Source organism: Coturnix japonica, chromosome 28, assembly GCF_054131305.1.
Source record: "Coturnix japonica strain WE chromosome 28, WE-NBRP24, whole genome shotgun sequence".
In the NCBI taxonomy this organism is placed as follows: Eukaryota; Metazoa; Chordata; class Aves; order Galliformes; family Phasianidae; genus Coturnix; species Coturnix japonica.
This window is the reverse complement of record NC_140690.1, coordinates 5,241,624-5,312,840: the sequence shown is the minus strand read 5'-3', so window position 1 is coordinate 5,312,840 and position 71,217 is coordinate 5,241,624. Positions and strand designations below refer to the sequence as shown.

At 46.4% G+C, this 71,217-nt stretch overlaps 2 protein-coding genes and 3 long non-coding RNA genes across 10 annotated transcripts; 3 read left to right on the top strand and 2 right to left on the bottom strand.

Moving 5' to 3' along the window:
- The first annotated feature begins 18,123 nt into the window (after window positions 1-18,123).
- LOC146756158 (uncharacterized) lies at window positions 18,124-20,680 on the top strand. The gene is made up of 3 exons (XR_014937626.1): window positions 18,124-18,346; window positions 19,414-19,485; window positions 20,586-20,680. It is a non-coding gene; the product is annotated as an uncharacterized LOC146756158 (long non-coding RNA).
- Window positions 20,681-27,942: 7,262 nt separating this feature from the next.
- Window positions 27,943-32,618, top strand: LOC146756157 (uncharacterized). The gene is made up of 3 exons (XR_014937611.1): window positions 27,943-28,262; window positions 30,862-31,963; window positions 32,453-32,618. It is a non-coding gene; the product is annotated as an uncharacterized LOC146756157 (long non-coding RNA).
- Window positions 32,619-36,871: 4,253 nt separating this feature from the next.
- On the top strand, window positions 36,872-42,911 carry LOC146756156 (rho GTPase-activating protein 32-like). 2 transcript variants are annotated; one of them, XM_085524926.1, is made up of 6 exons: window positions 36,872-37,024; window positions 38,396-38,539; window positions 38,783-39,004; window positions 39,754-39,797; window positions 41,443-41,611; window positions 42,418-42,911. In XM_085524926.1, exons 4-6 carry the CDS (start codon window positions 39,792-39,794, stop codon window positions 42,831-42,833), a joined length of 591 nt encoding a protein of 196 aa, XP_085381052.1. In that variant the 5' UTR covers window positions 36,872-37,024; window positions 38,396-38,539; window positions 38,783-39,004; window positions 39,754-39,791; the 3' UTR covers window positions 42,834-42,911. The 2 variants fall into 2 exon arrangements, 1 of the variants encoding a protein (XP_085381052.1); XR_014937580.1 differs by lacking the exons at window positions 36,872-37,024; window positions 41,443-41,611 and having other exon boundaries at window positions 37,544-38,539.
- Window positions 42,912-51,316: 8,405 nt separating this feature from the next.
- LOC146756155 (rho GTPase-activating protein 32-like) lies at window positions 51,317-58,418 on the bottom strand. 5 transcript variants are annotated; one of them, XM_085524891.1, is made up of 6 exons: window positions 57,317-58,418; window positions 56,614-57,021; window positions 54,888-55,370; window positions 54,207-54,405; window positions 53,375-53,520; window positions 51,317-53,153 (listed from the first exon to the last, which is right to left on the bottom strand). In XM_085524891.1, exons 3-6 carry the CDS (start codon window positions 54,985-54,987, stop codon window positions 52,696-52,698), a joined length of 903 nt encoding a protein of 300 aa, XP_085381017.1. In that variant the 5' UTR covers window positions 54,988-55,370; window positions 56,614-57,021; window positions 57,317-58,418; the 3' UTR covers window positions 51,317-52,695. The 5 variants fall into 5 exon arrangements, with proteins under 5 accessions (XP_085381017.1, XP_085381018.1, XP_085381020.1 ...); XM_085524892.1 differs by having other exon boundaries at window positions 54,888-55,247; XM_085524894.1 differs by having other exon boundaries at window positions 54,888-55,177.
- Window positions 58,419-63,498: 5,080 nt separating this feature from the next.
- Window positions 63,499-63,968, bottom strand: LOC146756154 (uncharacterized). The gene is made up of 2 exons (XR_014937628.1): window positions 63,896-63,968; window positions 63,499-63,625 (listed from the first exon to the last, which is right to left on the bottom strand). It is a non-coding gene; the product is annotated as an uncharacterized LOC146756154 (long non-coding RNA).
- Between the last annotated feature and the right edge of the window lie 7,249 nt (window positions 63,969-71,217).

Below are 71,217 nucleotides of genomic sequence, written 5' to 3'. Positions count from 1 at the left end.
TCATGATTCAAATTACACAGAAATCCTAGCAGAAGTTCTCAGTGAGAACTGCACCTAACATTCCTCCTTCTACAAGCAACAGCCACAACAAGTGGTCATGAAAATGCTTTCATCAAAAAGAAGCAGAGACGGCACGGCAGGACAGATGTACTCTGTGTGCACGTCTGAAGCCTTTTGAGAACCTCGTCGTTCTTCCTGCAGGACCCCTGTCTTCTGTTAAAAGCTGAACGGTCCCCAGAGCACCTGTTTCCATCAGCTGCCACCATCCAAAGCAGCCAGCCTTCTTACAGTCACCTGGCCCAAACATCCCTTTTGCTCTACACTTGATTCACAGAATCACAGAATTGTAGGGCTTGGAAGTGATGGGAGCTCGGCATGCACACCATCCTTCCAACAGCACATCCCAGCAGCAAGGGATCACAGCGCTGGCACAGCTGAAACAAAAAGGGTGTGCGAGTTTCCTGTTAGCACTCAGTGTAAACAAATCTACCACTGAGCAACACCGTGAGCCCCCACTCACCTCAGCACAGGTCAACCTGTAACCCCAGCCTTCCCCTATCCATGTGCACATGCACACCCGTGTGCCACCCTGCCTGCTTTGCACACCTCCATGCACACACCGCATCGTGTGCCCTCCTTTGTATTCACAGACGTGTGCAAACCACCCCTGGGAACACGTACGTGCCTACACCTTCCACAAACACCCCTTTGTGTGCACCTGTGTGCAACCCAACTCCTCAGCACACGCACACGTTTGTGCCACCCTGTCCACACACTCACCACGTGCCCTCCAGCATCACTGCTGCCTCCTCTGGTACCGGACCCGCAGATGCTCCAGAGCTCATTAGCATGGACTTCCTTCCTCCCCTCAGCAGCTGCTCCTGCACTCACCTTCATTCCTACTCAGATACCGGCTGCTTCCAGCACCAGCTGACCTGCAAGACACAGAAAGGAAAGGTGGGAGTCATGCAAATCCCCAAGAAGCCCAAGGCTGCATCACCACCACGTATGGCAGCCTCAGGAAGTCAGCTGCAACTACAGACTTTGTCAGAATGGAAACAGGAATCGTCAGTTAATTGTGACCTCTGAACTCATTGCCACCATCAGAAACAGGCACTGAAATCGCTCAATTCACTGCAGCTGGTTACCTCCTGATTTTGGGAAAATGCAGACACGGAATTGAAGGACACCAGCAAAGTGACATCTACTTCATTGTAGGTGGTTAAGCTTGGAAGCAGGACTTGAGCAAGAAAAGCTTCTCAGCTCCTTGTAAGGCACTAAGTGATGGGATGATTTCCCATCCCTGCAGAAATCCTGACCTCTGCCACAGGTGGCTGAGTGACACAAAAGCTGTGTCCTTGGTTCCCAGCCTTACCTTCTCATGTCGTTCATCTTGCTCTGCAGCTCCTGCTCTGAATAGTCTTCTTATATTCCCACATGGTGTACCCTGAAATACATCATTTAGTGAGTCTGAACAAAACATAAGACATTAATTGGAACTATGAAGAAATGTCTTTTGCACTTTACTTGGAGAATGTTCCATCCTATAACTTCTGCTCTCAATTGTAACACATGATTTTTTATAAAAAGAAAGATAACAAGTCAGCTCTTCAGTGTGCACATTGATGAAACTTGGTGAAATACAACTTTAAGAAAAGGTAATTTGAAAACTTCAATATTCTTATCAGAATCTCTGCTATTAGTTACCGTTCCAATGTTCTGATCTGATGATGTGTCTCTCAGAGCTGTTTTGTCACTCCCCCCCTCAAATGCACTTCAAGTGCTTTAGGAGCATCACTGGAATTTTGAATAAACTCGATATATCTTAGCAAAGCTGCTACAGCTGCACAACTGAAGTACTTTGGAAAAAAAAAGAAATCTTTAATGAACGCTGAACAGTGTTATTTAATTATAATCCAGGTAATTAAATTAATTAAACCAAGGGAATCACCTCCCAGTCAGTCAGCTCCCACCAGGGAACTCGCTTCCCTGCCAAGCAGATGCAACCAACACAAGCTGCTACATCACTCTAGGGCCCCACTGAGTCTTCCCAAGGGGTCTCCAAAGGCTTCCCTGTTGACTTCTGGGAACCTGGGAACACTCACATGGAAGCCAGTGCCCCCTAATGTGCCCCAGACGTTTCTCAGGGCCCCACAATTAGCTCTACAGACATCCAGACATGCCCCAGAGCAAGTATGTGTGCTGTAGGGAGCCCAAGAGACATTCCAGAGCACCCTAGTACTCCTCAGTGCACTCATGGATGCTTCACCTGTCTCTAAATATGCCCTACTGGACTTTGTTTTCTCTTCTGGAGCTTTCCTTAGTTCTCAGCTTTGCTTTCTCATGCCATTTATCTCGCTCCACAGCTTTTGCTCGCAATATTCTCTCTTGCATTCCCACCTTCCAACAGAATCACAGAATTGTAGGGGTTGGAAGGGACCTCTAGTGATCATTGAGTCCAACCACCCTGCCATGGCAGGTTCCCTACACCACGTCGCACAGGTAGGTGTTCAGGCGGGTCTTGAATATCTCCAGAGAAGGAGACTCCACCACCTCCCTGGGCAGCCTGTTCCAGTGCTCCGTCAGCCTCACCGTAAAGAGGTTCTTGCACACATTTGTGCGGAACTTCCTATGCAGAAGTTTCAGCCCATTACCCCTAGTCCTGTCCCCACGCACTACTGAAAAGAGACCAGCCGTGCCACTATGGCCCTCACACCTCAGGTATTTATAAACCTGGATCAAATCCCCTCTCAGCACCGCCAACGACAACCCTCTGCACTCTGCCAGTCAGACAGTTCACGACCCACTTCACTGTCCACTCATCTATCCCATACTTCCTCAGCTTTGTTATAAGGATGTCGTGGGGGACAGTATCAAAAACCTTTCTGAAATCAAGGTAGACTACATCTACCACTCTAGCCCCGTCCACCCAGCTAGTGACATCTTCATAAAAGGCCACCAGGTTGGTCAAGCACGACCTCCCCTTGGTGAACCCATGCTGAGTACTCCTGATAACCTCCTTATCACCCAGTTCTCTGGAGATGGCATCCAGCACAAGCTGTTCCATCACCTTCCCTGGGACAGAGGTGAGGCTGACTGGCCTATAATTACCTGGCTCTTCCTTCTTGCCCTTTTTGAAGACTGCAGTGACATTGGTCATCCTCCAGTCTTCAGGCACCTCCCCAGTTCTCCAAGACCTCTGAAAGATTACAGAGAGCAGCTCAGCAATGACCTCCACCAGTTCTCTCAGCACCCGTGGATGCACCCCATGCACCCATCCCATGTATTTATGGACATTAATGTTTCCTAGGCAATCACAGACCACCTCTTCCCTGACTAAAGAGAAATCTCCTATTGTCCAGACTCTCTCATTAACCTCCAGGGTCTGGGATTTCTGAGGGAGAGCCTTTTCACTAAAGACAGAAGCAAAGAAGGCATTCAGTGTTTCTGCCTTCTCAGCATCCTCTGTTATCAGAACGCCTTCCTCCCCCCCTTGTTTTTTGTTTATTAGCAAACTATTAATATACTACAAAATAATAGCACTAATTACTAAGTAACATCACCATGCCAGCATCCCGACCACCTGCTTTAGAGATTTCTCCTTCATTTTGTGCAACACTTCAAAAACTGCAAAGGAAAAAAGCAAGTACAGAACCAGGACACCACTTCCCTCAGGATTTTACAGTCTCATTCATGTCTCACAGATGGAGGCCCTGACAACAAGAGCTGTGTCTGTCCATAACAAGGACTCACCTCTGCAGGTGCAGGGGCAGCTCTCAGAGAAGCCTTCTTCATTTCTGCTTTCTTCTCTTTTTGTCTTTTGACTGGGAGGTGGTGTTGATCTGCCTGAGGGAAGGGAGGCCCCTTCAGAGGGATCTAGATAAGCTGGATCAACCTCACTGGGCTGAGGTGAATGGGATGTGGTACACCCAGGCCAAGTGCCAGGTCCTGCACTTTGGCCACAATAACCCCATGCAGCGCTATAGGCTTGGGGCTGAGTGGCTGCAGGACTGTGCAGAGGAAATGGACCTGGGGCTGTTGGTCGATGCTCAGCTGAACATGAGCCAACAGTGTGCCCAGGTGGCCAAGAAGGCCAACGGCATCCTGGCCTGTCTAAGAAATAGTGTGGCCAGCAGGAGCAGAGAGGTAATCATCCCCTTGGACTCAACACTGGGGAGGCTGCGCCTCAAGTCTTATGTTCAGTTTGGGGTTCCTCGCTACAAGAAAGTCATTGAGGCACTGGAACTTGTACATGGAAGTCTGTCTCTCGAGCAGCTCCCATTCATCATCAGCTCCCATTCTGAACCCCACTGTGCAAAACAGCAAAACTTCTACTGCAAATGGCTGCAGTCACCAAAGCTCAGCCCACTATCCAGGTATCAGCCTTCTCCCTTCTGTTTTCCATCTTAGCCCATAGTTTTGCTCCCAGAAATGGAACTCCTCTTTAACAGCCAAAACACAAACTAATACATCACTTTCACTGCTCCTTCCCGCACCCCCATAGGAATGGTTACCTGACATCCCCTACAGCACAGCACCTGCTCACAAGTATCATTCAAACTCTATTCTTTCATACTTCTTGAGAGAGGACGGTAAAAACTCACTTATGCATGGCGGTAAGGACAGTCTGTCCCCATCACATCCCTCTGTGTGCTGAAAGCTGCCATTGGATCTCTTGCAGCCTGCTGGCTGCTGCTCACAAACACAGGGAACTGCACCACACTGATTCTAAAGAGAGAAAGGAAGAAACTCTGGTGGGAATGAGCACCCAAGGTTTGCAGAGATGCTCCAGATTGTGACAGAGATGGAATATCAGAGTGCTGGGACATGATTGATCACTAAGGAAAACACTTGGAAGCACATTCAATCTGCAGAAGCTGTAATTATTGGGCACAGTCAGCTTTCCTATGGCTCATCTGGAGGAGGCGGGTGGTCTCACACATCTGCTCAGGGGCTTCAGCTGAGACACTTGCACAATGCTGGGATCATTCTGATGGAAACTATGTCTTCAGATACCATGGTTAAATCCATCCAAAATGATCAAGCGGAGCCTTAGCTCTTGAGCAGCACTTCTTCCCCACCCTTCACTACTCCAAGCAGCTCCAACAAACTTCTCAGAAGAAATCCAGGCCAGCACAGACCTGGCAGACCAGAACCAAGTGCCGCTTGTGGGACGGCAGTGCCCACTCCTTGCTTCCACCCTGCTCCAGCAGGTTAAGGAGTCTGAGCCTCACTGGCCTTTGACAGCTCAAGACTTTCAGCACTTCATGCCAACATTTCTCACTAAGATACACCTCAGGCATTGAATTCTCTTCTCACTACCTCCTCCCAGTCCTCTCCTAGGAACAGAAACCATTCAGATTCTACAGCAAACTACAGCATCTGCACTGCAAGAGCACACTGAGCCACCTGCAACAATGAAACATGGTTTTGGAGAGTGGGTTTGAAAACACACCTTTAGACAGCTGTCTCCCTGTAGCCAAAAGGAAACCAAGCAGCAAAAGAAGAGTCCAGCCTGAAACATGCCCATGCTACTAGCCCAGGTTTTTCACAATGAATGTAAAATCCATCCTGTTCTTGAGGTAACAAATGACCAGTGGGTCTCCCTTTGCTCCACCCCTTCTCCTTCAAAGCCAGAAAAAGAAAGAAAAAACAAGCAGAAGAAACCCAGACGTACCTTTCCACACACAGAGCAGAAAGTGGAACAGCAGTTGGTCTCCTTCCTGAGACATGGTGGGGAGCATCCCAGAGGAAGCCCAAGTTCTTTGCTTCTCTCCACAGGGACTTCAAGCACTCTTGGCAAGAGCTGCTTTGGTTCTTTCTTCAACTGCTTCCATCACCAGAATCTCCTTTGGAAAAGGAACACTAAAGAAAGAATCAGCAAATGAGAAAGAATGAGCAATAACCACTTTCCCAGCTTTCTTCTGACATGCAATTAAGACTCACGACTTGGGCAAGGTCTTAAAATCAGCTGGTTACAAGAACTGTCCCAAAATATATCCAGCTTCTGTACAGCTGCCGTTATTTCTGTCAGTGAGTGTAATCACAGAATCATAGAATGGCCCGGGCTGGAAGGGACCTCAAGGATCATGAAGATCAATCGCCTCCCTGTCCCTGCTGGCCATCCCCTCTTCTGATGGAGCCCAGGGGACCATTTGCTCTCTGAGCTGCAAGAGCACGCTGATGGCTCACGTTCTGTTTTTCATCCACCAGGACCCCCAGGTCCTTCTCTGCGGGGCTTCTCTTAAGGACTGCTCCTCCCAGGCTGTACAGATGCCTGGGATTCCTCCAGCCCAAGTGCAAAACCTTGCACTTTACTGTGTTCAACCTCATTAGATTCACCTAGGCCAACCTCTCGGTTGAGCTCCCTCTGAATGGCATCCCTTCCTTCCACTGCATCAGCCGCACCACTCAGCAAACAGCAGAAGGTGCACTCCATTGCATCATTGGTGTCACTGATAACCATGTAAAAAAACACTGGTCCCAAGACAGACTCCTGGATGACACCACTTGTTATCAGCCTTCACCTGGACATCGAACCATGAATCACCACCCTCTGTCTGTGGCCTTTCAACCAATCCCTTATCCACCAGGTGGTCCACCTGTCAAATCCACATCCCTCCAGTTTAGAGATAAGGATGTGGTGGAGGGCCATGTCAAAGATCTCGCTCAAGTCCAGGTCAATGACATCAGTTTCCTTCCTTTTGTCCACAAATGCCATCACTCCATCATAGAAGAGCACCAGATTGGTTAGGCATGGCCCTCCCCTGCTAAAGCCACACTGGCTGTCTTGGATCACATGCTCATTCCTTATATGATCAAGCATGTCTTTGAGGCAGATCTGTTCTTCAGCATTTTCATCACAGTTCTACATTTGAATCAAATAATTGGTGTTGCTGCCACCAAGAAAACCTCTTTGTCTTCTACTCCTGCTGCAGCTTTCACCAGAAGCAAAGGGAGAGGCCACCTCCTAGATCCAAATTTTAAGAAACCAACACCCAATAGGTGTCATCTGAAGTAAAATAGGAGAGAAATCAAGATGACTCTTCTGCATCCAGCTTGGATCACTCCCTCACTCAGGCACACCACCATCAGATCAAGGAGATGCTGCCTTCAGCTTAGAGATTGTATGGGAAATCACACCTTGAACCTCTGATTAATCAGCTGAGGCAAGTGTTGGGTCAGCTGCGGGAGCACAGGTGAGAGTAATGGAGCTGTGCTCACAGAAGGGGTGGACCTCGACTCCACCTCCTCTGAGACCTCATTTAAAGGCTGACCACCACTGAGGCAGCATCTCTTGGAGATTGCTCCCCAGTTGAGACTGCCTCAGCTTTCTGGTCAAAACATTGACATTGGTGAGTTTTCCTTTGCTAACAACCTTTGACTATTTACCACCATCTTGGTTAACATCTTTTTATTAGCCACCCTTACAGAGACCATAAGGGTTTGGGCTTCCAAACTCTCAGCAAGCATTTGGATCAGCCAGCTTCCTGCTGGGGAGCCCCCTGCATCACTGCTGCCTCCTTTGGTACCATACCTGCAGATGCTTCAGAGCTCATTAGCATGGACTTCCTTCCTCCCCTCAGCAGCTGCTCCTGCACTCACCTTCATTCCTGCTCAGATACCGGCCGCTTCCAGCACCAGCTGACCTGCAAGACACAGAAAGGAAAGGTGGGAATCATGCAAATCCCCAAGAAGCCCAAGGCTGCATCACCACCACGTATGGCAGCCTCAGGAAGTCAGCTGCAACTACAGACTTTGTCAGAATGGAAACAGGAATCGTCAATTAAGTATGACCTCTGAACTCATTGCCACCATCAGAAACAGGCACTGAAATCGCTCACTTCACTGCAGCTGGTTACCTCCAAATTCTTTTACTTTTAGGAAAATGCGGACACGGAATTGAAGGACACTAGAAAAGTGACATCTACTTCCCCATAGGTGGTTAAACTTGGAAGCAGGACTTGAGCAAGAAAAGCTTCTCAGCTCAGAATCACAGAATTATCAAGGTTGGAAAAGACCTAGAAGATCATCTGGTCCAACCATTGCCAATGCTTCCCGGATAAATCATATTCCATACATCACATCCAAACGTTTCTTGAACACTCCCATGGTCGGTGACTCCACCACCTCTCTGGGCAGTTCATTCCAGTGCCTGACTACCCTTTCTGAGAAGTAATATTTCCTAATGTCCAGCCTGAATCTTCCCTGGCGCAGCTTAAAACCATTCCCTCTAGTTCTATCACTGATTACTCGAGAGAAGAGGCCAACCCCCAGCTCACTACAACCTACCTTCAGGAAGTTATAGAGAGTTATAAGGTCTCCCCTGAGCCTCCTCTTCTACAGGCTGAACAATCCCAACACCGTCAGCTGCTCCTTGTAAGGCCTGTGCTCCAAATCCCTCACTACCTTTGTAGGTGAAGACATTCCAGAACCGCAAGGTTTTCCTGCATGGAGAGGCTCAAAACTGAATAGGTCAGATCTCCTCCTCTCCATCATTGCTGTCACGTGAAAGGCTGTCCTTGGAACTGCAGTGACTCATGCATCCTAACTGCACTCCAGTGATGGAAGCACAACGTGCATCATCGCTACTTGCCGGGGTGTTCCTGCACTGGCAAGGGATGGATTCACCTGGAAAGAGTAGATACACAGCAGTTAGTGTAAACTTTCACTATCCAAGGAGGCAAAGGCTTGGTGCTGCCTGTCAAGCAGGTTTCAAGCAGCTTGCGAGACTCATTTGGGGAAGACAGGTGTCAACCAAAGATGTCAGGCACGGCTCAAACGCAGGAATACAGAAAGAGGTACAAGCCCACTGAAAGCATGAATTCTACCTGTGTTGCTGACAAGCAGTGTTTTGAATGCTGGATTTGCACCCTTACCTGCCAGGACCAAGACTTCAGCTTCAGAGGGCTCCCTGGCACTGCTCTGCAGTTGGTTCTCGGCCACAGGGGATGGTTTGCCCAGGCAGAAGCAGGAATGCCAACTGCCAGCTGCTGACTCTGCCCTCTTACTGGGAGAACTTGGTCTGGAGAGAGAAAACAGAGCATGCTGTCAGTCGTGGTGCAGGGTGAGGGAAGAGCTGCACTGAGCCCTTGCCAATAGTTGCCTGTTCCCAGCACTACCTGGTTTCTGCTGAAACACAGCTTAGAAAAGCCCTCTGTTTCAAACAGCAGAGGACGCTTCCATTCCTACAGCTCAGCCCTCAAGTCCTGCTGGCTACATTTGCTTTTCTCTGGGGCTGGATTCTATATGAATTTGGTCTTGTCCCACATAACACAGCCAAACAACTTCTCAGCCTGACATTTTATTGAGTCTGGCCCTCCAGAATAATTGGTGCACTAACGAGCTCACAACATGCTTGATTAAAGCACGGAATTAAAAAGAAAGTCAGCCAAACAGAGGGTCACATAGAACAAGAAATGACAAATAAACACTCCTGAAAGGCTACGTACTGCAAACAGAGGGAACGGTGCGGAACAGGCTGGGTAGGGTTTATTCCACATCGAGCACAACAAAATCTGCACTAAAATGGGATGGGGGAATTCCATTCCACCACCAAATACAGGTGTCTCCAAGAGGCAAAAAAAAAAAAAAAAAGAAAAAGAAAAAAAACAACCCAGAAGTTTGAACTTCAGAAGTTCAGTTCCTTTTCCCATTTCTGTTACTGTGAAGAAAATAATGCCATTTGTGTCCAAACTAAGGGCAAAAGAAATAAGTAACTCACATGACAAATGCGCAGGTGTTGAATCTTCAGCATCCATTAAATCCAAGTTCCTTGTTTTTGTGGGTTTTTGTGTGTGTGTTCTGCTTTGTGTTGTGGCATTTATTTATTTATTTATTTTGTTATTTTTTAGTCAAAAGTTATTAGCAAAGGAAAACTCACCAATGTCGATGCCTTGACCAGAAAGCTGAGGTAGTCTCAACTGGGAAGCAGTCCCCACATCCCCCTCTGCCCCCCCCCACAATGGCCACTCCCGCGCACTGCGGCTCAGCCAATCGGAGCCGGCAGAGCTGCCGCTGCCCAATGGGAGGCCGGGGGAGGCCGGCGCTGGGACGGGGAGAGGAGAGAAGAGACAGAGGCAGCACTGAGGTGGGATGGGCTGATGGGGAGTGCGGGGAGGACAGGGGGGTGTGGGGCTGTGGGGGGGCAGAGGGGGATGTGGGGCTGCAATGTGTCAGCGTCAGGAGCACAGGTGAAGGCAGCTGAGCTGTGTGAGCAGTTGTGTTTGAGTCTGGCTGCAGCTCTCTTAGACCCCACTGAAGGGCTGAGTGCCACTGGGAAAGGATCTCTGTGTGGAGATTGCTTCTACTAGAGGTAGTTCTATCAGACTGTTCTATAGAGCTGTGCAGGGGCTGTAAAAGGAGCTGAGGGGGACTGTAGGGGGGATATGGGGCTGTGGTGGGCCATAGGAGGACTAGGGGCTCTAGGGGGCTCTGAGGGTGTGTAGGGGTTGTGGGGAGCTATTGGAGGATATGGGCAGGTATGGGGCTTTAAGGGGTGGTGTATGGAGAGATAGAGGGTTGTGGGGGCCTTAGGGTGATATGGGGCTACTGGGGGCTGTCGGGGGTAAATATGGGGAGGAATATGGAGTTGTAACAGATTGTGGGGGTGTAGGTGTGGTATATATATATCTATATATATAGATCTGTCATTGTCTTCATTCGAAGAAATCTGAAAATTAGGAGTCCCAGCTGATAGTAAAGACTACCCAGAGGGATGGGATGACCATATGGACTGTGCTGAGGATGCTTTATAATGTGTGATAAACACTGTGAAGCAGTGTTGCTCCAGGAAATGGCCCAATACGACACAGAAGCAACTTTAAATATCTTCCAGTCACAAGCTGTTCATATCTAATGTCTATTTTACCCAGTGTTTTCCAGTTCCAGAAGCAGAGGATGCCTTTATCAACAAGCAGAAGGTGCAGAAGGAGGTGAAGGCTGCACCAACAGAAAATGCCACGCTGAGCTGCGAGGTGGCCCAGGAGAAGACGGAGGTGAAGTGGTACAAGGAGGGGAAACTGATCACCTGGAGCAAGAAGTTCAGGGTTGAGTCAGAGGGCAAACAGCGTCGGCTGGTGCTGAGCCAGGTGGAGAAGAAAGATGCAGGGGAGTACAGCTGCGAGGCTGCTGGCCAGAAACTCACCTTCAAGATTCATGTCACAGGTAAGACAGGTGTTGTCTGAAATACAGCAGAGAACAGTAAAGTAAAATCTAGTTTCTATTATACAGTGATCCAGTTGCAGTAGTCTGTGCTGAGGATTTTTCCCTAGACTTGATTGCCTGGGTTTGTAGAAAGTATTTGGTTTTAGTATGGCACAAAGACCTGTTTCAGTCTGTCTGTAGAATAATAATTACTGATATATGTACAGTGGAAGCAATATTCAAGATATTATTCAAATCTCTCCTGTGCCTGAGATCCCAAACTGTAATTCCTGTTCACAGAAACATTTGACTAAGATAAGTATGTGCAGTGAGGCTGGAGTGCATGTTGTACGTGCAGCCTTTCATGGCAGGAGAAGCAGGAACTTCTCCTAGTAGTACACTGCCTTTTTACTATGCCTTTATGTTGGAGGCTGCATCTGGATAGGTGAGTCTGCTACTCACAGTAAGAGACCTGGTAGAGCTGACTATTCCCAGAGCTCAAAGTAAAATAGATATCTGGAAATCACACACAAAGAACAAAGGACTGCGTTGGTGAGCATATTTCCTTTGTGCCTTTGACAGTCACAGTTGTGGCAATGGTAGAGGCCATGAGGAGTCTGTTCAGGAAGCCAGGAGTACTGTTCTGGGTCATGAAAAGGCAGCCAGTGGTTTGACTATCACATGTTTATATGTTTTGATGTTTCACAGTGGGTCTGAAGTAAAAGGAACTCAGGTTTTGGTTGCCTGCAGGACAGATGTTCTTTTGGGTTCAATATGTTTGCATAGTGACTTGCAACCATGGGACTGGTGTTCAAGGACCCTCTTGGTTCCTTCAGTTCCTGGGTTCTTTCTTGCCTAGATTTGACACTTTGTTTCAACAGAAGAGCTGATATTCTCTAGTGAAGGCTATTAGTTTGGGCACAAGTGGTAACCTAAACCTGTTCCAACCTGTACATAAAACCTGCAAGATGGTCTCATTTCAGTCCCTCAGTCAATACTTTTTCTTTTCTTCCCTCAGAGCCAAAACCTGTGTTTATAAACCAGGAGAAGGTGCAGAAAGAGGTGCGTGCTGCCCTGGCAGCAAGTGCCTCCCTGAGCTGTGAAGTAGCACAGGATCCAACCGAAGTAAAATGGTACAAGGATGGAAGACTGCTTGCCTCCTCCAGAAAGTTCAGAATGGAATCTGTGGGCAAAACACGGCGTCTGGTTGTGGAGCAGCTGGAGAAGAAAGATGCTGGAGAATACATCTGCGAGGCTGCTGGCCAGAAGATGACCTTCAAGTTGGAATCAACTGGTGAGCATTCGCTTTGGGAGCACTAAGCAGCTTTGGTGGGATGTGGTTGGGATGGAATGGGTGGTTTCATTGACATGAGAGAACAGGCAGTGATGCTGTGAAACCAGATGGATGATGCTCAGCCTGGCCATGTGCCTCAGAGCTCTTTGCTCAAGGAAGCCAAGTGTAGTTGTGGGTTTGCTCTCAAGAGCACAGTTTGGTAGGGATGAGTTGGCGGTTGGACTAGATGACCTTAGTGATCTTTTCCAGCCTTAGTGACTCTGTGGTTCTCTGCTTCAGGAAAGACCTGCTCTCTGACTTACATACGTGTCCAAGTCAAGGATGCAGCAGAAATCAAATCTGTAGCAGAAAAGGCAGAATCTCGTGCCCATCTTAAAGTTAAAGGTAATTATGCTTCTGATGACGATTTTGCTTAAATTATCTTATATTATAAACCAGCTAACATCCTTTGCTTTAATGTCTAAGAAGTTAAACACCACCAGGACCTTTCACAGAAATAAAAACTCCTACCTACCTACCTTTCTGCCCACAAAGTATCCACCTTGTCTTTTGGGATTTACTTTTGCTAAGTAAAACAGATTATTTTCTTAGGAGGTTGATTTTCTACCTCTAGACTTGAGATTTGTGTTTGAACGTTGAGGGATAAAAAACATAGCTTGACTTTTTCTTCATTTTTTCTGTCTGTTGTAAAAGAGCACAGGGTTCTTTTTTTAATATATACAATGTTAGGGTATATATATGATGTTAAGTGCGATAAAGAAAAGGGAGACATTTGAGTTAGCATACTACTCAAGAGTTCAGTCCCCAGCTTTGCCACTGTTACAATTATAAGGGCAAGAACATTCTGGAAAATGAATTTCACTTAAGTAGAGTCATTACGTTTGAGCTACAGAGACCTTTACTAGGAGAAAACTTGTTCAGAGCTAAGTTGCTGTATTTAACCAAAGTAATTATCAATGTCCGTGTTTCATTGAACCTCTTTTCCATTTTGTAATGCGAGGAGTTTGATATCGGGATGGGAAGGTCATGGTTTGATTTGGATGTTGGACTGGGAATCAGAAGATCTGGGCTCTCTTCAGGTTGTCAGTCTTATTGTCTGACTTCTTAACAACATTCCTTTCTTTCTAGTATTTTTTAATGATGTTTTAAGGCATTTTGAGGTGATAGGTGTAGTGTTCATTTGCAGTAATGCTGATGTGAGTAAGTAGGGTGATAATGTAAGGGTTTTTTACATTCCTTCTAAATCTCTGCTTTCTCTCCTTCCATCCTTCTTAAAGAGCAATCCATTAATCTAGTAAAGGAGCTGTGTGATGAGGATGTGACTGAGCCTGAAGAAGCCAAATTTGAATGCGAGATATCCATTCCTTCTATGAAACCTCCCAAGTAGTATCTACGTGGGGAAGTCTTACAGGCTGGCAGAAACTTGATTATGCAGCAAGAAGGCACCATCCACCGGCTGACCATACTGAAAACCACCACTGATATGACAGGCACCATTCAGTTCTCAATTGGCAAATCAAAATCCACAGCCAATCTGCTCGTCAGAGGTAACATATCCTGGCTTGATTTACATCATGAAGATGGAGAATTAATTAATGTACAGTCTTCCTTCACTGGGGTCTTTGAAATATTGTGTGTGTGTCTGGAGGTTCTGCTCCATTTCCAGTTCAAAGTCATTGGACACTAAATGAGACAGCTGCGTCTCAGTAAAAGATCTGTATGAATAGTTATGATGTGCTTACTATTCAGATCTACAGAGCTGAGGTTTTGTCCTTGGCTATACCAAAGAAGTTAAATCAGGTGAAATTAATTGTATTTCTGAAGTAGACAAGTTTAAGTTTGGTAGCACCTAAATTTGATGCAGTTTGTCATTGATTTTATCTGAAAGAAATTTGCAGGCTTTTTATCTCCTGTTGTCCCCAGTGTAAGAGTCTCCATTCACATCCTAAAGTACTTATTATATTTTCAAGTCACTCTTATTTGAATAAAAGCCTCAACTGGGAGCAATTTAATAAGCACAGAGCAAGAGCTGGAGCTTGCATTTGGTAGATACTATATAGTATTACTTTATAGAAATGTAATCAATGACCTTCCCTATAGACAATCATTTGTTTTATCTTTAGAGTTGTTCAAAGAACCATTGTGAACATGAAATTAATTGGAATGGAATAGATGCAAGAGACTTTCCTCTTCTTCCAATTGTCCTCATCCTTTCTTCTCTTCCACCCCTGTTTTGCAGATTACCATTTACAAATCACCAGGAAGTTGGAGGACAAGACAGCTTTGGAATGTCATTCTGTCATCCTGTCCTGTGACTTCAGGCCTTCTCCAAAGGTTGTGAAATGGTTCAAGGGCCACACACCCATCGAGCCCTCTGAGAAGTACAAGGTCAAGAGGGATAAGCATTCAGCAGAGCTCCAGATTCTGAAGCTGAAGCCCAATGATGCTAGTGTGTACAAGTGCAAGGCAGGAATTGCAGAGACTGAGGCCACGCTGACAGCTGAAGGTATGAGCAGGGAGGGTGGCCTCTTCCATGTCCTATTTCACCTCAGATTTCTATTCTTGAGGTTGATTTCTGCCGTTCTCTCCTGCTAACTTTGCAAATGTATAAACTTCACTGAGAAGATTACACAAAGATTATCTAGTCCAGCCATTCTACCACATCCCAGTATGCTTTATAGTAACAGTGGTAACAGTTCACCTTGTTTCCCTACAGCCCACGATGTAGAAGTAAGGAAGCACCTGCAGGATGTGGAAATTGAAGAAGAGAGCTCTGCTGTCTTCTCCTGTGAGCTGTCCCATGATGACGAGGACGTGGAATGGTTTCTGAATGGCAACCTCCTTTACACCAACAATTACAATGACATCAAGAACGTTGGCAACTGCTGCACACTGACAGTGAAGCAGGTTAAGCCTGAGGATGCTCGCCCAGTGACAGTGAAGTCAGACAAGGTGTCAGAAAGCGCGCGCCTGAAGGTGATAGGTGGGTCTGATCACAGCCCTCCTGGATGTAAGAGATGCTAAGGAGCGACAGTTCATTCCATTGTGCAGCAATCCTGCTTCTAAAGCTCACCTCTCTGGGGTGACAAGTCATCAGGGGCTTTCTTCCAGTGGAAGGTTCCATTGCAGCAGATATCAACGAAGGAGGATGGTTTTGGTGTCCTGCCAAAGCATTCAATTGCTTTTTATCATCATTTTACTTAACACAAGGAGAGTTACAGGAGCAAATTTTTTTACTGCTTCAGTGCCATGCAGTGTCAATGCTGTTGTCTCCAAGGATTTATGACTGCAGGGAGAGATCATTCAGTGTGTGTTTTGCCTCTGGAATGACTAATGACCAGGCTGTGAGCAACCCGATCTAGCTGTGAATGTCCCTGTTTATTGCAGGGGAGCTGGGCTAGATGGCCTTTAAGGGTCTCTTCCAATTCTAAGGATACTGTGATTCTAATCTGCTCTCCCCAGTAATTAAGCTCTTTTACTCTACGCGCTCAGAGTTTGAAGGATTTCCTCTTTCTCCTTTCCTTTGCATTTGGTGGATCTTTTTTCCCCAGTGTAAACCTCTGATGTGTGAAATAGAAGATAGATAAAAGGAGTCAATAAAGAGGAAAATCAAAAGTGTTCAGCAGCTTATCCTCTTAATTCTGTGGCCTGCTGTATGAGCTGTGCTCCACGTGAGGGCAATGCCAGCTCTCCAGCTTTAGAAGAGCTACATCCCAATTTTTTCATATATCAGTCCCACCCACGGCAATGCAGGCTGTCCCTCCTGTTCCCTGTATTCTCCTACTGAATACTTGAGAATTCCATAAAGCGTATTCAGTCAACAGACATGAAACCACTTTAGGTTCTATATTGGTGTTGTCAGTAATGGTAAAGATTTATTGATACCTCTTTAAAAATCTGAACACAACTGGAAATGTCTCAACTTCTGTATCACGTTGTTCTGTTTTGCCTGTTTAATTGCAGAGAAGCCTGCTGTCTTCATGAAGTGTTTGAATGATGCTTTTGTTGAGGAGTGGGGTGTGATTAAATTGGAATGCGAAGTCTCTAAAGAGAAGGTCAAACCAGTGTGGAAAAAGGACGGTGTTGTGCTCACTTCTGGCAACAAGTTTGAGCTGCTACAGTCTGGGAAGACCCTATGTCTCCTTCTCCATGACCTCGAGAAGTCAGATGCAGGTTTATATACCTGTGATATTGGCACTGATGTTGCCAAGTCAAATGTCGGCGTTCAGGGTAAGTACTGTGGAAAGTGAAGGAGTGCTAAAAGCACATTCAGTGTGGTCACTATGTCTTACACCTATTCCCCCACGAGCCTTAATAGTTTCTACAATAGAACTGTATTTCTGCAATTTAGCGCAGTGATGTCTGGAAAATTCCCATTGCTTTTGAAGTAAATGTATCTCCTTTTGCCATGAAAATCACAAAACACGTCAAGAATGTCCTGGAAATGTTTCCTTTCTAAACATCCCTAAAATGGAGAAATGGTTTGAACACCAGTAGGGGTAGGATGGTAACAAATTAGCTAATAGAAACATTTAATGTCTTGTCGTAGGCAAAACCCTTTTTCTCACGCAGCATCCTAGAGTTGTCCTCTCTGTTAGGTTTTTCCCTCTGTAGCTCATTGAATCTTCATTGTGCTCCATGGACTGAGCTGCTCTCCTTGTAGTTCTTCCAGAGCAAAGCCAAGAGATTCACGTCTCTTTTTTTTATAGCTTTCTGGTAATTCTGAGAGGAGAATGTCTTAGAGAATACATCAGTGAGGAACGCAGCCATGATCTGCAAATCCTGAGTTCAAACACCAGTACTGCTACTCACATTGGTCACGAATGCCTTTTCTCCATCTAAACCTCATACTAACCTATCTCTTATCTTCCAGAGCTGAATATTGGCATTAGCAAACGGCTGAAAAACAATGAAATCCAGGAGGTAGAGGTGTGACTCCTACTGACTCTGGGGAAGTCGTTTTTATTGCCCGTGGTCTAACCTCCAAAGCCTCTCTGTCTGTGAAAGGTAATGAGATGGGAGAGATTCTGGGGTCTGATTCCTTCAACTGTCTTCTGATAAGATTGTCATGAGAGCTAACTCATAATATGGTTAAAGTGAATAGCAACCTTCTACTTGAACCTTGAAGCACTGTGAATTTCTCTTAAAAATAAGTAAAAGGAGGAACCATTTGACACAAATGTGAGAACTACCCAAAGCACTGGGGTAGTGTTGGAAATGGGCATCTCACTACAGCTTGTTCCATTAACAGTAAATCAGGAATGATCTGTTGAGGGAACTGTGGGAGCAATATCCTCTAAGTATAAGCTGAAGGGATGGCCTTCACATCATCTAGCTGTACAACAAATTCCTATCTAGAACATGTGCATCTGAGAGCATCATCTGAGGCTCCCAGTGTGATCAGTGGAGAGAAGGAAGAGGCAGTTTTCAGACATGGTTCCATCCTCAATTGGGTAGATTTAAGAGAGAATTAATGGTGCCTGGAATTCTATTGTCTGTACTTTGCAGATTACTGCTGGCTGTAGGATGGCGTCTGTTGCAAGTGCCTCTCTAACTTATCTCCAGCATGTAGATGCGTGTATTTTGAGAGAGGCATCCTACCCTAAGTGTATGTTACTCAAAAAGCATGTTTTCTTTCAGAAAAACCTACTGAGGTAACAAAACAGCTGGAGGATAAGACAGCAGCAGCAGGGCAGGACATCAGCCTGAGCCGTGAGCTGTCGAAACCAGATGTGAACATCAGGTGGTACAAGGATGGCAAAGCAATCAGAAAAAGCCAGAAGTACGACTTGCAGCAGGAGGGAACTGGGGCCATTCTGATCATCCATGACTCTACCGCCAAGGACAGCGGGGAGTACACCTGTGAGACAGAGGACTCTGAAACAAAAGCTAGGGTCACTGTGCAAGGTGAGTTGAAAAGCACACTGGGGAAGGCATGTAGAGAAGTCGAGGTAAATATCTGCAGCCTGTGGGTGATGTTTTTCTCTTCTGTTTCCTTGAGCGGGATCAATTCTTAGTTTTCAGAAAATATGGTGGATTAAAATATTTTAGTTAAAATAATCTCTAAACTGAATGATAAATGGCATAAGAAAGCAAAGCTGAGAACTAAGCTCCAGAAGAGAAAACAAAGTCAAGTATGGCATATTTAGAGACAGGTGAAGAACCCTTGAGTGCACTGAGGAGTACTAGCATACTCTGGAATGTCTCTTGGGCTCCCTACAGCACACATACTTGTTCTGGGGCATGTCTGGATGTCTGTAGAGCTAATTGCAGGGCCCTGAGAAACCTCTGGGGCACATTAGGGGGCACTGGTTTCCATGTGAGTGTTTCCAGGTTCCCAGAAGTCAACAGGGAAGCCTTTGGAGACCCCTTGGGAAGACTCAGTGGGGCCCTAGAGTGATGTAGCAGCTTGTGTTGGTTGCATCTGCTTGGCAGGGAAGCGAGTTCCCTGGTGGGAGCTGACTGACTGGGAGGTGATTCCCTTGGTTTAATTAATTTAATTACCTGGATTATAATTAAATAACACTGTTCAGCGTTCAATCAAGATTATATTTTTCCAAAGTACTGCAGTCGTGCATCTGTAGCAGCTTTCCTAAAATATATCGAGTTTATTCAAAATTCCAGTGATGCTCCTAAAGCACTTGAAGTGCATTTGAGGTGGCGAGTGACAAAACAGCTCTGAGAGAATCATCATCAAATCAGAACATTGGAACGGTAACTAATAGCAGAGATTCTGATAAGAATATTTAAATTTTCAAATTACCTTTTTCTAAAGTTGTATTTCACCAAGTTTCATCAATATGCACACTGAAGAGCTGACTTGCTATGTTTCTTTTTATAAAAAATCATGTGTTACAATTGAGAAAAGAAGGTATAGCATGTAACATCCTCCAAGTAAAGTGCAAAAAACATTTCTTCACAGTTCCAATTAATGTCTTATGTTTTGTTCAGACTCACTAAATGATGTATTTCAGGATACATCACATGGGAATATAAGAAGACTATTCAGAACAGGAGCTGCAGAGCAAGATGAACAGCATGTGAAGGTAAGGCCGGGAACCAAGGACACAGCTTTTGTGTCACTCAGCCACCTGTGGCAGAGGTCAGGATTTCAGGAGGGATTTCTGCAGACGTTCCTTGAACACCCCCAGGGTGGGTGACTCCACCACCTCCCTGGGCAGTCCATTCCAGTGCCTGGCCACCCTTTCTGAGAAGTAATATTTCCTAATGTTCAGCCTGAACCTCTCCTGCCGCAGCTTGAAAACATTCCCTCTAGTTCTATCAGTAATGACACGAGAGAAGAGGCCGACCCCCAGCTCACTGCAACCTCCCTTCAGGAAGTTATAGAGAGCAATGAGGTTTCCCCTGAGCCACCTCTTCTCCAGGCTGGACATTCCCATCTCCTGCAGCCTCTCCTCATATGGCCCCATTGTGCTCCAGACCCCTCACCAGCTTTGTTGCCCTTCTTTGAACACGTTCCAAAGCCTCAGTGTCTTTTTCTCAGTGAGGGGCCACAAACTGGACACAGAATTAGAGTTGTGGCATCACCAGTGCTGAGTACAGGGGGACAGTCACCTCTCTGCTCCTGCTGGCGTCACTGTTTCTGATGCAAAATGTATGTAAGTGTCACATGTGTGACATCCTTTTTGATGGAGTTCTGTGACTGGAGTTCAATGGATTTGAGAGCTGACTTGAAGTCTGTGGGCATCACCCAGGAGTTGGGGTGAGAGGATGAGGCGTAGGAACAGGAACCTCTTTGGTCGTTATTAACTCCCAACTTTTTGGTCAGGAATCTCTGTGTGTTTCTTTATCATGTAAAGAACAGAGTCATTGTGCAGCTTGTGAATGAATTGATTCACGCCTGCTGATTGGTGCTGTTCTCTACAGGGAGCTGCAATGGAAATGGACACTTGTGGTCCACTGTCCAGCCCCCTCCCGTGTTGGATTTTCTGGGCTTTGAGACACGTCTTCCAGATGCACTTTGTGTTATTTCTGATGTGTTGACCTGTTGAGCTCCAGCCCCAAAGGAGGATTCAAGTACTACCATTGGGAATGTAGTATTTCTTGCTAAGCAGAATTCATGTGCACCCTTGTCTTTCGTCTGCACAAAGGATCTTGTAATCATCTCTGTCTGTGTTTCTTTTAGAGTCAGAGATGGAGCAGAGAGGAACACAGACTTGGGTGAATCTTCATTCAGGAGCAGGGACACGTCATGCTCATCTGAGGTGTCTGGCTGACAGCAAGAGCAGAGAGGTAAGTTTCATAGGGTCGCGTGCCCATTTTATTTTATTTTTCATTCATGATGCATAGAGGCGTTCCCCAGACAAAGTGAGCATTTCTCAACTGGACTTTCTAGAAATGAGCTAGGCAGTGAAAATGGGTTTGAAGCATTCCTAAGAGCCCCGCAAGAGAATGCTGAGAGTTAATCTGGCACCCTCCTTTGGAAACGTCCGTTGTCTGTCAGCTCTTCAGCTGTGCCCTAACACCTCCCATTGCGCTGCCACACCAGGATAGAATTCCAAGCCCACACTGAGTCCTGGAATGTTGTGGTGCCGTGTTGGAATCAGATGTGACCACGTGGTCTTGGCTCCCCGCCTTGTGGGGGGTCATGGTGGACCAGGCTGTTGGCCGTTGGTGATGTCATAAGCGGCTGGAATGAGGGGAGGAGCGGTGCGTTCTGTGTTCCTTTGTGGGTGAGCTAGTGGTCGGAGTGGTTGGTTGTCTTGTTGTTCTTGTGCCTTTTGTGCCGTTAGTTAGTTAGTTTTGTTAGTTAGTTAGTTTTGTTAGTTAGTTAGTGTTGTTAGTTAGCGTTGTTAGTTAGTTACTGTTGTTAGTTAGTGCCGTTAGTTAGTTAGTTCCGTTAGTTAGTTACTGCCGTTAGTTAGTTAGTGCCGTTAGTTAGTTAGTGCCTTTAGTTAGTGGCTTTAGTTAGTATCTTTAGTGCTTTTTCTTCTCACCGTCGTGTGCAGCAGCTTGTAGGTAAGCTGAGCTGACGTGGGATGGATGGGTGGGCAGTGAGGTGTTGAGAACTGCTGGCTGTCGGAGCTCACAGCACCGTATTGCTTACTCTTGACCATCAGACGTAATTTTCCCCGGTACACACGTTCCAAAGGGGGTATCAGTAAAGTTGGCACCTGTCCCGTGCTTCTTCCATTGTCTTTGCTCAGTAGTGGAAGCATTGTAAAGTTGCTGGGCGGACAGGCATCACGTAGCCTGAGACTCAGCATGTCTTGCAGCAAGTGGGTGGGACAGTTGTGCTGTGTGTGTTATTCCATGACTGTCTTAGCCCTGCTCACTGACCTGCTCTTTCTCTCTCCTCTCCTCACCCTCCGCCCACTGCCTCGGTGCAGCTTTTGCTCTCATTTCATCCGAGCAAAGCGACAAGGAACTGCTGCAGATAGCTTGAGGTGATCTCACTGCCAGGTACGTGCCATGTTTTGTCCCCCCGCATGGTTTTGCCGCAGGGTATGCGCGGGTAGCTCTGAAGAAGTCTGTCCATACTGTGCTGTGTGAATAGAGAAAACAGAAGTGTGTTTCTGCTCTGTTCCAGCTGTTCACACTTGCTGTGATGGGTGCTGCGTGCAGTGGGATCAGCCGTGAGCCTGAGTTGGCGGCGACGGAGGTACAGTATGAAGCTCTGGCCGGTCTTTTTTCCCTGTGTTGAGCCATTAGAAGGAGCTGCAGGTGTACTCTCCTGCAGGAAAGAATGGGCCAAAAAGGGCCTGGCCACCTGTCTGTGCCAGTGCCATTGCTGATTAGTCTTGGTAGAGAGAGATGCATCTTTGCATGGCCTGGCAATGCACGCCAGAAAGGGAAATAACTGTGATGAGACGTGCAGCTCCTTCTGAAGTGCTCCTGATAAGGACGGAGCGCATTTGCTGCAGCTTTCTTTGCAGATGTGCTCCTCACCTTGAAATCCTCCTGGTTTGTCCTCATCTCCTGACCACGGCCTGTGCTCTGTTTTGCAGGCTGATAACATGCGGGAGCCGCAGCTGGTGCGTGCTATGTCATCTTTAAACGTACCAGCGATTGCGGCAGCCCATGTTATTAGGAGCCACGTCGCCCAGGGGCCGGATGAGCTCTCTCTGGAGGTAAGCAGTTCCAGGCGTTCCTTTTTGTTGTGCACAGAATTAGTATAGAGTGTGAACGCCTCGGGAATACTCTCATAGTTTGTGTCGTAGAAGAAGGCTTTTGTTTTAGCTGTGCTGAAGCTGGGATTGATGTTTCAATCTTTTGCAGGTTGGAGACATCGTGTGCATTGTTGATATGCCACCAAAGGAGATGAGCCCCTTTTGGAGAGGCAAGCGTGGCTTTGAGGTAGGCACACATTTTTGACTAGAGAGCACAGCTTCAGTAGAGTCGGGAATCTCCGGTTGGAGCTGCTCTGCCTGCACAGGATGGCTTCTGGATGCAAACAGTTGCCCTGTGTCGGTGTCAGAGGACCTTCCCTTTGGCTCTGGGCTTGGGCTAATGCCCACCTGTCTTTTGTTCTTATTAAACCAACCAAAACAGGTTGGTTTTTTCCCTGGTGAGTGCGTGGAACTCATCAGGGGAAAACTGCCCGAGTCCATCCTACATTCATTGCCAAAGCCAGGTGCGTATTTTACATTTGACAATGCGGGTTAGTAAAATGGGGTCTGAACGTGGCTTTCAGGGGGTTCATTAATGCCCGAGTTGAGCAAGCTTAGAAAGAGAACTGCATTAAGCTCCTTGGGCACCTCCAGGGATGGGGAAAATCCGTTCTTGCGTGTCTTTGTTTGGAACATGCTTTCTGTTGTTACGTGTTCTGTTGAATGTGTTGCACTCGGCGTCGTCCAACCGAGCCAGGGCTGAAATGAACTTGTTTTTTTGTTTTGTTGCGCAGAGCCAAAGAAACGGGGCAAGTTCATCTCCTGCCTTCGTTCCCTGTTGAAGGCCTGCCACAGGAGAGCGAAGCAGCCTGAGCCTCCAACATTCTCGGGATCCATGTCCCTGCTTGACATCGTTGAGAGGTATTTAGCCAACAGGACTTGAGGGCTGAGTTGTAGGAATGGAAGCATCCTCTGCTGTTTGAAACAGAGCGCTTTTCTAAGCTGTGTTTCAGCAGAAACCAGGCATTGACAGGAACAGGCAACTATTGGCAAGGGTTCGGTGCAGCTCTTCCCTCACCCTGCACCACGACTGACAGCATGCTCTGTTTTCTCTGCAGAATGAGTTCTCCCAGTAAGAGGGCAGAGTCAGCAGCTTGCAGTTGGTGTTCCTGCTTCTGCCTGGGCAAACCATCCCCTGTGGCCAAACGCCAACTGCAGAGCAGTGCCAGGGAGCCCTCTGAAGCAGAAGTCTTGGTCCTGGCAGGTAAGCATGCAAATCCAGCTTTCAAATCACTGCTTGTCAGCAACACAGGTAGAATTCATGCTTTCAGTGGGCTTGTACCTCCTTCTGGCATTCAAGCCTGTGCCTGACATCTTCAGTTGACCCCTGTCTTTCCCAAATGAGTCTCTTGTCAACACAAGAGCTGGACCTGCACGTGGATCACTTTCAAGACAGTGACACTGTTGCTAGAAGCCTATTTGCTTCTGCCCACCATCACTGCATAGCCAAATGTCAAGAACCTGTTTCATGATTCATCTTGTGAAACTTTGACACTAACTGCTGTGCGTCTACTCCTTCCTAGGTGACCCGAGCCCTTGTATATCTCCAAGACGCCAGGCATGTTACGATGCAGCATCCTGTGATTCCATCAATGAAGAACTGTTACTAAGCACAGGATGCTGCAGTTCAGATGAAAGCCTTCCGTATAACATCAGTTATAAAGAGAAGAATGCCATCATCGTTGAAGCTCTCGTTCATCCCATACCTGTTGAAGCTGCTGACCTGAGCCTGCCAGACTCCTCAGGCACCAGCCTGAACCGAGTGCCTTTCGAGGACAGCCCAGCCCAAGCACAGCACGAGTGCCCCGACAGCAGCACAACCATGCAGGCTCAGGTCAGCATTACAGAGGAGAAGCCAAACATCTTGGAGGGGGAAGGTAGAATCAGGCCAAGAGTCCCAGGCTCCGGGCAACAGCACGACTTCTGAGACACTCTCGTCAGACAACAGAGAATGAGTCCCATCTTTCCTCCAGACCTCACACCCCCTCCTTTTTCCTATTGAATAAAGGCACGCTCGTGCTCAATCAACGCCTTGACTGAATTCTGAGTTTTCATTCGCAGAGATTGGGATGAGTACAAGAAACATCAAGACAGCTCAGCTTGCAACGCTCTGGCTGTGGGGTGCGTGCAGGGACACTGTAACCATACAGGGAAAGGCTTCCACTGCTTCCTCAAGCTGTAGACCAGCCCTGCTACTGCTCTGTGGCACAAAGCCCTGAGGGATGTTCCATATTGTTAACCTAAGTGAAGCCAGCTTCATGCACTGTGTTTTGTTGTTGCTGGGTGAGAGGGGGATGCACGTTGGTGAGAAGATGAGCATTGCTGGATCTGCCACGAGTGTCCCTTCTGCCTCTAAGAATATGTCCTAAGTAGGATGTGAACACTGCTGGCACTTCCTCATTGCACGTGCTTGGAGGATCTTCAGTTCTTGCACATTTCAGGATGTCTGTCAGTGACTACGAGGAAATTCTCAAGTACTAGGAATTCCATGAAACAGTTGGAACGGGTAAGTGTCATCTTTGTACAGAAACAGCACGCCTAACAGTCTGTCTCACCACTCTAGAATTAATGTGAGAATAGATTGACAGCTCTTGTCAGTTCTCTAAGTCAGGTTTCATTTGTATAAATTTGGAATTCGTTTTTAAAACCAGTTGGAAATTGTAATATTATATTAGAGAAGAATTCACACTCAACTTTAAGCATCTGTGTTTTGTTTTGTAGGTGGTTTTGCCAAGGTAAAACTCGGGCGGCATCTTCTTACTGGTGAAAAAGTTGCACTAAAAATCATGGAGAAAGTTACTGTAGGGGTAAGCCAAAAGGCATTTAAATATGGTAATATCTTCTGTTGGAGTTGTGGAGTTCTCAAGAACACGGGGGCAGGTGGGATGGTACATACGAATGCAGCCTACTGGTCCCATTGCCTTTTGAAAGATGCTGTAGAGCTGGAAAAAGTTTAACAGAGCACCACAAATCTTGTTGCTGGTTGTTCAGAGGGCAGTATTCTCTGGTTTTAAAATGGAGGAAGTTATTACATCATTACATTACATTACATTATTGTTACATTATTAGAGCAACTTTACCAAAATGCCAATGAAAATGCTGAATGTTTTACTTTTCATTTTTCACAGCTCTGTTTCAGAATTTCTATGGGAGTGATGTCAGTCATTGCTGAGTTGATGTTGAATTGTGTACTGTCCCATATGTGCTTGTTCTGTTCCACAGCAGTCAGATGTGGTACCTGGTATGTCACAGTAGTTAGCTATTTCATCGCTTGCTTTTATGGTCTCTTAAGGATGACTTGCCTCATGCTAAAACAGAAATTGATGCCATGAAGAACTGAAGTCATCAACATGTTTGCCCATTGGATCACGTAAGAGAGACATCAAAGAAATATTTATAGTCATAGAGGTAAGAAATAGTTTCTGCTTTCTGTGCTGTCTTTCTTACTTATCTTTCTCTGATACTCTCTAAATGCATTTTCAGATAACCTTATCTTACAGGGAAGCTGTTTGATTGCATTGTTTCTAAGGACCGCCTTTTGGAAGAGGAAGCTCCAGTCTTTTTTTGACAGACTGTTTCAGCAATTGCTTCTGTTCACAGTCAGGGTTATGCCCAGAGACCTCAAACCAGTGAGCCTGAACTGCAGTCAGTCTTCCATAAATAATAATGAATGTGTTTTTATTTTTCTGTTGGCAGAGAGAGTTACAGTACTCCACTCCATTCCAGTGGATTGCAGGAGAGAACTGAAGGGGGGAGAAGTAACACAAAGTAGAACTCATGGGTTGAGATAGAATTATGTACTGAGATAGAGAAAAGGATAATAGTTATGATGAATGCAAAAGCAATTGCTCACCACCTACCAATCAGTGTCCAGTTAGCCTCCTAGTAGTGGAAGAGATTTACATGAAGTTATACCCCCTTCAAAACTCCTTCCACAATATGTCATATAGTATGGAATATCCTTTGGCCAGTTTAAGTCAGCTGTCCTAGTTCTGTTCCTTCTCACTTCCTTGGGCTCTCAGCTGAGATTGACTGTGGCTCTGTACAACGCTGCCTGGCAGCAACTGCAAGCATCACTGCGCTATCTCCATTGTTTCTCTAGAATGAAAACGTAGTATTATATCAGACACTGAAGAAGATAATTCAGTCCCAGGTGAAACTCAGACAATAACTTGTGCTTAGGATTCTTTCCCTACAGGAAATGTGAGATATTTATTGCTATGTGGTACTGTGTTCTGTAGCTGAGCTGGATTTTGTTATCCTTGAAGAAGTATCTTCCTCTGAAAGGGGAGTAAAACATGATGCTCCTAATGAGCGGAGCAGAGACACAGATCTGATCTGAGTGTTGGTTTCACATTTTTGTGATGCTCTTTGCTGCAGTTTGTATCTCGAGAGAAGCCCTTGTGGTGTCAGTCTGTTGTGTAACCTGCTCTAGTTTTGTGCCTCAAGGAAGAGTGATCCTTTAAACAAATGGTGGCTATACAGAGGGTATGGGGTGAGATGCATTCCTCTGGCCCCATCCAATGGATTTTCTGTCACTGAAGTCTTGAAGCACAGGTTAGGTACTGGAAGGCTTGAATATTTCCTCACCAATAGGTTAGAGCTTGGCATTTTTTAAGCTGCTGGTATCACTCAGTAAAGCAAATCATTACAGCACGAGCATTTTCCTAGGCATCTTATGAAATCCCTCTCTCTAAGGAACCTTTCCCCTCTGAAAAATGAATCATTGTCTGTATGTTTTCGAAGCAACTGGCTTCCAGCTTAGAAGCTGATGGATTTATGGGCTTGGACAGGAACTGGGTGTGGAGGTGACTTGTAGAGATTTGTGCCTGAACCTGCTGCTCTGGGAATCGTGAGACCAAGTTTCTCAAGAGCTTTTCCCACTCTCATCATCACTTTCTGCGAGGGATGAGGCTGCATGTTCTCTCTGGGTAATATGTTCAGTGCTTGGAAAGCTATTTCCTTCTATCTAGTCTGCTGTTTAGGTGTATGACTGTTTCCTGTCACAATCCCATCGTGACCTGCTGGCCAGAGCCTCAGTCAATCTGCATACGCACCCCCTCTCCCCACCCCGTAGGCATTGAGTAGCTGCCATGAGGTTCTTCTGCACCCTGAACAAACATCTTTCTTCCCAGCTTCTCTTCTCTGAGTGGGAGCTTCAGCCCCCTGCACAGGCTGGAGGTCGTCCATTGAACTTGCTTCAGAGTTTGTTTCAGGTTGTTATCCTTCCTGGCCAAAAACCAGATACAGTATTGTAGATGTGGTCCAGTGAGTGTTGAAGCAGGAATGACTTGTCCTGGTCTGGTTGTGCTGCTTTTTAATGCAGCTGATGATCTTGTTGTACTTCTTTTCTGTCAGAGCACACTGCTGGCTTGCATTCAGCCTGTGGTCTCTCACCACTTGTCCTCCTAGTCCCCAGGTCCTTTCCAACAGATACAAGCTAGTATTTCCCACCTGGGATATTGGAAGATGGGAACTTGCCAGCAGTCAGTGAAGATCTCTGAGACAGCGAGAGCGAGCGAGCTTTGAGTAGACTGGGAACCACTGTCCACAGCAGGAAATAAGAGAAGAGAAAAGATGTTTCCTTGGGCATTTGGGTGGAAATCATTCCTGACTGCTTTCTCATCCACCGGGAAAATCTGCTGATTGACAATTTGAAGCTGATAGACTTTGGACTCTGTGCAAAGCCAAAGGTAAGAGGATGTGTTAAATCAAATACAATGTGCCCCCAAGTAATGCATGTTTGACCACCGTATGCAACAGGGGCTTGTCCAAACAAACTCCTTAAAATCAAGCTGTTTCTGTGGCTGACATGTCATTGCATCTTGTTTGGATTGGCCTGAACTGTATGAGAGTGGTTAACAGATTGCTCAGAAGCACAGGTAGATAATTTTCTCTAGCTAGACTCCCTGTTTTCATAGTCTAAGCTGTAGATAATCTTGTAGATATATCACCTGTCTTATGCAAGGGTCTGTAATAGGAGCATGGGGTTGGTGTGCCTAAGGAACCCTCTAAGGAACTGCATGTAGGATGAGATTGTGGATAGAATAAAATGACTTTTGCAGGTGACGTACAAATCCTGTGATTGCATATGCTTGAACTGAATTGTTTCTTGATCTTCAAACTGATTTCCAGAATCCTTTATTAACATGTAAGATGGGTGCTGGTAAGAAAGAATGGGAAGACTGCCTTACTGATTCCAAGAGAATTACTTGTCCTCAAATGATTTTTCCTGGCCAAAGTTAGAGCCTCTCACAGGTAATCGAGACCAACAGGCTGTTGTTGCACAATCAACAGGCACAATCTAGATGATCAGCTGAGGAAAATAAAGCATCATGCCAAGGGTACTAGATAAGTGAGCAGCTTGAGATCTGCACATTTATGTGATACTCATGGTCTTAGACAATATTTGTTTAGTGAGGTCACATTGAATGAAAACAAAATCTAAGATTAATGAAAATATACAAAGGAGAAGAAGCCTCTGAGGCTTCTGAAGTGTTATGACCAGAAGACATAAACTCTGTTTTTGAAAGAGCAATTTGCTCTGTTAATTATCCATCATTTTTGTGCAGTCTGTTTTGTCAGACTTGTCTTTAGCTTCCAAGTTGTATGTGAAGACTTGTTTGCACTGTAATGCACAATGTACGAAAAATTGAGAGATGAAAATGTGAAGAGTTTTTCTATCTTTGATTTCATGTCTGGAATTTTGGAACCCACTACTTGCAGTTGTTAATCTGTCCAAACTGGTCTGGTTTGCAATGCCCTCATACTTCTTGAAAAGCTCTGCTGTTAAAGGCAGAACAATTCCTACAAGTGCCATGGCCCCACTGTTGTTCTAATTCTTGTTTCTTTGTTTTCCACACGCTGCTTTTCAAGCCTCCTTTTTCTTTACAGTCCAAGTGAGAATTGCACTGTGAGGTGTCTGAACCTTGTTGTGCCTCTACATAAATAGAACAGCAGCAAAGCCTGACAGGTGACTGTGCTGACAGCTCTCGTAGCCAGTAACACGTAACTGTGCTAAATCCCTTGTGATGGCTTTGATTTAATTTTTGCCAGTGAAATCCTTGTAAAAGGAACTGCAGCAGTGTGATGAGCTAAGGTGAAGATGCTGGTTTTAGTAGTGCTCTAAGCTGAGTGGAAGGGCAATTGAATGAGGGTTATATGCTTTCTGTGGACAATAAGGTTGTGGTGCTGTTGGGGTGGGTCCAGAGGAGGGGCCACTGTGATGATCAGAGGGTTGGAGCAGCTCTCCTATGAGGAAAGGCTGGATTGTGGCTCTGGGCAGCCTGGTCTGGTGGTTGGCGACCCTGCACATAGCAGGGGGTTGGAACTGGATGATCTTTGAGATCCTTTTCAACCCAGGCCATTCTATGGCTGTACAGTTCCATACTGGAACAAATATAAAATGCTAACTATGTAAAACATGGAGTCAAACCTGTGTGATTTGTCCACACCAGGAGGTGATTAGAAAACAATTTTTTAAGCTACAAAGCTGCTTGCATGAAAGGAAAAGAAAATAAAACTACAAGAAAAAGGGAAAACCTTTCTTCCTGAAAATAGGAAGAATAATGGACCTGACATGAAATTTGGGTGAAGCTGCCTGATTTTATGAAGCTATTCCCATTATTTTCTTGGTGCTGTGTTTCCCAAATGAGTGGTTTCTGGCTGTGCTGCAGCACCAGTCTGCATGTGAACATCAACTCTATTCACCATCTGGGAAGATTAGGACTTCCCTTCTCCCACCAGCACCACTGAATTACAGTTACTCAGTGGTTAAACAAAGGAATCCTTAAAGAAGGGTTTACAGCTGTCGTGTTATCTGAAGTGCTTGGGGCATTCTGATGCTATTAAGCTCTATGTATTAACAAGTTCAAAAAGAAAAGGTAGGCATCTGATTGTTGTGCCAGTTTCTAAGTTATTTGGAAAGCTGTACCACCCAACCACTCCTTCTGTTGATGGAGGTGACAAAGCTCAGTTTAATTTCTGACTGCTGTTTAAATTCTGAAGCTGGAGCTGGTTCCTGGAGCAGAAAAAGCTCGGAAGCTGTCCCTCCTACAAGCAGGCACCTCTGAGCAAAATATGACATCTCAATTTCTGATGGTAAGGTCAGGAGATCTGATTCCAGCGTCTAGCTTTCAGCTTCATGCTATGTTAGTGGGACCTTTGGCATCTAGCACTGACCAACAGCAACTGACAGGCTGGTAACAGTGCACCCCAAAACAGTTATGCGTCTATTTATGTTATGAGGGAAAATTGCATCGCATTGAGATTTCCTATTTTTACACTTTGCAGATCTAACTCGATGCTGGAAGAATCCTGTACGCCATGTTCACACCATTTTCCATGAGCTGGATGAGTCTGTTGTTGGCATTTTAATACCATTGACCAGGCAGGCAATATGTATGGAGTATTTGGCTCTCTCTACAGTCATGAATGTTTGAGTATCTTCAACATGTGGCTCATTGCTTCCATTTCAGGCTGCCCAGAGAAGCTGTGGATGCCTGTCCTTGGTGTTGAAGGCGAGGTTGGATGGGTGATGGGCAGCCTGAGCTGGTTAGTGGGCAGCCAGCCCATGGCAGGGTGTTTAGAACTGGATGATCTTGAAGGTTTCTTCCAACCCAAGCCCTCCCGTGATCCTATGATTCTGTGATTTCATTCAGGTTTATTAAGATGAGTTCTCCTAAATGCGCTGTTCTCCATATGATTATAATTGGAGTCTAGATGGATGACTTAAACCAGACTCCAAACTTTTTGATGGCCAAAAGGAAATGAAATCAATCCTTTACTGTGTCAGTAGTCTGTAACTAGAGCCCATCAGGTAATTCCCAGCCTCCTGCCTGTATCAGTGGCTGCACACAGTGAAAAAGTCTGATGGGATTTTAACCTCTAAAATGTTCCAAAGCAACCAGAGGGTGAATATATTCACTATGCAAATACCTGCAGGAATAAGCTTGTCATGTATGTCCTCAGGTAGCACAGTAGTTAATGGTGGGACTCAGTAGGTCATGCTGAAAGTTGAGTCTGCTGGTCTTGAAGGTCTTTTCCAGCCTACATGACCTTATGCTAATATTTCTGTATTTATTTCTGTTCAGCTCCCAGAAAACCTCCCACCCAGCCCCCAGCTGACCCCGTGGTGAAAAATAAAACAGAAACCTCAGTGACGCTGGCATGGTCCCCTCCGAAGATGCAACCCCCATTCCAATCGATGGCTACATTGTGGAAGGCAATAAACTAACTGGCTTCACGTGGGTGAGGTGCCACAAGTCTCATGTCCCCGTCCCAGAGTTCACGGTGAGCAATCTGTCTGAAGAGGCTGATGATCGGTTCCGAGTGTCTGCAGTCAATGCGCATGGACAGAGCCCGTCTCTGGAATTCCCAGGGAGCGTGCACCTTGGTAAGCACAAAAACCCCAATGGAAATGGGTCAGTGTGAGCTGAGCAGCTGTGTTGGTTCCCTAAAGATGTTTCCTTTGACTTTAAGGATAGTAGTGCATTAACACACCAAAGGCTTTCCTTTATTCCTAGTTCTCCTGTCAACCTCCAGCTACCACTAAAGTGATACAAGTTCTGTTTCTGTGACAGAGACATGAATATCCTTATCTTTTGATATCACACATGTGCAAGAGGCAGAACTTTCTGTAACAGATCTTAAGCATAGAAGTGCTTCTTCCAGCACTCATGCAAAGGGAGAAGTAGAAATGTACCTATGATTTAATCTTCCATCTCTAAATGAGATACCAGACTTGCATCTAAAGAGCATTAAGACATCCATGTTGTTCTTCCTCAGAACCAGTCCTGGCTGTGAAATCCCCCCTAACAGCTGGTGAAGCTGTACCTGGAGGGAATGCCATGTTTACTACTGATCTTACAACAATGTGTTGCAGCACTTGGTACCTCAGTGGTAAAGTCTTACAGGAAAGCGAGACCTGCATCATCAAGAGAACCCAAACTACTCACAGCCTAATCATAAAGAACATCACCAAGAATGATGGTGGAGCAGAAGTGAAATTTGTTGCCTAAAATGTTGATGTCAGCACCAAGATGAGAGTGAGAGGTATTTGCTTTGATCCTTCTCCTTTCCTCTTACAGTCAAGGCATAGTTGCTGTGATCTGATGATTAGAACTGGGGCTGCAGGCATTCACTTCCTGTACCAAATACCTGAAATTGCATCCCATGGACTGATGTGAGTCCTGGTAATGACCTAAACATGATAGCACTGAGTGTAGGGTAAGCCAGTCTACCCAGCTGCTTGGTATCTGAACCAGATTGCTTCATGCCAGCTGATGAATGTCTGCAGTTCACAGCTCTTGGCCAGTGCATTCAGTCACCAGGTTTACCACTGCATCACCATAGAGCAGTACTTTCAGCTCCAGGTTCAGACAGCCTTTCTGATTGCACTGGAATAATTTAGAAGTAGGGGAGCAATCATTCCAATAATATCTCTATCAATCAGCTTTGCATGACAAAATAGAACAAATAAACATTCATGATGGGAGGACCTGTTTGTCATTGGGTGGAAACCTCTGCAGAAGCATGTTTAGAGCATTCTTAATCAGTAGAAGGAGATGTTTGGTTGATTTTTACTTAGTAAATCCGGCAAGAAGACCAAATGAAATATCTTGAATTGCTCAGCAGTGACACAATGATGAGTGCAGGAACAGAAGGTGATACTTTTTCAGAGATGTTGCAGCAAACATTGACCACGTTAGCCTGATATCAATTGAACTAACGAGGCCTTTGCTCCTGACAGGTGCTGCAGTGAGATTTACCAATAAGAGCAAAGATGTAGAAAAGATCTCCGCTCGGCTGCGTGAGGAAGCCAAACTGCAGGCTGAGCTTTCAGACACAGGCGCTACTGTGGAGTGGATGAAGGATGGGAAGGAGCTCAAGGCCAGTGAAAAATATGAACTGCACATTGTGGGGAAGAAACACACCCTGAAAATTCACAACGTCTCAATGGATGATGCTGTAAGTTGTCAGTGCATCTGTGAGGGGGATAAAATGCATGAGTTTGCATGATGAGGCTCTTCATCATCTTCTGCTGGCTTGTCACCCTTGTTGATCCGTGGAGAAACAAGAAAGGCCTAGAGTAGTGTATGCACTTTGGCATTGGAGAGCTTACTTAATTGCTTCTTCTCAAAGAACAAACTCCAGAGAGTCATGGAGACATCTCCAAACAGAATTGAATAATGGGACTAAATTGATGGAGAGCAGAACTTCCTGCCACGGCTTGTCAGCTAGTCTTAATTTTGCTTTTCTTCTCTCTGTCATGTTAGCATAATATTTCATACTGGCAGGTCTGCCCAAAGAATTAAATGAATTAGCTGATGGACATTTCCATGTGCTTTGCACTGTAATGTGACTATCAATTGAGTAATCAATGCTGTTATTTTAAAATCTGTGTTGGCAAGCTGTAAGACAAACAGCTGCTGTTGGTAGCTTGGTTACTGCAGAATCAGCTTTTGTGTATCTCATAGATAGGGAAGAGACCCTTAAGGGTCAGCTAGTTGGACTCCCTTGCAATGAACAGGGGCACCGCAGCTCCATCAGGTGCTCTGAGCCCTGTCCATCCTGACTTTGAACATCCTCAGGCTCACAAATCTTATACCTATGCCACACACTCGCAGTATTTCACCATTCAGCATCACCACTTGTATCTTCTCTTGCTGTAAATCAGAGCGAGCTGGTAAATCATCTGCTGTGCGGGTCAGCTGTGTCTCTCCCATGGGCATCACGTGGCTGCTGGGAGGCTCTGAAGAGCTGCAGCCAGAGGTGTGTCACCCGCTGGGCCTCGTGCCCAAAGGAGCCCACAGGAAAGTGTTGTTGCAGTTTGTCATGCACTGCACTGCCATGAGACTTGACGTGCCAGACATCCTCTGACACGTGAGCTCCTGCATCCAGGCAGGACATCTGAGATGTCTCCTTCAGCCTGACGTGGCTGCAGTTTCACACTGGTTTTACTAAGGAAGGAGAAGGCACGTGGATGAAACTCTTTTCCTGCTCTTCCTGGCATTAGCTCATAGTACAAGTAAAGCACTGTCAGGTCAAGCCTGGAGGAGTAATGCTTGTCACTGACCTGTTCCTGTTCAGGGTGGAGCTGGAGGGTAAAATAACACAAGAAATTGTCATTGAAATTCAATATCTGTGAAATTCAGCTGGCTGCATTCACAGAACCTGGCGTTAAGATCTGTTTTCTGGTTTATTTCTTGAGCCTATTTTCCATAACCCAGTCCTCATTTATGAACCGAAGCTCTACTGAAAACCTTTCGCTGTGTATGCTCATGCTGCAGTGCAGCTCTTGTGACCTTTAACAGCACATTCACGTTCCTCTGATCACAGGATCCTTAAGGTTGATTAAGACCCTCTAGTCCGACTGCTCACCCATCTCCACCAAGATGCTCACCATCAGCTAGCTAAAAACTCAGCAGAGATGATAGATCAAGCCCAACACTGGATTTGGGATGGCTAGAGATTCCTAAGATATTGAAGGATTGCTTGCAGGTGGTGTTGGCTCAGGTATTCACCCTGCATCCCACCTCCCGTTCTGTTTGGTTGAGAATCATGCATTCTGCAATTTCACTTTGTAATTCAAAGCCCCTTTCTTTATCTGTTAAAAAAACTGATCTAAAACAAGCCGAGAAGACTCCGTTGGAACTGGTTGATGCAGAACAAAGGCATCCCCAAAGGACAAGTTGCACTGTTTGATGAACATTATTGGATGAGAGCTAAGCTAAGATTTAAAAAGTTCTGGGGCTGTCTCTGAGCATCAAATCCAGAGGAAGCCTGCATGATTCCCTGAGAATGGATACCTCCTACTTTGGTGTAGGGTGAAGGGAACACTAGCAGTAACTCCTATCACAAAATGTCACATGGCTCAGACAAAAAAGCCATCAAGAGGGCTTAATTAGGAGCACCAAATGGTCACAAGATGGTCTTAGGGCAGGGAAGTAATCTATCTATGTGACATTGATTGATGCTATTAGTTCTAAACAGCTTGACTCTAGAGGGACTGTTCTTTGGTCACCTAGTTTTACAAGAATAGATGGCTCCTGTCTATTACAATTTTTAATGCATTATTTGTTCACTGATGCCATAAATGTGCCTGGCATAGCAATTGGCCTTGGTATATCCAGTGACTGAAAGCAACAGTTGTTGCTCTAAGAAATGCAATGCTAAGCTAGGTCTGCCTGTAGCTGACAGCCATCAGCTTGCTCCTCAGGCAGGTTCTGTCTGGATGGAATGAAGGGCATGAAATACTGATGTGCTCTTCAAACGCTGCTTGTTAGCTTAGAGACAAAGTGTTGAATAGGTTTGTTCATGCATTGCAAACACGTTACTTATCTGCCTTCATTTTAGCTTCAGAAGAACGTGTGCAGAATACAGAATTGATTAAAAGAAATAACAACTGTCTGCATAGAACTTACTCTTTCCTTACACAGGAGAATCAAGCACACGTTTGTATGTGAGTATCTCCAGAGGTGAAACTCAATCACCCAAATGTAATGAGCAGAGACATTACAATCAGTTCTAACTGTATCTTCATGCTGTGCTGAATAAGCCTGAGTCAGGATGTAAACCACTTTGTCTTTTTTTCTTCAGATGAAGCCATTAATGTTGTCAGCAAGCCTAAAACCACTTCAGAAATATCAGTCAGTCCTTCTGAAGACCTGGAGCTGGTGTGTGAGGTGTCAGCTGCAAGCGGAGCTGTTGTATGGAAGAACGATCAAACAGAGGTGAAGCAGGACCAGAAGACAACCATCATCTCCCAGGGGACGCACCGCAAGCTCATGGTCAAAAATGTGACCCTGAAAGACCAAGGGAGCTACAGCTGTGAAACAAAAGATGACAAAGCAACATTCCAAGTGAAAGTCAGAGGTGAGAAAATGCTTGGAATCCCAGAGATAAAGGAACGGTTCATTTTGTGTGTCTTGCATTCGGAGGATCAACTGACAGCCTCTCTGGTGCAAAACATTTTGGCTATAGGACTTTCTTGGTCATCTAGTATCATAGCAACACTTTTCTACATGTGATTTACATCCAGGAATGAATTACTGCAACAAAGGGGAGTACAGCTGCGAGGCTGCTGGCTAGAAACTCACCTTCAAGATTCATGTAACTGGTAGGAAACACGTTTTGGTTGATATTCTTTGATTATTCCCTAGTCTGGCTGTGGAAATGTCTGTGTGAACGTGTCCTCTTTATTCTGCCATGAAACTGTTTTGAGAAGGATGAAAAGAAATGCTTACAAACGTGCAGCTAAAATGATTATTTGTTTTTAACAATATTTCATCCAGCTCTTCCCCTACAATTACTTTTATCATCAGCTGTCCATGGATGTCCAACTGTGATTTGTACAATGTGCAACACTGCTCTACCAGTTGATATTTCAACAGTACTATTTACACAGACGTCCTTTTTTGCTCCAAATCCACACCAGCCATGGGAGAGGGAGTAGGTGAGCATCTTCCTCCATTAGCTTGATCTAAATCTGACAGCTTCATCCAATCCAGGGCTTCTCCAAGACCTTGGAAAATTCTGTTACTGTTGAGGAGACAGCAGGCTTCTGGGCTTAGGTTAGAATATGGTGCCCTGTTGATGGGTCCTGAGAGTGTCCAAGCCTTACATGGAGAAAACCATCACTGCTCTTAAGATGTTTTGCAAGCAGGTGAAACTTGATTGAAGTGTGGCAGTGATGCTTTCTGAGATCTCTGGCCCCTAGTTTTTCTAGGCTTTTTGTTTGCCTCTTAAGATACAGTGAGCTGCTCTTAATTGTGGCTGTGTCCTTTGCCACGAGCATACCTCTGAGCACACAGTTATTTTGAGCTCCTCTTCTTCCAGTGGCTCGGATGAGCAATTCTGAGAGATATGCAGAATGGGGATGGCTGTGCTGCTGCTTCCTTTTCTGTCTTAGCTGTGGTTTTCCCTTGCAGGGCACAGTTCTCTGCCTGGGCCCAAGTCTGTGTGGGTCTCTCCATCCACAAAGCTGCTCACCGTGCAGGCGGCACAGGCTGAGAGGAGAGGCCAGAGCAGCTCTCCTGTTGCAACACGGAGCAGCAAGATACAAGTGGAGGAAGGCCCCGCAGCTGTACTGAGGAACTTCAATGCAATCATTGATTTTCCATCTGAAAGATAAAGAAAGAGCAATTCCCTTTCCGGCCCCTACCATCATTGTTCGGATGATTTTTATTGGTTTATTTTTTGTCCATTATATCTTTGAGGATTCAACTAACACACAGTTGCCCTATGGCCTCAGTGGAGCCACACAAGGTGCCTTTCCTTCCTGGTTGGGCAGGCAGTCACAAGATGCAGAAAGCTACGCTGGCGTCTATCCTGTTCTGTGCTGGCTGTACATGGAAATCTTGGGGTTTTCCAGATTTCAGGGCCATGTGCCTGAAACCAATGTGCTTCTCCTGTAAGCAGAGCTGTTGGTCAGACTTGCTGGCACTAGAAATTAAAGGTGGCAGTGAGCTGAGGCCGAGGAGGTGTTAATGTAAGAGTCAGGGATGCTTTTGAGCTTCCCTTATAACTGTACGGTTCCTCAGAAAGCAGTTACGCCTGCCAGCTCCTTTCCTGTCCGGCTGTGGAGCCTTTGCTCACATGCTCCGAATCTTGCTCAAAATCATTGAGAGGAATGTAGCCAGCAGGACTTGAGGGCTGAGCTGTAGGAATGGAAGCATCCTCTGCTGTTTGAAACAGAGGGTGTTTCTAGGCTGTGTTTCAGCAGAAAGCAGGCAGTGGCGGGAACAGGCAACTATTGGCAAGGGCTCGGTGCAGCTCTTCCCTCATCCTGCACCACGACTGACAGCATGCTCTGTTTTCTCTCCAGACTGAGTTCTCCCAGTAAGAGGGCAGAGTCACCAGCTGGCAGTTGGCGTTCCTGCTTCTGCCTGGGCAAACCATCCCGTGGCCAAACACCAACTGCAGAGCAGTGCCAGGGAGCCCTCTGAAGCAGAAGTCGTGGTCCTGGCAGGTAAGGGTGCAAATCCAGCTTTCAAAACACTGCTTGTCAGCAACACAGGTAGAATTCATGCTTTCAGTGGGCTTGTACCTCCTTCTGACATTCAAGCCCGTGCCTGACATCTTTGGTTGACTCCTGTCTTTCCCAGATGAGTCTCACAAGCTGCTTGAAACCTGCTTGACAGGCAGCACCAAGCCTTTGCCTCCTTGGACAGTGAAAGTTTGACGCTAAATGCTGTGTATCTACTCTTTCCAGGTGAATCGATCCCTTGCCAACACAGGAACCCACCAGCAAGTTGCAATGATGCACGTTGTGCTTCCATCAATGGAGTGCAGTTAGGATGCATGAGTCACTGCAGTTCCAAGGACAGCCTTCCACGCGACAGCAATGATGGAGAGAAGGATGTTTGACCTATTCAGTTTTGGGCCCCTCCCTGCAAGAAAACCTTGCGGTTCTGGAACGTCTTCAGCTACGAAGGTAGTGAGGGGTCTGGAGCACAAACCTTACGAGGAGCTGCTGAGGGAACTAGGATTGTTCAGCTTGGAAAAGAGCAGGCTCAGGGGAGACCTTATAACTCTCTATAACGTCCTGAAGGGAGGTTGTAGTGAGCTGGGGTTTGGCCTCTTCTCTCGTGTGATCAGTTATAGATCTAGAGGGAATGGTTTTAAGCTGTGCCAGGAAAGATTCAGGCTGGACATTAGGAAATATTACTTCCCCTAAAGGGTATTCAGGCATTGGATAGCACTGCCCAGGGAGGTGGTGGAGTCACCGACCATGGGAGTGCTCAAGAAACGTTTGGATGTTGTGTTGAGAGGTATGATTTATCCGGGAAGTATTGGTAATGGTTGGACCAGATGATTTTGTAGGTCTTCTCCAACCTTGATAATTCTGTGATTCTGAGCTGAGAAACTTTTCTTGCTCAAGTCCAGCTTCCAAGCTTAACCACCTACAATGAAGTTGATGTCGTTTTTCTGGTAGCCCTCAAGACAGTGTCCGCATTTACCCAAAATCAGGAGGTAACCAGCTGCAGTGAAGTGAGCGATTTCAGTGCCTATTTCTGATGGTGGCAATGAGTTCAGAGGTCACACTTAATTGACGGTGCCTGTTTCCATTCTGACAAAGGATGTAGTTGCAGCTGACTTCCCGAGGCTGCCATACGTGGTGGTGACGCAGCCTTGGGCTTCTGCGTTTGCATGACTCCCACCTTTCCTTTCTGTGTCTTGCAGGTCAGCTGGTGCTGGAAGCGGCCGGTATCTGAGTAGGAATGAAGGTGAGTGCAGGAGCAGCTGCTGAGGGGAGGAAGGAAGTCCATGCTAATGAGCTCTGAAGCATCTGCAGGTCCAGTACGAAAGGAGGCAGCAGTGATGCAGGGGGCTCCCCAGCAGGAAGCTGTCTGATCCAAATGCTTGCTGAGAGTTTGGAAGCCCAAGCCCTTCTGGTCTCTGTAAGGGTGGCTAGTAAAAAGATGTTAACCAAGATGGTGGTAAATAGTCAAAGATTATTAGCAAAGGAAAACTCACCAATGTTGGTGCCTTGACCAGAAAGCTGAGGCAGTCTCAACTGGGGAGCAGTCTCCAAGAGATTCTGCCTTAGTGGTGGTCAGCCTTTAAATGAGGTGAGGTCTCAGAAGAGGTGCAGTCGAGGTCCACCCCTTCTGGGAGCACAGCTAGATTACTCTCACCTGTGCTCCCGCAGCTGGCCCAACACTTGCCTCAGCTGATTAATCAGAGGTTCAAGCTGTGATTTCCCATACAGTCTCTAAGCTGAAGGCAGCATCTCCTTGATCTGATGGTGGTGTGCCTGAGTGAGGGAGTGATCCAAGCTGGATGCAGAAGAGTCATCTTGATTTCTCTCCTATTTTACTTCAGATGACACCTATTGGGTGTTGGTTTCTTAAAATTTGGATCTAGGAGGTGGCCTCTCCCTTTGCTTCTGGTGAAAGCACAGATGTGCAGCAGGAGTAGAAGACAAAGAGGTTTTCTTGGTGACAGCAACACCAATTATTTGATTCAAATGTAGAACTGTGATGAAGATGGTGAAGAACAGATCCGCCTCAAAGACATGCTTGATCACATAAGGAATGAGCATGTGATCCAAGACAGTCAGCGTGGCTTTAGCAGGGGAAGGCCATGCGTAACCAATCTGGTGGCCTTCTATGATGGAGTGACGGCATTTGTGGACAAAAGGAAGGAAACTGATGTCATTGACCTGGACTTGAGCAAGATCTTTTACATGGCCCTCCACCACATCCTTATCTCTAAACTGGAGGGATGTGGATTTGACAGGTGGACCACCTGGTGGATAAGGGATTGGTTGAAAGGCCACAGACAGAGGGTGGTGATTCATGGTTCTGTGTCCAGGTGGAGGCCAATAACAAGTGGTGTCATCCAGGAGTCTGTCTTGGGACCAGTGCTTTTTTACATGGTTATCAGTGACACCAATGATGCAATGGAGTGCACCCTCTGCTGTTTGCTGAGTGGTGCGGCTGATGCAGTGGAAGGAAGGGATGCCATTCAGAGGGAGCTCAACCGAGAGGTTGGCCTAGGTGAATCTAATGAGGTTGAACACAGCAAAGTGCAAGGTTTTGCACTTGGGCTGGAGGAATCCCAGGCATCTGTACAGCCTGGGAGGAGCAGTCCTTAAGAGAAGCCCCGCAGAGAAGGACCTGGGGGTCCTGGTGGATGAAAAACAGAACGTGAGCCATCAGCGTGCTCTTGCAGCTCAGAGAGCAAATGGTCCCCTGGGCTCCATCAGAAGAGGGGATGGCCAGCAGGGACAGGGAGGCGATTGATCTTCATGATCCTTGAGGTCCCTTCCAGCCCGGGCCATTCTATGATTCTGTGATTACACTCGCTGTCAGAAATAACGGCAGCTGTACAGAAGCTTGTTTTTTCTTTCTTTTTCTGGCTTTGAAGGAGAAGGGTGGAGCAAGGGGAGACCCACTGGTCATTTGTCACCTCATGAACAGGATGGATTCTGCATTGACTGTGAAAAACCTGGGCTATAAGCATGGGCATGTTTCAGGCTGGACTCTTCTTTTGCTGCTTGGTTTCCTTTTGGCTACAGGGAGACAGCTGTCTAAAGGTGTGTTTTCAAACCCACTCTCCAAAACCATGTTTCATTGTTGCAGGTGGTTCAGTGTGCTCTTGCAGTGCAGATGCTGTAGTTTGCTGTAGAATCTGAATGGTTTCTGTTCCTAGGGGAGGACTGGGAGGAGGTAGTGAGAAGAGAATTCAATGCCTGAGGGGAGGGGAGATCGGGGATTGGTGGGAGAGGGAGCCAATAGGAGGGAGAGAGGAGTTGGGCGCAGGGTGATTGTAACACCCCTTTGTGATGTCATAATGCCCCTTTGTGACGTCATAATGCTTCTTTGTGATGTCATAATGCCCTTTGTGATGTCATAATGCTCCTTTCTGACATCACGATGCCCCTTTCTGACGTCACGATGCCCCTTTGTGATGTCACAATGCCTCTTTGTGACGTCATAACAATCCTTTGTGACGTCATGATGCCCCTTTGTGATGTCATAATGCCCTTTGTGACGTCATAATGCTTATTTGTGATGTCATAATGCCCCTTTTTGACATCATAATGCCCCTTTGTTACATCATAATGCCCCTTTGTGACATCATAATGCTTATTTGTGACATCATAATGCCCCTTTGTGACATCATATCACCCCTTTGTGATGTCATACTGCCCCATATGAAGTCCAGGCAGAGTCAAAACTTATGGACCTGCACGAGGATCACTTTCAAGACAGTGGCTCTGTTGCTTCAAGCTTATTTGCTTCGTCCTGCCGCCACTCTATTACCAAGTATCAACAACCTCTTGCATGATTCAACTTGCAAACGTTTGACACTAACCCTTGTGTTTCTGTGCCTTCCTAGATAATTCGAGCCTTTGTAAACGCCAAAGATCCAAACCAAGTAGTGATGTGCAGTGTGTTTCCATCAATGGAGAGTTCTTATTAAGCACAAATCGCTGCAATTCGGATGACAGCCTTCCACATGGTAACAGTGATGGACACAAGGGGCTCATCCACGTTCATGCTCTCATATCTCCTGGCTCTGCTGAAGCTCCTGACCTGAGCCTGCCAGACACAGCAGTCACCTGCCTGGATTGTGACCCAGCGCCTTTGCAGTGCTGCCCATCCCAAGCACAGCCCGAGTGCCCCAACAGCAGCACCACCATGCAGGGCAGCATCAGTGAGGTGAAGCTGAGCATCTTAGATGGGGACTTAGAGTCAGGCTGCCAGTCCCAGGCACCAGGCAGCAGCACAAGCTCTGAGCCACTCTCATCTTGACAAGAGGAGTCCCATCTTCACCCTTGACCTCTCAAGCCCTCCTGTCTTTTATTGAATAAAGTCACTCTCATGCTCAGTCATCGCCTTGGCTGCATTCCGAGTCTTCATTCACAGGGATTGGGATGAATGCAACAAACAGCAAGGCAGCTCAGCTTGCAATGCTATGGCTGTGGGGTTCGTGCAGGCAGAGCTCTGGGTTCCCATTTTGCCTGGCTTTGGGATGTCAGCAGCAAGATCTCTACCATTTTGTATGGCAGCAAATAATCTCTAGCATCCAGGTTGCTGCTCATGATAATCCCAGTCTTCCTGGCTGTCACTTTGTGATACCTTTCAAAGCCTTTTGATACTCTTTGATGCCTTGGCTGCTCCCTAACACCTCTGTCCTCCTGCCATGTTGACTCATGTCTCCCACTTTGAAGCTGGCTTTGCAGATCATCTCCAGCCCTGTCATCATCACGCTGCAGCAGGAGGTGCTCACCTGGCCCAGTGTCTGGCAGTGCTGCTTGTTCTGCAGATGAGCAGCTGCCTCCTCATCTCTTCAGCTACAGTAGTTTTTCTCAGGGCAGTTAGATGCAGTCATGCTCCTCTGGATTTGGTGTGTTAAATCCATGCTGCATGGCAGCAGTCAGTGCAATACAAAGGTGTTCTGTGTGCCACAGCATTTCTCCAGGGGCTGCCAAAGGTAGAAGCACAACACAGCACCATCCTTCTGACAGTAATATCTGTGAGTGTTAGACATGTGAGCACTGCATCATCCCCAGCGTGTCAGTGCTTTTCCACACCAACCTGACTCTCACACTCTGCACTGAATGTAACTCTGCTCTTGTGGAGACAAATGCTTTCTGTCACATCCTCCATCCCTGCAACCATTTGCCGGTAGGCAGCTCTTGCAGAAGAATCAAGCAGCAGAACCTTGTGCTCACCCTACAGCATGCAAATGCTATGAAAGCAGAAATAACCTGGCATGCTCTGGGTCTGCAAGGCTGCACAGATGGGAGAGGTAGATTGTGTTTTTGCAGTGGAAGTTTCCAGTATTTTCAGTACATAGTGTAGGCCCTAACTGAATGTATAACCCTCTTGTAAAACAGCTGTATAAGTAGTTTTTCCACCAAGAAAGTTGCTGAACAGAGTTAAGTTCAGACTGGGGGCATTCTGACATGGGGAGAATTGAGACAAGCACAAGATAAATACGCAGGGTGGGTAGAGCCCAGCACAGCACAGAATGAATGTACTGACTGTTGGAAACATTGCCCTGCTCTGTCCGCAGAAAAGTACAAGGCAAACCTAAATACAAGAGGTTGGTAATTGACCTTCTATGGAAATGAATCCTAGCAACAGTCTGGAGGAGTGTGTGAGCCTGAGATGCTCAACCAATGAGAGCCATGAGAGCATCACCTGCATTGGGTTTAGGGCACAGAACAGAATTGATTTCACTGACTGGTGTGCAATTTCTCCCTTGCCAACAGGGGATGTGCGCGCAGTATTGCAGTAATGAATAAGCACTGCTGCTATCGCTGCCATCTTTGCCTAACTAGAAATCTTTGACTTTGAGAGTTTCTCACACAAGGGGAGAGGGTAAGAAAGTAAAGAGGCACAGAAAACTAAGGGAAACTGCTCTTCTTTATCTTATCTATAAAAATTGATACAATTGATGCTGTTGTGCATTTTTTTTAATTTTATTTTTAATTTTTTGCTAATGTCAGTTAGATTGTTTTAAAATATCCACACACCAAAATCTGACTACCAAGCAAATTTAATGAAAATGAAATGAAGGTGAGTTAGCGGAAAGCACAAGGCCATATTATATCAGGCTCCAGCAAATTTACAGGCAGTCACTGCACGAAGAGGTAGATCTGAGTTGCACATTATATGATTCCCACAAAGATTAAGGAAATCTGAAGCTTTCAATATATTTTTTTTTTATTCTTTTTTCATTTCATTTTTTAAACACCTGACCCAGACCCCAACCCTCACAGGAGCTGTAAAGACAACAGCATTAACCCGCAATGTAACTCTAATCCTAACCCTTACCCTGATTCTAAAATCGTCTCTAACTCCAAATGTAACAAGAAAAATGATGCTACAAGTTTGTAGCAAAAGGAGCCTTAACCCTGATCATAATCCAAAAAACAATCATTAAGGTAACAAGAATCTTTACCTTAGAAGTAATATTAATCGGAGCCCAGATGATGCCTGCATCCAATCAGAAGCATGCTTTGCATTATTTAAGAGTTGTATTTTTTCCAATGAACTCTCTCTATTATCACGTTTATAAAGTAACAGAGTCTGTTCTTTTTCTCCTGACACTGTGCCTTACTCCTGACATCCCCTGGAAATGACCCAGATAGGGCACCATCAAAGTAATGCTAATAGTAATGTCAATCCTAAGGGTATCTCTAGCCTCAGTGTTAATGGGACGCTAACAACAATCCCAACAGCCTTAAACATTCTGGTGGTGTGAAAGAGGTGCTGCCTTGCACATGCTGGGCAGTCCCATTGCCTGTTAAATGCAGGCGGCAGCGTAGAAACATGATGCCCGTGGTCAGAATGCCCTGTGGCAGATCCTGGCACCGGAGAACTGACCGGAGAACCATGAGAGAACTGACAACAAATCACTTGACATCAGAACCTGATCAGAATCAGAATCTGAGTTACTGGATCTACCACCTGTAGTGTATAATAGGTAGCCAATAAATGCTTTTCAACTGTGATGTATCTTTATTCTGCTCCATGCCAAACCTGTGACCAAAACCTCATAGGGGTTCACAAAGAACTCTGGCTCTGCCAGAGCCCCCATCCAGACCCTTCTTGAGTTACATTCACATCTAGTTTGGATCCTCTGTATTTCCTGTGGAATTCTAAGCACAGTTTTCTAACAGATTTCTCATAAGCAACCAAAGGCATTTCCAGTTAGCCTCAAAGTCCATCAGTTCTAGTGCTCATGAATGTTGTACCAGCACACTGTTTGTTTTCTTCTTCCACAGAGCCATCGTGTCACATTTTACTTCACATTAAATCATGGAGATGAAAAAAGAGTGTTCTTGTGGATTAACACAGGACTTAGCCCCAGGAAATACTGGTTCTATTCTCATCCTGGTCACATATGCAGCAAACACATCATAAGCCTCTTGATCTATCTGGAATCAAATTTGCTGGCAAAATGGCAAAGAACCCTGCAGGTCTCATTTCTCTATTTGTATCATGAAGCAATCATGGTATTCTAATCCCTTGGGGAATCTGAGGGTAGTCATTCACCCCAGTACCGAGATTACCCTTATACTTAGTAAGTGTTAGATAAGAATCAGGAGAGAAACACTAATCATACATGAGATAAACAAGTAGCAAATGGATTATAAGAGAGTAATCCTATGTACAGCATAGTCTAATAAAATTAACATTGGAGTGGTTGGAGATAGAGAGCCTTTGGGGATGAGAGCACTGGAAACAAAGAAATATTGTAGAGATTCCTTGGAGTTGAGAAATAAAACAAAACAAACTCAGTTTTTTTGTGACTTCTCCATTTTCCTACATGCAAAATTTAGGAAGTGATTGAATTATAAATGATAGAAGCAGAAAGAAAATTGGTCTGCCTCTGTGCCAGACTTCATTAAATATTGGCCATAGCAGTATATAAAGCCACAGAAAGGTAAAGTAAATGCAAAGCACTGAATGAGAGAAATGACGTTTTACCATATGCACCATCACAAGAAGTAATTTCCTGCCTTCAGGGGTAACGAGAGCAATGACATCTTGACTTTAGATGTTTCTGTCTATAAAGAAAAGTAGACCTGTGGAAGGAGGGAGAGATTTCCTGAAGCTGAGGATCAACCACTGTGAGACTGAGGGTGACTCTGTAGTGAAGGGATGTGGATCAGATCTGTGGGTGTCAGAAGCTCTCACAAGCTTGTCCAGTCAGCAGTGTAGTTCTTACTCTTTTTATTTTTATTTCCAGTACAATCCACTTGGAGAAGAGCAGGATTCACAGAGTTATCAAAGTTGGCCATTAGATTGGTTGTGCAAGGACATTTCATGAAGGCTACACGGAACTTGTCTCCTGCATTCTCTACAAGCCAAGGTGCTGTCCTGAAATGCAGAAATCCCTTCTATCAAAAGTGGAAGACATCAAATATTGATTCTTTTCCATATTAAAAGTAAAACACCATTTGATATCCTGGAGGAAAAGGAGAGTTCATAAGAAAATGCCAGTTCCTGCCTCCTGTTAAGATTTGAAGATAGGGAAGGACAGGTTCTCATTTCAGCCAGTGCCCATACCATTAAACCAATGATCAGTCTGTGTGTCTCCCTAGGCTTCCTTTCCAGAAGACAAACCTATGAAACAAAGAAACTTTCCTATTACCATATTTCATTAAAATATAACTTTCTGGAAGAAAAATAATCAAGAAATCACGTTTCTATCCATCAGAGCAGAACTGACTAATCGTGGAGGTGGAACCGAGAGCAGAAAAAGAATGTGTGGCCCTGTGCAAACCTGCTCCATCCTGCTCTGCTTTTGTGTGGTTCATCTTGGTTGAATACTTTTCATCTTGCAGTAGGTGTGACTTTAATTTATGGAAGACCTTATGAGAACTGGACTGGCTTCGGGGCTCATGGCATTTCCCCCAGCTAAAAGTAAATGTTTTCTGGGTTGTTTACTAATGCACTTGACTTGCTCCTATTGAGTAAAGGTGGGATCCCAGGATGCCCAGTTCATACAATGACTCCTTTGCTGAAGGCATTCTTGGCTAGTTAGAAGAAGAAGCTCACTGAGGGATGGGCAACTGCAAATCATCTGTGCCTTTAAGAAGTTCCCTTACTGACTGTGTTGCTAAATATCCTAATGGAAATCTCTTTTATTTGTATTTCTTTCTCCTTTCCCCTGTTAAAGATTTCATGGCTGCTCTCAGGTCACCTTGGAGCCTTTTGTACTCCAGGCTGAACAGCCCCAGCTCTTTCAGCCTGTCCTCATAGGAGAGGTGTTCCAGCCCTTGAATCAGTTCTATGGCATGTATCAGTGACCTGTCCATGCTCCAACAGGTCCATGTCTCTCCTGTACTGAGGACTCTGCATCTGGATGCAGTACTCCAGATGAGGCCTCATCAGCACAGAGTAGAGGGGCAGGATCGCCTCCTTTGCCCTGCTGGCCGTGCTTCTTTTGATGCAGCCCAGGATATGGTTAACTTTCTGTGCTGTGAGAGCACACTGCTGGCTCATGTTCAGCTTCCCACCAACAGGAACCCCAGGTATTTTTCGCCAGGACTTTGCTCAATCCTTTCAGGCATTTCCCTTCCACTGAAAGCTTGATCCAGGATCTTGCCTTGTTCATGTGCACGGTGCTTTCTCACTTCATTGTGTGCACGGTGATTTCCCAAATAAGTCCAGATTTGCAGCATTTCCTTTCCAAAAAGAACTGAAGGTGGGGAATAAAGTGGGGAGGAGATAGATAGATTCCAGCTGTATCTGCTGATCCATCTTTGCCTCATAGCAGGAAATAATCAAACACCTGTCTTAGTTCCTGGTGCTGTTCAAAGAGGAGCTCCTCATGAAAGATGAATTTCTTCCTCAAGTTCTATTGATCACAGTACCGGTCTGTTTATCAGTGTTCTGTTTTGGACCCATCACTATAAGAAAGATATTGAGGCCCTAAATCTTGTCCAGTGAAAGGCAACAAAGCAGTGAAGGATCTGGAGCAAAATTAAGCTGGGCAGTTCTTTTTTTTTTTTTTTTTGAGAACCAAAGCAATAATATTTTTATTTTGTTTATTTATTTATTGCTTACATCCCACTGAATGCAGCAAGAATATTCAGAAATATAAGTGTGAGGTGCCACTTCTCTCTTGCTGGTGCAAAAGCAGATCAAACCTCTGCACATCAGGAACAAAAAGAGACAGATTTTGCAGAGCACTCCATAGCTGGGACTGCAGGAGGGCTCAGCCTGCTGTGCATAGCAAAGTTTCTCTTGTGTGCCTTGTCTCACTGCAGCTTTAAGGAATTCCCGAGGGGAGCTGCAGGCATGTAGTTGTCCAGAGATTAATGACTTGAACAAGGCTTGTGAAGGGCTTGGAGAATATGCCCCACAAGGAGCAACGGAAGGAACTAGATAAATGTTGGGAGCAATATTCAAATTGAATTTCTAAGCGCCAATATAATATTACAAAGTCATTTTCGCTCTCCCTGCTAATGCTTGGGGACTCAGCCATACCAGGTCTATATGCACAGGTGGTATAAACATGCAGTTAGCATAACTAAATGGTAGCTGATATGCGTCTGAGATCAGTGCTTCCAGCTCAGAGCTTGCTGTGGCAGATGGACTTACTGACTTTCTGTCTTTGTTATCTCATGGATTTCACTGTACAATGGAATTTTATCTCTCACTATCTTGTTTATAAATAGGTGATAATTCTTCCACAGCTTCCAAGTGAGCTGTTAAAATAAATGGAGAGATTTCTTGTGACATATTTGGATTATCTTCTAATCTACAGGTCATATGCCTTCCCATTCTTGATTGGATAGAACAGCCAGCTCCTTTCGACTCCATATGAATATTCCCCCAAAACACACTTCTTGTGAGAGGTGGTAGAGGTGGGTGAAGCTCAGAAATAAAGGGAGTAACAGATTCTCCTTCAGGAACAGCAATAGTAGAGGCTACACGGTGCCTGGGTTAGTTCACTCAAGAAACTAACAACTATTCCCTCCATGTTGTTCTTCTGTGTTTGCTCTTATAAATGAAGCTTATCGTTCGTGCTTGCTTGTGGATTTGACCAGCTGCACTCTTAGATAGCTGAGAGAATTTCTATCAAAACACTATTTAAAAGCTCCAGTCATTCAAGGAACTTCAGGCTTAAGGTCTGGGATTTTAAAATACCTACATATAAATATATATGTTATATATGTTATAGTTATTTGACTATTTTCTGTATTTAGTTTACATAGCACCTGGTCAGGAAAAGTATAAAGTCCTCCCAGCTCCCAGTCTTAGCCACAAGTTACCTAGAAAAGACAAAGCTTTCATCCTCTGCCTTGAGGATTAGATATAAAGGATCCTGACACCCTGGGAGGTATATTCTTTTTCTGTCAGTGTTTTTTGCTTGTTTGTTTGTTTGTTTGTTTGCTTTGTGTGTGTATGTTTTTATTACTATTGTTCTGTTTTTCCTTGCTTACTATGGGAGCTGGAGAAAAGTACAAGGTATAAAACATCCCATCTACTCTAAAGCTTAATGCCCTTCTTAAATGGTTTAATATGTTCTGAATTGGTCAACAGGGAGAAGTGTTTGGAGGCTGAATGAATGTCTTGCATGTTGCTGTGTGTGCCCTTTATTGCTGTACACTGTAGTCTGTGTAAGGACTTGTTCTCCAAACCATCTGAATGTTTGTTTGCCATGATGCAGCAGCTGTCTCCTTTGTAAAGAAGGAAGCAAGAAAAAGACTACATTAAATTCATTCATTCTTAGCAGAAAGGAAACAAAGAAAAGAAAGAATTTTTAACCTGCTGTTAGCCATGTTTGTAAATAAAAAACCACTGTTTAGAAATACCTGGAAAGTAAGTACACCATTCTGGAAAGTCAAATAAATGTGGTGCAAAGCAAACTGTCTCTGGCTTTGCCAAATCAGGCCTTCATTAGCCAAAGGATCCCTCCCTTTTTCTCGTAGTGAGAAAGAAATTCCTTTTATGGTTCTACTATTTTCATTAGTTATTTTGGGAAGATTATCTCCAGTCCAGCAACTCAAAGGTTTTGGGATGTACCTCTGGTCCCAGTTCACCTTGCTGAACCTGTCAACAAAACTAACATCACCTGTCACAGAATGATAGAATCATGAGAGCTGGAAAAGACCACTTAGATCATCCAGCCCAATCATCAGTCCATCACCACCATGTCCACTAAGCCTCCTCTCCTCCTTCTTCACTGACCTTGGTGACTGCAGGGCTGTTTGTCTCACACCATTCTTGCTCATAGCTCTCACATATGCTATGCAGTGGTTTGAACCTTCCTTAACAAAGTTATCACAGAAGTGCCAGCAGCATCATCCCTTGACTCAGCTTTGGCCAGCACTTGAACTGGTTCTGTCTGACATGGGGCAACTACTGGCCTCTTCCTACAGAGAACAACACTGCAGCCTCTTTGCTTCCACAGTCCAGACATTAGACACACATGTGTAACCCCTTCCTTTCACTCCCAAAGTGCACGCACACACCGGTACCACAATGTCCTTGTGCAGCTCCAACACTCTGCACACCCCTGTGCACACACATATATGTGCATGCTCGTCCTTGCACACATACCCACTGACCTACACACACCTGAGCAACCCCACTGGTTTGGGCAAAGGACATCTGAACATCAAGACAGTAGTTTTGGTCTCTGAGTTTACACTTAGAGAAGTCTAATCTGGGACAACACAAGTCAGTGAATATTGGGCCAAATCCTTCTGTACTTAATTTTCTTCATCATAATTGTGAAGACGAATAAAACAACAGCACGTTTCTCATTGTTTTTAATGTTCTTTTATTTCTATTGTACAATAAAATTTACATATAAATATGTTCAATATAAATTTATTTTTCCCATGAAACACCTAGACATTTTATAGTTTGAATAAGAACTGCGTCTGCTTTGTGTTTCTTTCCCATTTACAAAACTCAGTGCTTTTAGGTTTATGCAAAATTGTTGAGGATGAGATCACATTGCTCTGCTTGGTTCATGCAATCTAACCTGGATACATATGACATAGGAACGTGGTCATCCAAGAAATTCTCAGGAATCAGTGAAGTAAGATTTAGGGTGATTAGGCCCTGGAACAGCCTCCCCAGATTAAGTAGTCACAGCACTGAGCTTGCCAGATTTCAGGAAGTATTTTGGACAGTGCTCTCAGACACAGGGTCTGATTTTTGGGTAGTCCTGTGTGGATCCAGGAGTTGTACTTGATGATCTTTTTGGGTTCCTTCCAAACTGGGATATTCTATGGTTCTATGGTGCTAAAAGTATGTTTAGTCAACAATGCAAACCATCTCTCATACTCTAATAACAGAGCATAAGATGATTCTGTCTGTATTAGGTGGGATGAACTCAGGATATATTCTGAAGTAGGAGCAGTGTTTGGTCATGTGTTATTTCACTCGGAAAATCTGGTAAGACCATACCATAATTCAGGGCAGACAGCAGGCCAAATCTTCACTGAGCTGAGAAGGTAGCAGGATCTTTGGCAGGTACAAGTGGAGTTCAGACACAGTATTCATGTGAATGAATCACCACATCTTTCTGTTTTGCAAAAGGTGATGTTGATCTCTTAAAAGAGGCCTACATATGCCACAAAGACTTCTGACCACATTTCTAGTGCTCCTACCAGGAAGTTTCAGAGAAAATATCAACTCGTTGTTCCTGTAACATTTCCTCTGAATCTTGTTGGATTTGATGAACTTTGCTGAATTCAAATCAGGGTTTCCAGGGGAACTCTGCCAGTTTTTCAGCAGTGCACCGTGACGTTCACAGCTCCGAGGCAAATCAGTTACATGGACTAACTGAGGACCAAGGATTCTTTTACTTCAGGGTCTCCAGCTCAGGAAGATGCCCTCTGTGATGACAGCTCTTGAAATGAAGAAAAGGGTCTGGGGCCATGAGCTGGCACTCAGGGTGGTATTTTTAGTGATTGGGTATATCCATAAACAGTTATTTTCTGCTCTTATCCAAGTTTCCTCAAGATGGACTTTCCCAAAATTTGATGAGGTGCCCTTAATCTGTCAACATCTGCTTATTCTATCTTCTTCTCTTTTTAAAAATGCCATATTTTAAAATGAACACTGGAAATTTTCTCTTCTAAGCATTTCTTCTTCCAACACCCCATCCCGTTGACTGAGCATGAGCGTGCCTTTAGTCACTTGGAAAGACAGGACTCATCCTTTGCTGTTGAGGAGAGAGTGGCTCGGAGCTCGTGCTGCTGCCGGGTGCCTGGGACTGGAGGCCTGACTCCAAGTCCCCCTCCAAGAGGCTCGGCTGCTCCTCAGTGACAGTGACTTCGTCCTGCTTGGAGGTGCCGCTGTTGGGGCACTCGGGTTGTGTTTGGTCTGGGCTGCTCTGCAAAGGCACCAGGCCACAGTCCAGGCTGGTGACTGTGTTTTCTGGCAGGCTCAGATCAGCCCCTTCAGCAGAGCTGGGAGAAATGAGTGCCTGAACAATGACCTCCTGCTCTCCGTCGCTGCTGGCACACGGGAGGCTCTCATTTGAATTGCAGCAACTTGTGCTTCCCATGAGGTCTCTGTTGATGGAAGCACTCTCTGAGCAATCAGCACTTGACCTGGCTCTTCTGGGTTCACAAGAGCTCGATTCACCTAGGAAGGAGTGGATACACAGGGGTTAGCATCCAACTTCCTCTGCCCATGGAGGCAAAGGCTTCAGAGAAAGCCTTTTTCATCCTTTGGGAAAACAGGGGTCAGCTGAAGATGTCAGGTATGGGCTTGAACGCCAGAAGGAGGTACAAGCCCACTGAAAGCATGAATTCTACCCATGTTGCTGACAAGCAGTGCTTTGAAAGCTGGATTTGCACCCTTACCTGCCAGGACCACGCGTTCTGCTTTGGAAGGCTCCCTGGCACTGCTCTGCAATTGGTGTTTGGCCATATGGGATCGTTTGCGCAGGCAGAAACAGGAACACCAACTGCCAGCAGGTGATTCCTTCCTCTTGCCGGGAGAACATGGTCTGCAGAGAAAACAGAGCAGTCGTGGTGCAGGGTGAGGGAAGAGCTGCACCGAGCCCTTGCCAGCAGTTCCCTACTCCTGGCACTGCCTGCTTACTGCTGAAACACAGCTTAGAAACGCGCTCTGTTTCAAACAGCAGAGGATGCTTCCATTCCTACAGCTCAGCCCTCAAGTCCTGCTGGCTACATTCCTCTCAACCGTGTCAAGCAAGATGCGGAGCATGTGAGCAAAGGCTCAGCAGCAGGACAGGAGCTGGCAGGCGTAACTGCTTTCTGAGAAAATGGTGCAGCCATAAGGGAAGCTCAAAAGCATCTCTGACTCTTACGTTAACACCTCCTTGGCCTCAGCTCACTGCCATCTTTAATTTCTAGTGCCAGCAAGTCCGACCAACAGCTCTGCTTACAGGAGAAGCGCAATTGGTTTCAGGTGCGTGGCCCTGAAATCTGGAAAACCCCAGTGTTTCCAGGTACAGGCAGCACAGGCCAGGATAGACACCAGCGTAGCTTTCTGCATCTTGTGACTGCCTGCCCAACCAGGAAGGAAAGGCACCTTGTGTGGCTGAACTGAGCCCATAGTGCAACTGTTTTTTAGTTGAGTGCTTGGAGATATAATGGACAAAAAATAAACCAATAGAAATCACCTGAACAATGATGATAGGGGCTGGAAAGGGAATTCCTCTTTCTTTACCTTTCAGATGGAAAATCAATGATTGCGTTGAAGTTCCTCAGTACAGCTGCAGGCCCTTCCTCCACTTGTATCTTGCTGCTCCGTGTTGCTACAGGAGAGCTGCTCTGGCCTCTCCTCTCAGCCTGTGCCTCCTGCAGTGTGAGCAGCTTTGTGGATGGAGACACCCACACAGACTTGGGCCCAGGCAGAGAACTGTGCCCTGCAAGGGAAAACCACAGGTGAGATGGAGGAGGAAGCAGCAGCACAGCCATCCCAGTTCTGCATTTCTCTCAGTCTTGCTTATCCGAGACACTGGAAGAAGAGGAGCTCAAAATAACCGTGTGCTCAGAGGTATGCTCGTGGCAAAGGACACAGCCACAATTAAGAGCAGCTCACTGTATCAAAAACAGGCAAACAAAAATCATAGAAAAACTAGGGGTCTGGGATTTCAGAAAGCTTTGCTGCCACATTTCAATCAAGCTTCAACTGCTTGCAAAAAATCTTAACAGCAGTGATGGTTTTCTCCATGTAAGGTTTGTGTTTGGACACACTAAGGATCCAGGAATGGGGCACCATATTCTAATCTAAGCCCAGAAGCCTGCTGTCTCCTCAACAGTAATAGAATATTCAAAGGTCTTGGAGAAGCCCTGGATTGGATGAAGCTGTCAGATCAAGATCAAGCTAATGGAGGAAGATGCTCACCTACTCCCTCTCCCATGGCTGGTGTGGATTTGGAGCAGAAGATGACATCTGTGTGGCTGATGAGTAATTCCACAACAGCTGACTGTATCTGCAGCTCCATGCAAGCAGCTTTTCATGCGCAGGAAGATTGGCTCTGCTGGGATCTGAAGAAAAGGCAGATCTTACAAGTCATTTCCCCGAGGTCACTTCCCCAAGTCTGAATTTCTGTAGCCAAAAACTGTCAAGCTGGGCTCTGGAGACTTCCGCAGTGGGCAAACAGCGATGCCACTGATGTGATGCCACTAATTCTCCTGGATGATCAGAGACACAGCAGTCCCAGCTAAACAAGTGAGTAGAAACTGTCATCTAGAAATTGTGCACCTGGGTTGGGGGACAGCAGAACTAAGCATCGTGTTGAAATGGAAGAAGAAGTTTACCTTAAGAGGTTTGGAGCCCACACTATCGCTAAGTTCTTAGCATGCATGTTTATCACCGAGCAGATCCCTGCCAGAGAAATCAAGTGTCTTATTAAGTCCCATGGGGACAGTGCACTGGTGGTCAGCACTGAGGCAGACTTGATGCCTTCCAAGAGGCATCTGGGGAACACAGAAACACAGAATGACCCGGGTTGGAAGGGACCTCAAGGATAATGAAGCTCCACTCCCCCTGCCTGGCAGGGCCACCTATCTTCCACATTTATTAGACCAGGCTGTCCAGGGCCACATCTAACCTGGCCTTGGACACCTCTACGGATGGGGGATCCACAATGTCCCTGGGCAGCCTGTTCCAGGACCTCAGCACTCTCCTAGTAAAGAACTTTCCCCTAACATCCAACGTTAATCTTCCCTCTTTCAACATAAAACCATTTCCTCTTGAACTGATATTATCGGCCCTTTCAAAGAGTTAACACCCCTCCTGATTATACACACAGCCCGTGCCATCAAGGCCAAGCGGTGCAAGCACTGGGCAGCTTTACAGCCTGATTGCACAGTGCAGCTCCTCGCAGCAGGCATTCGTCTCCAAGTCCACTTTGCTATTAACCCCATTCTACCAATAGCAGGAGAACAGCAAAGGAAAAGGAATTCTCACAACCATTGTGAATAGCTTAAATAAGCACCTCCTGGCACCACCACAAGTGCCATCAGTGAGAGGCAGGATGTGGCAAAGACGTGACTCATGGGGCTAACAGAAAGAAGACCTCAGAGCTGGGGCACTGCTACAACCACTAACCAGGATGGCCAGGGAACTGGTACGTGTCATTTCCAAGACATTGCCCTGAGCTTATAGAGATCCTGGCATACAGCTGCTCGGTCAGCAGAGGGTTCAGGAGCTCCCTGAAATACATCTTACACAGGGAGCTCACGCTGTGAATGTCTTGGACGCTGAGCTCAGGAACCTGCTCCATATTGAATTCATGGCTGCAGAGAAGGACACAGAATTGGGCAGAGGGCTTTGAGGAAGATGAAAACAAGTCCAAAGCCACACAAAATACAGTCAAGAAAAGGAAGGACTTCTGCAGAGCCTTCCATACGGTCTCACATCACAGTTAGAAGCAGGAGAGCTCTTGTGGCACAAAGCTTGGAGCTGGAGAAATCAAGGCTGCCTCTAAGATAGTGCTTGCTAAAAGACTTGTGCTCTAGACACCTCACACCTTCAGTGTTCTTCTTTGGACATATCCCAGGATTTCGGTGTCCTTCTTGCAGTGAGGGGCCAAGAACTGAACACAGAACTCAAGGTGAGGACTCACCAGTGCCAAGTACAGGGGGATGATCGATTCCCTGCTCCTGCTGACTCCAACCTTCTGCATTCCAGTTCCAATCTAAACCATTCCTGCTGTGGTAGTACTTGAATCCTCATTTGGGGCTGGACCTCAACAGGTCAACACATCAGAAATAACACAATGTGCATCTTGAAGACGTGTCTCAAAGCCCAGAAAATCCAACTCTCTGACCTTGGCACAACTCACCAACCAAGAGCCAGGCCTTGACAACTTGGCTGATCTGAGCACATAGGAGGGGGCCAGACAGTGGACCAGAAGTGTCCATTTCCACTGAAGCTCCTTGTAGAGAACAGCACCAATCAGCAGGCGTGAATCAATTCATTCACAGGCTTCACAATGAGTCTGTTTCTTTATAAAAGAAACCCACATCGATTCCTAATCAAAAAAGGGAGGAGTTAATATGGACCAAAGAAGTTTCTGTTCCTACGCTTCATCCCTCACCCCAACTTCCCTTGCCCCATCCCCAACTCCTGGATGATGCCCACAAGCTTAAAGGCAGGTCTCAAACCCACAGGGCTCCGTTCACAATACTCCATCAGAATGGATGTTACACTTCTTCTATACACTCAAACAGACTGAGCAGTGGTATCTCAGTCACTTAAAACACACAGAAGCATCCAAACCCAGAGCACACACATCCCTTCCTGTGGTACTGCAGCCCACAGCTCACCTTCACACCTCTGTTGATTCCTGGTGTTTTACACACATGCAGCCTCGCTACGGTTCCATGGGTGTCACACAAGACCTGCAGGACCTCTTTCTCCGCAAACCCCACCTGTTGGGTGTTTCCTGTTGGCACTGAACATGAACAAATCTACCGCTGAGCAACAGGACGTGAGACAAACAGCAGAAAACAACCAACCTGCAGAACTAACTCGTTTGGGTTGGCCCAGATGTTAGCATGCTCCCTTTCCATGGCCCAGGCCAAGCTTGATGAGCTGCTCCTCGTTTGCAGAGGGGGAGAACGCTGCAGATGGGATGTGGTGGCTATGCACACATCATGCCTTTCTCTTGCTTTTCCTCTCTCCATCTTCCATTAGCAAACAGCATCTATAAGCTTTCCTTCCTGAAAAAATCACTGGTTAAAAACGAATTGGTAAGCTTGCTTTTAAAACTGCCTTCTTTATGCAGCTTGATGCTTTAAAGCAGAAGCTCACCTAGCAATGGTGGGTCAAGTACAATTTGCCCTTGGTCAATCCATGCTGACTATTCCTGAAGATTCTTCCTCTTTAAAGCTCTGTGTACATCCAACCTAACTCCAAAATCTTATCAACTGTGCCTTATCACTTTCCATTGCGTTTTAAAATCCTCACTGACTCCTTTACTTGTTCCCTTGCTTGCTATTTCTGTGCAAACCAAACACTGGAGTTAGGGTTCTTGTAAAATGAACCATGGCCTACAGGTAGAAGGCACCAAAATTTATGCTTAACATACTTTGCTCAATCTGTATCTTACTTCGGTCAAGGTTTACTAGATACTGAAGTATGGAGTAAGCACTATATACAATGAGAAGTAAATTTCTGGATTAAGTGCTATATTTTTTCTGTAAGAAACTAGCACTACATCTTTACACACCTGCTTTGTTCTCTGAGTATTTAGATCAAGCGGAGATTCTTCAAACACTGAAGCTACATCAGAAAATTCCATGGATCCAAACACATCTGGCACATGGCTGCAGTCTGGCACATCTTCATTATGTCAGAGCCTTTTCAGACTGAAAAGAAATGTGCCATTGAGATTCTTTTGCAGAATTAAAAGAAAGATTGCATCAAAAGATTTCATCACTAAAATCTAAATAAGATTGCTTTGCAAGTTCCAAACTATGGCTAAGAGCTAATGCAGGTCCACAAGCCAGCAGCAAAAACTTTTATATTATGTTCTTAATACTGTAATTTTGGATTTGACGTTCATATCAAGAGCAGAAGGGAAATTACTCTTAGAGCTCAAGTCATCTTTCACAGCCTGTGTCAACAAGAGCAGCACCTCATAGCCTTTGGTTTGAAGACCCGGACCACAAGCTAGCTAATGATTTTACACAGAATTCCAGAGTTCAAGTCATTGTTTCTATTAGGGCTGCAATTCTACTGAAAGCCTTCAAGTTCATCACACTGAATTATCACTGGCACCACACATAACTCCACGTTACATATGTGATCACAAGCAACCTGGCAACTTCAGACAATTCCAAAGCACTCCACGTGCACTTTGCTACTAAAGTACAGAAAAAGGAATTAACATCAGAAATAGCTGCAGTCAAAACCATCTAAGAATCCAAGTCTCCAGGAAACAAGGAAAGCAAATCCTCTCCAGGACTGTCTTCTAAAAGGAAACAGATCAGAAAGGTGAGATCTTTCCCCCTTTGATCACCCACTCATGTAATGTCCATGTCATTTCTAAGTATGCTGCCCAGACCAAGACTGAGGATGCTTCAGAAGAAGACCTTCCCTGCTAAGCCAAACAGAACAAGTAAGGTACCAAAATATGTAGAGCCAAACATGGAAAGGTGCTCTAAGAAGGTAAGCATCACAAGAGACCAACAGGAATGCTTACACAATCCAAACAATGCACAATGTCTGTTCCACAAGCTGCCAAGAGGAATGTGTGCAGTACTCACAGCGCACCATGTACACTGCTTACTGCAGTCAAACTACTTCGTAGGACCAGCCCAACTTACTGAAACATTTTAATGAACAGACCGAACTGTATGGAACTAGGAGGACAAGTGGTGAGAGACCACAGGCTGAATGCAAGCCAGCAGTGTGCTCTGACAGAAAAGAAGTACAACAAGATCATCAGCTGCATTAAAAAGCAGCACAACCAGACCACGACAAGTCATTCCTGCTTCAACACTCACTGGACCACATCTACAATACTGTATCTGGTTTTTGGCCAGGAAGGATAACAACCTGAAGCAAGTTCTGGGGATGACCTCCAGCCTGTGCAGGGGGCTGAAGCTCCCACTCAGAGAAGAGAAGCTGGGGAGAATGATCTTTGTTCAGAGTGCCTTCCAGTAGCCTTAGATAGAGGGATTTCATAAGATGCCTAGGAAAATGCTCGTGCTGTAATGATTTGCTTTACTGAGAGATACCAGCAGCTTACAAAATGCCAAGCTCTAACCTATTGGTGAGGAAATATTCAAGCCTTCCAGTACCTAACCTGTGCTTCAAGACTTCAGTGACAGAAAATCCATTGGATGGGGCCAGAGGAATGCATCTCACCCCATACCCTCTGTACAGCCACCATTTGTTTAAAGGATCACTCTTCCTTGAGGCACAAAACTAGAGCAGGTTACACAACAGACTGACACCACAAGGGCTTCTCTCTAGATACAAACTGCAGCAAAGAGCATCACAAAAATGGGAAACCAACACTCAGATCAGATCTGTGTCTCTGCTCCGCTCATTAAGAGCATCATGTTTTACTCCCCTTTCAGAGGAAGATACTTCTTCAAGGATAACAAAATCCAGCTCAGCTACACAACACAGTACCAAATAGCAATAATTATCTAACATTTCCTGTAGGGAAAGAATCCTAAGCACAAGTTATTCTCTGAGTTTCAGCTGGAACTGAATTATTTTCTTCAGTGTCTGATTTAATACTACGTTTTCATTCTAGAGAAACAATGGAGATAGCGCAGTGATGCTTACAGTTGCTGCCAGGCAGCGTTGTACAGAGCCACAGTCAATCTCAGCTGAGAGCCCAAGGAAGTGAGAAGGAACAGAACTAGGACAGCTGACTTAAACTGGCCAAAGGATATTCCATACTATATGACATATTGTGGAAGGAGTTTTGAAGGGGGTAGAACTTCATGTCAATCTCTTCCACTACTAGGAGGCTAACTGGACACTGATTGGTAGGTGGTGAGCAATTGCTTTTGCATTCATCATAACTATTATCCTTTATCTCAGTAAATAATTCTATCAATTCACTCAACCCATTAGTTCTACTTTGTGTTACTTCTCCCGCCTTAAGTTCTCTCCTGCAATCCACTGGAATGGAGTGGAGTACTGTAACTTTCTCTCCCAACAGAAAAATAAAAACACATTCATTATTATTTATGGAAGACTGACTACAGTTCAGGCTCACTGGTTTGAGGTCTCTAGGCATAACCCTGACTGTGAACATAAGCAATTGCTGAAACAATATGTCAAAAAAAGACTGGAGCTTCCTCTTCCAAAAGGTGGTCCTTAGAAACAATGCAATCAAACAGCTTCCCTGTAAGATAAGGTTATCTGAAAATGCATTTAGAGAGTATCAGAGAAAGATAAGTAAGAAAGACAGCACAGAAAGCAGAAACTATTTCTTACCTCTATGACTATAAATATTTCTTTGATGTCTCTCTTACGTGATCCAATGGGCAAACATGTTGATGACTTCAGTTCTTCATGGCATCAATTTCTGTTTTAGCATGAGGCAAGTCATCCTTAAGAGACCATAAAAGCAAGCGATGAAATCGCTAACTACTGTGACATACCAGGTACCACATCTGACTGCTGTGGAACAGAACAAGCACATACGGGACAGTACACAATTCAACATCAACTCAGCAATGACTGACATCACTCCCATAGAAATTCTGAAACAGAGCTGTGAAAAATGAAAAGTAAAACATTCAGCATTTTCATTGGCATTTTGGTAAAGTTGCTGTAATAATGTAACAATAATGTAATGTAATGTAATAACGTAATAACTTCCTCCATTTTACAGCCAGAGAATACTGCCCTCTGAACAACCAGCAACAAGATTTGTGGTGCTCTGTTAAACTTTTTCCAGCTCTACAGCATCTTTCAAAAGGCAATGGGACCAGTAGGCTGCATTCGTATGTACCATCCCACCTGCCCCCGTGTTCTTGAGAACTCCACAACTCCAACAGAAGATATTATCATATTTAAATGCCTTTTGGCTTACCCCTACAGAAACTTTCTCCATGATTTTTAGTGCAACTTTTTCACCAGTAAGAAGATGCCGCCCGAGTTTTACCTTGGCAAAACCACCTACAAATCAAAACACAGATGCTTAAAGTTGAGTGTGAATTCTTCTCTAATATAATATTACAATTTCCAACTGGTTTAAAAAACGAATTTCAAATTTATACAAATGAAACCTGACTTAGAGAACTTACAAGAGCTGTTAATCTATTCTCACATTAATTCTAGAGTGGTGAGACAGACTGTTAGGCGTGCTGTTTCTGTACAAAGATGACACTTACCCGTTCCAACTGTTTCATGGAATTCCTAGTACTTGAGAATTTCCTCGTAGTCACTGACAGACATCCTGAATGTGCAAGAACTGAAGATCCTCCAAGCACGTGCAATGAGGAAGTGCCAGCAGTGTTCACATCCTACTTAGGACATATTCTTAGAGGCAGAAGGGACACTCGTGGCAGATCCAGCAATGCTCATCTTCTCACCAACGTGCATCCCCCTCTCACCCAGCAACAACAAAACACAGTGCATGAAGCTGGCTTCACTTAGGTTAACAATATGGAACATCCCTCAGGGCTTTGTGCCACAGAGCAGTAGCAGGGCTGGACTACAGCTTGAGGAAGCAGTGGAAGCCTTTCCCTGTATGGTTACAGTGTCCCTGCACGCACCCCACAGCCAGAGCGTTGCAAGCTGAGCTGTCTTGCTGTTTCTTGTACTCATCCCAATCTCTGCGAATGAAAACTCAGAATTCAGTCAAGGCGTTGATTGAGCACGAGCGTGCCTTTATTCAATAGGAAAAAGGAGGGGGTGTGAGGTCTGGAGGAAAGATGGGACTCATTCTCTGTTGTCTGACGAGAGTGTCTCAGAAGTCGTGCTGTTGCCCGGAGCCTGGGACTCTTGGCCTGATTCTACCTCCCCCTCCAAGATGTTTGGCTTCTCCTCTGTAATGCTGACCTGAGCCTGCATGGTTGTGCTGCTGTCGGGGCACTCGTGCTGTGCTTGGGCTGGGCTGTCCTCGAAAGGCACTTGGTTCAGGCTGGTGCCTGAGGAGTCTGGCAGGCTCAGGTCAGCAGCTTCAGCAGGTATGGGATGAACGAGAGCTTCAACGATGATGGCATTCTTCTCTTTATAACTGATGTTATACGGAAGGCTTTCATCTGAACTGCAGCATCCTGTGCTTAGTAACAGTTCTTCATTGATGGAATCACAGGAAGCTGCATCGTAACATGCCCGGTGTCTTGGAGATATACAAAGGCTCGGGTCACAAAGGAAGGAGTAGATGCACAGCAGTTAGTGTCAAAGTTTCACAAGATGAATCATGAAACAGGTTCTTGACATTTGGCTATGCAGTGATGGTGGGCAGAAGCAAATAGGCTTCTAGCAACAGTGTCACTGCCTTGAAAGTGATCCTCGTGCAGGTCCAGCTCTTGTGTTGACAAGAGACTCATTTGGGAAAGACAGGAGTCAACTGAAGATGTCAGGCACAGGCTTGAATGCCAGAAGGATGTACAAGCCCACTGAAAGCATGAATTCTACCTGTGTTGCTGACAAGCAGTGATTTGAAAGCTGGATTTGCATGCTTACCTGCCAGGACCAAGACTTCAGCTTCAGAGGGCTCCCTGGCACTGCTCTGCAGTTGGCGTTTGGCCACAGGGGAAGGTTTGCCCAGGCAGAAGCAGGAACGCCAACTGCAAGCTGCTGACTCTGCCCTCTTACTGGGAGAACTCATTCTGCAGAGAAAACAGAGCATGCTGTCAGTCATGGTGCAGGGTGAGGGAAGAGCTGCACCGAACCCTTGCCAATAGTTGCCTGTTCCTGGCAATGCCTGGTTTCTGCTGAAACACAGCTTAGAAAAGCGCTCTGTTTCAAACAGCAAAGGATGCTTCCATTCCTACAGCTCAGCCCTCAAGTCCTGTTGGCTAAATACCTCTCAACGATGTCAAGCAGGGACATGGATCCCGAGAATGTTGGAGGCTCCGGCTGCTTCGCTCTCCTGGGGCGGGCCTTCAACGGGCAACGAAGGCAGGAGATGAACTTGCCCCGTTTCTTTGGCTCTGTGCAACAAAACAAAGAAACAAGTTCATTTCAGGCTTGGCTCGGTTGGACGAGGCCAAGTGCAACGCATTCAACAGAACACGTAACAACAGAAAGCATGTTCCCAACAAGGACACACAAGAACGGATTTTCCCCATCCCTGGAGGTGCCCAAGGAGCTTAATGCAGTTCTCTTTCTAAGCTTGCTCAACTCGGGCATTAATGAACCCCCTGAAAGCCACCTTCAGACCCCATTTTACTAACCCGCATTGTCAAATGTAAAATACGCACCTGGCTTTGGCAATGAATGTAGGATGGACTCGGGCAGTTTTCCCCTGATGAGTTCCACGCACTCACCAGGGAAAAAACCAACCTGTAATAAGAACAAAAAGACAGGTGGGCATTAGCCCAAGCCCAGAGCCAAAGGGAAGGTCCTCTGACACCGACACAGGGCAACTGTTTGCATCCAGAAGCCATCCTGTGCAGGCAGAGCAGCTCCAACCGGAGATTCCCGACTCTACTGAAGCTGTGCTCTCTAGTCAAAAATGTGTGCCTACCTCAAAGCCACGCTTGCTTCTCCACCAGGGGCTCATCTCCTTTGGTGGCATATCAACAATGCACACGATGTCTCCAACCTGCAAAAGATTGAAACATCAATCCCAGCTTCAGCACAGCTAAAACAAAAGCCTTCTTCTACGACACAAAATATGAGAGTATTCCCGAGGCGTTCACACTCTATACTACTCTCTGTGCACAACAACAAGGAACGCCTGGAACTGCTTACCTCCAGAGAGAGCTCATCCGGCCCCTGGGCGACGTGGCTCCTAATAACATGGGCTGCCGCAATCGCTGGTACGTTTAAAGATGACATAGCACGCACCAGCTGCGGCTTCCGCATGTTATCAGCCTGCAAAACAGAGCACAGGCCGTGGTCAGGAGATGAGGACAAATCAGGAGGATTTCAAGGTGAGGAGCACATCTGCAGAGAAAGCTGCAGCAAATGCGCTCTATCCTTATCAGGAGTACTTCAGAAGGAGCTGCACGTCTCATCACAGTTATTTCCCTTCCTGGTGTGCATTGCCAGGCCATGCAAAGATGCATCTCTCTCTACCCAGACTCATCAGCAATGGCACTGGCGCAGACAGCTGGCCAGGCCCTTTTTGGCCCATTCTTTCCTGCAGGAGAGTACATCTGCAGCTCCTTCTAATGGTTCAACACAGGGAACAAAGACCGGCCAGAGCTTCATACTGTACCTCCGTCGCCGCCACCTCAGGCTCACGGCTGATCTCACTGCACGCAGCACCCATAACAGCAAGCGTGAAGAGCTGGAACAGAGCAGAAACACACTTCTGTTTTCTCTATTCACACAGCACAGTATGGACAGACTTCTTCAGAACTACATTCACATACCATGTGGCAAAACCATGTGGGGGGACAAATCATGGCACGTACCTGGCAGTGAGATCACCTCAAGCTATCTGCAGCAGTTGTCGCTTTGCTCGGATGGAATGAGAGCAAAAGCTGCACCGAGGCAGTGGGCGGAGGGTGAGGAGAGGAGAGAGAAAGAGCAGGTCAGTGAGCAGGGCTAAGACATCCATGGAATAACACACACAGCACAACCGTCCCATCCACTTGCTGCAAGACATGCTGAGTCTCAGGCTACGTGATGCCTGTCCGCCCAGCAACTTTACAATGCTTCCACTACTGAGCAAAGACAATGGAAGAAGCACGGGACAGGAGCCAACTTTACTGATACCCCCTTTGGAACGTGTGTACCAGGGGAAAATTATGTCTGATGGTCAAGAGTAAGCAATACGGTGCTGTGAGCTCCGACAGCCAGCAGTTCTCAACACCTCACTGCCCACCCATCCATCCCACGCCAGCTCAGCTTACCTACAAGCTGCTGCGCACGACGGTGAGAAGAAAAAGGCAATAACTGCCAACACCAACTGCCAACACCAACTGCCAACACCAACTGCCAACACCAACTGCCAACACCAACTGCCAACACCAACTGCCAACACCAACTGCCAACACCAACTGCCAACACCAACTGCCAACACCAACTGCCAACACCAACTGCCAACACCAACTGCCAACACCAACTGCCAACACCAACTGCCAACACCAACTGCCAACACCAACTGCCAACACCAACTGCCAACACCAACTGCCAACACCAACTGCCAACACCAACTGCCAACACCAACTGCCAACACCAACTGCCAACACCAACTGCCAACACCAACTGCCAACACCAACTGCCAACACCAACTGCCAACACCAACTGCCAACACCAACTGCCAACACCAACTGCCAACACCAACTGCCAACACCAACTGCCAACACCAACTGCCAACACCAACTGCCAACACCAACTGCCAACACCAACTGCCAACACCAACTGCCAACACCAACTGCCAACACCAACTGCCAACACCAACTGCCAACACCAACTGCCAACACCAACTGCCAACACCAACTGCCAACACCAACTGCCAACACCAACTGCCAACACCAACTGCCAACACCAACTGCCAACACCAACTGCCAACACCAACTGCCAACACCAACTGCCAACACCAACTGCCAACACCAACTGCCAACACCAACTGCCAACACCAACTGCCAACACCAACTGCCAACACCAACTGCCAACACCAACTGCCAACACCAACTGCCAACACCAACTGCCAACACCAACTGCCAACACCAACTGCCAACACCAACTGCCAACACCAACTGCCAACACCAACTGCCAACACCAACTGCCAACACCAACTGCCAACACCAACTGCCAACACCAACTGCCAACACCAACTGCCAACACCAACTGCCAACACCAACTGCCAACACCAACTGCCAACACCAACTGCCAACACCAACTGCCAACACCAACTGCCAACACCAACTGCCAACACCAACTGCCAACACCAACTGCCAACACCAACTGCCAACACCAACTGCCAACACCAACTGCCAACACCAACTGCCAACACCAACTGCCAACACCAACTGCCAACACCAACTGCCAACACCAACTGCCAACACCAACTGCCAACACCAACTGCCAACACCAACTGCCAACACCAACTGCCAACACCAACTGCCAACACCAACTGCCAACACCAACTGCCAACACCAACTGCCAACACCAACTGCCAACACCAACTGCCAACACCAACTGCCAACACCAACTGCCAACACCAACTGCCAACACCAACTGCCAACACCAACTGCCAACACCAACTGCCAACACCAACTGCCAACACCAACTGCCAACACCAACTGCCAACACCAACTGCCAACACCAACTGCCAACACCAACTGCCAACACCAACTGCCAACACCAACTGCCAACACCAACTGCCAACACCAACTGCCAACACCAACTGCCAACACCAACTGCCAACACCAACTGCCAACACCAACTGCCAACACCAACTGCCAACACCAACTGCCAACACCAACTGCCAACACCAACTGCCAACACCAACTGCCAACACCAACTGCCAACACCAACTGCCAACACCAACTGCCAACACCAACTGCCAACACCAACTGCCAACACCAACTGCCAACACCAACTGCCAACACCAACTGCCAACACCAACTGCCAACACCAACTGCCAACACCAACTGCCAACACCAACTGCCAACACCAACTGCCAACACCAACTGCCAACACCAACTGCCAACACCAACTGCCAACACCAACTGCCAACACCAACTGCCAACACCAACTGCCAACACCAACTGCCAACACCAACTGCCAACACCAACTGCCAACACCAACTGCCAACACCAACTGCCAACACCAACTGCCAACACCAACTGCCAACACCAACTGCCAACACCAACTGCCAACACCAACTGCCAACACCAACTGCCAACACCAACTGCCAACACCAACTGCCAACACCAACTGCCAACACCAACTGCCAACACCAACTGCCAACACCAACTGCCAACACCAACTGCCAACACCAACTGCCAACACCAACTGCCAACACCAACTGCCAACACCAACTGCCAACACCAACTGCCAACACCAACTGCCAACACCAACTGCCAACACCAACTGCCAACACCAACTGCCAACACCAACTGCCAACACCAACTGCCAACACCAACTGCCAACACCAACTGCCAACACCAACTGCCAACACCAACTGCCAACACCAACTGCCAACACCAACTGCCAACACCAACTGCCAACACCAACTGCCAACACCAACTGCCAACACCAACTGCCAACACCAACTGCCAACACCAACTGCCAACACCAACTGCCAACACCAACTGCCAACACCAACTGCCAACACCAACTGCCAACACCAACTGCCAACACCAACTGCCAACACCAACTGCCAACACCAACTGCCAACACCAACTGCCAACACCAACTGCCAACACCAACTGCCAACACCAACTGCCAACACCAACTGCCAACACCAACTGCCAACACCAACTGCCAACACCAACTGCCAACACCAACTGCCAACACCAACTGCCAACACCAACTGCCAACACCAACTGCCAACACCAACTGCCAACACCAACTGCCAACACCAACTGCCAACACCAACTGCCAACACCAACTGCCAACACCAACTGCCAACACCAACTGCCAACACCAACTGCCAACACCAACTGCCAACACCAACTGCCAACACCAACTGCCAACACCAACTGCCAACACCAACTGCCAACACCAACTGCCAACACCAACTGCCAACACCAACTGCCAACACCAACTGCCAACACCAACTGCCAACACCAACTGCCAACACCAACTGCCAACACCAACTGCCAACACCAACTGCCAACACCAACTGCCAACACCAACTGCCAACACCAACTGCCAACACCAACTGCCAACACCAACTGCCAACACCAACTGCCAACACCAACTGCCAACACCAACTGCCAACACCAACTGCCAACACCAACTGCCAACACCAACTGCCAACACCAACTGCCAACACCAACTGCCAACACCAACTGCCAACACCAACTGCCAACACCAACTGCCAACACCAACTGCCAACACCAACTGCCAACACCAACTGCCAACACCAACTGCCAACACCAACTGCCAACACCAACTGCCAACACCAACTGCCAACACCAACTGCCAACACCAACTGCCAACACCAACTGCCAACACCAACTGCCAACACCAACTGCCAACACCAACTGCCAACACCAACTGCCAACACCAACTGCCAACACCAACTGCCAACACCAACTGCCAACACCAACTGCCAACACCAACTGCCAACACCAACTGCCAACACCAACTGCCAACACCAACTGCCAACACCAACTGCCAACACCAACTGCCAACACCAACTGCCAACACCAACTGCCAACACCAACTGCCAACACCAACTGCCAACACCAACTGCCAACACCAACTGCCAACACCAACTGCCAACACCAACTGCCAACACCAACTGCCAACACCAACTGCCAACACCAACTGCCAACACCAACTGCCAACACCAACTGCCAACACCAACTGCCAACACCAACTGCCAACACCAACTGCCAACACCAACTGCCAACACCAACTGCCAACACCAACTGCCAACACCAACTGCCAACACCAACTGCCAACACCAACTGCCAACACCAACTGCCAACACCAACTGCCAACACCAACTGCCAACACCAACTGCCAACACCAACTGCCAACACCAACTGCCAACACCAACTGCCAACACCAACTGCCAACACCAACTGCCAACACCAACTGCCAACACCAACTGCCAACACCAACTGCCAACACCAACTGCCAACACCAACTGCCAACACCAACTGCCAACACCAACTGCCAACACCAACTGCCAACACCAACTGCCAACACCAACTGCCAACACCAACTGCCAACACCAACTGCCAACACCAACTGCCAACACCAACTGCCAACACCAACTGCCAACACCAACTGCCAACACCAACTGCCAACACCAACTGCCAACACCAACTGCCAACACCAACTGCCAACACCAACTGCCAACACCAACTGCCAACACCAACTGCCAACACCAACTGCCAACACCAACTGCCAACACCAACTGCCAACACCAACTGCCAACACCAACTGCCAACACCAACTGCCAACACCAACTGCCAACACCAACTGCCAACACCAACTGCCAACACCAACTGCCAACACCAACTGCCAACACCAACTGCCAACACCAACTGCCAACACCAACTGCCAACACCAACTGCCAACACCAACTGCCAACACCAACTGCCAACACCAACTGCCAACACCAACTGCCAACACCAACTGCCAACACCAACTGCCAACACCAACTGCCAACACCAACTGCCAACACCAACTGCCAACACCAACTGCCAACACCAACTGCCAACACCAACTGCCAACACCAACTGCCAACACCAACTGCCAACACCAACTGCCAACACCAACTGCCAACACCAACTGCCAACACCAACTGCCAACACCAACTGCCAACACCAACTGCCAACACCAACTGCCAACACCAACTGCCAACACCAACTGCCAACACCAACTGCCAACACCAACTGCCAACACCAACTGCCAACACCAACTGCCAACACCAACTGCCAACACCAACTGCCAACACCAACTGCCAACACCAACTGCCAACACCAACTGCCAACACCAACTGCCAACACCAACTGCCAACACCAACTGCCAACACCAACTGCCAACACCAACTGCCAACACCAACTGCCAACACCAACTGCCAACACCAACTGCCAACACCAACTGCCAACACCAACTGCCAACACCAACTGCCAACACCAACTGCCAACACCAACTGCCAACACCAACTGCCAACACCAACTGCCAACACCAACTGCCAACACCAACTGCCAACACCAACTGCCAACACCAACTGCCAACACCAACTGCCAACACCAACTGCCAACACCAACTGCCAACACCAACTGCCAACACCAACTGCCAACACCAACTGCCAACACCAACTGCCAACACCAACTGCCAACACCAACTGCCAACACCAACTGCCAACACCAACTGCCAACACCAACTGCCAACACCAACTGCCAACACCAACTGCCAACACCAACTGCCAACACCAACTGCCAACACCAACTGCCAACACCAACTGCCAACACCAACTGCCAACACCAACTGCCAACACCAACTGCCAACACCAACTGCCAACACCAACTGCCAACACCAACTGCCAACACCAACTGCCAACACCAACTGCCAACACCAACTGCCAACACCAACTGCCAACACCAACTGCCAACACCAACTGCCAACACCAACTGCCAACACCAACTGCCAACACCAACTGCCAACACCAACTGCCAACACCAACTGCCAACACCAACTGCCAACACCAACTGCCAACACCAACTGCCAACACCAACTGCCAACACCAACTGCCAACACCAACTGCCAACACCAACTGCCAACACCAACTGCCAACACCAACTGCCAACACCAACTGCCAACACCAACTGCCAACACCAACTGCCAACACCAACTGCCAACACCAACTGCCAACACCAACTGCCAACACCAACTGCCAACACCAACTGCCAACACCAACTGCCAACACCAACTGCCAACA

Excerpts from the sequence above, each read along its gene's own strand:
- LOC146756155 (XM_085524891.1), bottom strand. The coding sequence starts at position 54,987 with ATGGAGCTGCAGATACAGTCAGCTGTTGTGGAATTACTCATCAGCCAC. Across the intron at positions 53,521-54,206 it reads ATTGATTTTCCATCTGAAAG|ACCATGTTCTCCCGGCAAGA; the intron begins GTAAAGAAAGAG and ends TTTTCTCTGCAG. Across the intron at positions 53,154-53,374 it reads AGAACGCGTGGTCCTGGCAG|GTGAATCGAGCTCTTGTGAA; the intron begins GTAAGGGTGCAA and ends ACTCCTTCCTAG.
- LOC146756156 (XM_085524926.1), top strand. Across the intron at positions 41,612-42,417 it reads AGGGAGACAGCTGTCTAAAG|ATAATTCGAGCCTTTGTAAA; the intron begins GTGTGTTTTCAA and ends GTGCCTTCCTAG.